Genomic DNA, 67432 nt, shown 5'->3' with positions numbered 1-67432 from the left:
GTAATGTGCGCATGCGCAAATGTGTGTTGCAAGCGGCCACCGCCAGGATCGCCAGCTACTGCCTCATTAGAAACGGTGAAGGAGGGAAAGGGTAGGGCAGGAGGTTTCGGCTCACGCGGCAGGCATCTTTCTAGAGGAGGCGTTGGTTTGACAGAGCGCAAGAAACGTGACGCACCAGAGCGGATCTCAAGCCGGCGGATCACCTAATCACGACCACCGTGATCTGGCCGTGATCATGACTCGAAGGCTGAATGCGACTTTGCGACGCTCGTTGCGTAGCATAGGGACGCTCTTGCTCTTCGGATTTATCGAAGATGACCAAGCAGAAAGGAAAAGTCGCCGCTGCAACGGTGGTTGCGTTGCAGCTTTCCTTAGTGGCGCGTCCATTCTAAGCGATGGCAACTGTTCAGCGTTGCTCAAGGCCTCTGGTGTAATAAATACACCGCGGATCTTTTCTCAAACGTTAAGATATAAAATAGCAGTTTAAATGCTCGCGACGCACGCTGGCCACATGCTTCCAAATGCGCCGGAGAGGAGATATCGGCTAGATGGATGGATGGATGGATGGATGGATGCTATGAGCGTCCCCTTTATAACGGGGCGGTGACATGTCTGCCACCAGGCTCGAAGAAAAAAAGAAAAAAAAAATTCCTTGTTTCAAGTGGCTTAATACCTTATCTACACTGATACTCTAACCGTCTCTTACTTATTTCTGGCTTGCGTGTTCTTGTGGAGCGCCGGAGCGGTTGTGCGGTTTCTTGCAGTGGCGAAGCCAGGAATTTTGTTCGGGGGGGGGGGGGGGGGGGGGGCTCACGTTGCAGCGCGACCTCCTCACATGAATTTTTAGAACGACCAAGTATATGAATAACATTTATTATTATTATTTATTTATTTATTTATTTTTATTTATTATTTATTTATTTATTTATTTATTTATTAATACTCAAAGGTCCCGTATCGGACTTTACATGAGGGGTGGGTGTCATAAAATGGCGGTATCGATGAAGGTGTATGTTAGGATGTGTTGAGTCTGCTTCCTGGATGGCATTTTTGAAGTGCGCAAAATCGCGGATGACTGCTGCTTCGTTCGGAAGGTCATCCCAGTCTCGGGCGGTGCGCAAAAAGAAGGGCTGCTGAAATGAGATGGGTGGGCACGTGGCGGAATCACAGCATTTGGATGACTTGTGCGATGACTTGATGGGCGGCTGGATGAGGTGGTTGTCACGTGGGGTTGAATAAAAGAATCTGTGAAAAAGGCAGAGACGTGCAATACGACGACGAAGAGCGAGGGTAGAAAGATTTAACTGGGATTTGAGGGCGGAGACGCTCGAGTAGCGGGAATAATCTGAAACAATGAATCTGGTTGCTCGGTTCTGTACTGACTCAAGTATTTCGATGTGATTAGTTTGGTGGGGGTCAAAAACAGCAGATGCATACTCAAGTTTTGGTCTGACAATGCTTTTATAAGCGAGTAGTTTAACGGAAGGTGGTGCCATGGAAATGTCACGGCGTATGTACCCGAGAGCGCGGTTAACGGAGTGAATTATGTGATTTATGGTCGCCCAAGATAGGTCACTCGAAAGATGGACACCAGTTATTTAATCTAGTCAGTAGCAGCTATATCACAGTTGTTGATTGTGTAAGTAGCCGGCGTGTGGTTTCGGCGACGATGGAAAGAAATTAGTAATGTTTTTTCGCATTAAGGGACATCAACCAGGTGGTACACCACTGCTGAATGCGTGAGAGGTAATGCTGTAGAGGGGAGACATCGGTGGGGTTATTTATAGGGCGGTAGAGGACACAATCATCAGCAAAAAGACGGATGCTAGATTCAACGGAAAGCGGAATATCGTTAATGTATATCAGGATATAAGAGACCCTAGGACGGTACCCTGGGGCACGCCGGACAAGACATGGGAGAGGTCGGAGGAGTGATCATTAACATGCACGAATTGTTTACGGTTTGTTAGGAATGCTTTAATCCAGTTAAAAACATGCCGATGAAGGTTTAGACGCAAGGTTTTTAGAAGGAGACGGGAGTGGGGTACCTTATCGAAGGCTTTTTCAAAATCTAAGAACAGTATGTCAATTGGGATGTTACGGTCCATATGAAGGTGAATGTCGTGCAGGAATAATGTTAGTTGGGTCTCGCATGAGTGAGCTTTACGAAAGCCATGTTGGTTGGGTGAAAGAAGTTTACGGATGATAAAAATGTAGCAACATGAGAAAAGATAACGTGTTCCATGATCTTTCAACAAACACTAGTGAGCGAGATTGGTCGGTAATTACCTGCAAATGAGCGGTCACCTTTCTTGAAGACCGGAATGACCTTCCCAACTCTCCAGTCTAATGGGACTTCACCTGTGTCGAGTGACTGCTGAAAAATGATTGGCAATATGTAACTGCATACATGTTTAGTATTTTTCAGAATTTTGGCGTTTATGCCATCTATACGGCATGACGAAGAGTTCTTTAATTAGTTAATAACTTTTACGATTCCCTCTGAATTGAATTCAATCTTTGGCATTGGCGGCGGAAAAGCAAAATGCGGAAAACCAGGAAGTTCGTTGTTAGGTTCGTTAGTAAAGACGGAACAAAATGCAGAGTTGACGGATGGAACGTCGCAATCGGCAACGGGGGATCCAGAAGTGTCACAAAGAGAGACTGTGGTTTTGTCGTCCGGTTTCATAATTTTCCAAAAAAGGCGTGGGTATGTACATGTATTACCATGTTACATACATTGTTACTGGTATTACCATTAACATATATTACCAGTGACAATTTGTATTATTTTTTTTGTGTGTGTGTAACAGGTAGGGCAAATATCACGTAAACTTCGGAACTGCATCAGTTTTGAACTGAAGAAGCGCCTGATAACAAAAAAAATGAAGTCCACAAAATAACCAGGACGAGATCAAATATTTTAATGTAGATTGTTTACGCAAAATGTTCATCTTTTTGCACAAATGTGCGGCTAGGGAAAAGCAAGAATGGGAAAGTACACCTCGAATACTGGCAAAACATGTCACCGGAAACAGTGCGCAGTATGCTTACGCAAAACTTCACAAATGTACATTTAAATATGCAATCAATAAACGGAACTAAGCAATGATCACTATACATAATGCCAACTGATATGTCCTTGGGCCAAGCTGCTGTCTCGGACGCACCATGTGGACAGAACTATAAAGGAAGAGCGCAGAAATAACGAAAAACTATTTCAAAACTGTTTTAAAAGTGCGAACCACTATTGTGCACTCAATATAAAGGAAGGTTGCCGCTTCTAGTTCAAAAAGCAATGAAGAACAAAAACGACAAATGAAAGTAACAAACAATGCTGCTAGTATGGTTTCCCAATAGTTGAATTTGTTTGGTAACGCCGCGTATGCGACCTCTCAGTGAACAAGGCGAAGCTGTCGATTGGCTGGTAATGTCCACCTGATGCCCGTATTCTTATGTTTATATTAGGTCACAGTGTTAACTGCTAAAAGGTACAAAATCCTCACGGCTTTAAAAGGTGATGAACAATAATATTGCGTCAGAATTACGGGCTCATTGACCTGAACTCTGGAACAGCAGTGTCTTTTCCTTTCGTTTGCGCTGATTTTTGTCCTGCTCGGTATCAAAGGACAACGTTGACCCGGCGAGGAAGCTTAGCGAAACGGTCATGACTTCCGACACGCTGATGTCGACATTTCTGTAGGCGTACAGAAGTGCCTGGCCAACCATGCGTTCCTCAGACATCGTGGAGCGTAAGTAGTTCTTAAGTAACCTCATGCTTGAAAACGTTCTCTGCGCTGGCAGTGGTGACTAGAATCAGGAGTAGCTTGTACACATTCGCATAGAACCTGCTGTCACAATGAGAGAGGGCATCGGTTCCAGTACCGGGGCGCTGGTTTGCTGCTTCGTTCGCCCACTTTGTCCACCATAGTCGCAGTTCTCCAAAACCAGCCCTCGTTCCGACGTCATGCGCAAAAACGGTCAGGAGTTTTGCTCCTTTCTCTCCCGATCATCTTGCATTGTGGTATTGCGGATGGTACAATTAATGAAAAGTCCTTTAGAAGTGCCCTGTGCTTTTAGAACCGTTGGTTTAACTGGTCCATGAACGGAATGAACAGGGTTCTGCGAAAATATTCTTCCGCACTTTCGAATGCATTGCTCCCAAGGTTTTGCTTCCGGACACCGGCTCGACGGCTGGTGATCTCCACATATTTCTGCCAATGCCTGCACTTGTGCAAATATTTTTGAGGAAGAAGCATTCGTGTTCTTGCGGTCACTTTCAATTGTCTGCTGTACCACTTCTATGTCTTAATGGCAGCGCTCATGTCGATACTCCTCGTCTGCAGCTTCTTTGACAGTGGCAAAGTCAGTGCTAACACGTGCTCCGTCACATGCAGGCTTACAAGGAACGCTGGTGAAAAGAGTGCCAACATTAGACTGTTTGCCTGCACTGGACTTTCGCCATTTCCGCTAAACTTAATCTCCTCTAGTGCTGCGATCAACGGCTCAAAGAGGCTCACAAATGAAAGCACTGCATCGTGCTTCTCGGTCCAGCGCGTTTCGCATAGTCCCAAAAGGCGCTGCCTTGTAGACTCAGGACAGCTCAAACGTATCATTTTTCGCAAAACGTGTGAGCGGCTAGAAGATTTACGGAAAAAGACTGACGTCGCCTTCAGAGTCACAGAACAGTTTCGAATGTCTGTGATGGAGCAAGCCGCACACACAACTAGATAAGGTAGTGACACGCGCAGTGAGTACATAGAGTGCGGCTGGATATTTCTCACGAACAGCAGCTTGAACACCATTCGTTTTGTCGGCCATCGAACTTGCACCATCGTAGCCTTGACCACGGAGATGCTGCATGTTAATTCCCATTTCTATAAGGCGCCTTATGATGGTGTCGGCAGGGCCCGGCCATTTGGTCGTGAATTGGCCAAAGCCTAAGAACACATCTTCGATTCCGTTCGCATCCTTATTAAGGTACCTTGCACAAACAGTAAGCTGCTCGATACCAGCAACATCCGTCGTTTCATTAGCAAGTACAGAGAAGCAGCCTGCAGCGTTTACTTCTGCGACTAGGCTTTCCTTGATGATTGCAGCAGACATTTCTATAATGTGGTTTTGTACATCTGGACTAAAATATGAGGCCTTACTTGGGCAACTTTCCAAATGCTTTTTTAATCTGTGTCGCCACAATCCGCGCGCATGCAAAGCAGCTCTCTGAAGTTGCCTGTATTTGTAGAGGAGGCTGTGCTTAATCCATGGGACCACTGTCTCTATGTCCACGGAGAGCCACCTTGCCGCCCGCAAAAGAGAACTGTCTCAACTAAGGCTGTAACTTCCTTCGGTCTCTCTTATTTAATTAGCCTGCCATGGTCCGGTGATCAACAACACTGGGCACACATCCTGAGAAGGTTTGAAGAAAACTATCGGCTACCAGATGAGCGTCAGTGTGATATTAGTGACTTCATGTGCACCGAAGACTTCGAGGGCTTGCTTCCACTTTTGAAATGGCTTGGATACGAGGGCCTTAGTGCGCGCATGTTGGCCCTTGCCAATCTCACTTCTGCTAAAAAGGACACACACTCGGCAAAACGCACCCTCTTGAAGCGCTGAGTAGCTAAGCCATCGGTACCTGTCCAGCCAAGCCACGTAAACTTCGTTTCTGCTTAAAATCGTTCATAGACTTAAACATATAGCATGGCGGAGGAATCCAAGGAGAAGCTAGCAGTTGATGTTTTGTGTCATCTACTTTTGAGCCATCTGTGTAGAGCCCGATATCAAACTTGCTTCTGCTAACATTTTGAGGGTCAGAAAAAGATAAATAATTAAATAAATGATAATCAGGCTGAAGCCCAATAAATCCCACCACCCGGGTGACGCCGCTGGTTGGTGGTGTATGAGAGCACGAAAAATTTCGGGGGGGGGGGGGGGCTGAAGCCCCATAAGCCTCCCCCCCCCCCCTGGCTACGCCCCTGGTTTCTTGATCCGTCGTAGTTGCCAGGGGTGTTGGGACTGCAGCAGGCTCAGGCTGGTCGGTGACTGGGAGAGTTTCTTGGGGTGACGCTTCCACAGCTTCATCGGGGTTCGCGGGTGGCGGTGGGTCGAGTGGCGTTGTGCTCTGTGTATGCCTTTGCTGATATCACCTGGATGGGTCCACAGTGGTTCGTCTTGAAAATCCCCTACGAGTACGCACTTGATCTATGTGACGCCGCACGATTGCTTGAGGTGTCTCCACTGTGACCATCCGTCTCCCGATGTAGCTGTTACACGTCCTGGCATCCATCTACCATTGGACCCGTAGTTGCGGACATGCACATCACAGTTCGTTGGTGGTAACAAATCGTCGCTTTCCTTTTTAGAATTGGGCGCAGTCGTCGCAGGAAGAGAGAGAACAAAACCTTTTAATGAAAACCAATGGTTTCCTCGATTGTGGGAGGCGACGACGGCTAGTCGGCCAGGAGCCCTGCTCCTTGGCGGCTGCCTCTGCCCGCCCCGTGATCCAGACCTGCACGGCAGGGTCGGAGCTGAGCAGTGTGGCCTCCCACTGCTGCGTAGTGGTAATTTGCAAGCCCTGTGGGCCACGATGCACAGGTTTACTGGGACAGCCCCAAAGCATGTGAAATAGGTCGGCCCGGGGGGCCCGGGCACAGCTTGCACTCAGGTGTAAATATAGTAGGAGAAATATATGAGTAGAGAATTGGCGTCGGAAACGAGCCCGTCTGGAGTTGCCTCCATAGAATCTCCTGTCGTTGGTTAGTGATTCGTTCCCTGGGGGATACTGAAGTCTGGCCAATCGATAATACTGTGTAATTTCGTGATACGTCACCATACGGTCGCGTGTCGACCACCCAATTTCCTCTATCTCATTCCCCGTTCCGACCTGGGTTGAGCCATGGGCTCGGGAGGCGAAAGCTCGAGCCTGTCGGTGGGCGGCCTCATTACCAGGGAGTGAGGAGTGGGCTGGGGCCCATATAATTTGGACAGTGCGATGTTTAGTGTTCTGGTTCAAAATTTTGTTAGCTATTGCGGAAATGCGCCCTTTGGTATAATTGCGAATAGCTGACGTCGCAGGGAAGCACGTGTCCAGGCGTGACCGTATCTGGTACCCCAGCAGCATTTCCGATGGCGATAGTCCGGCTTTCTGTGGGGTCCTTCTGTAATTGAGCAGCAAACGCATAAGGTTATGCTCGAGCTTCCCGCCTTTCATCTTCCGAAGACCGTCCTTGATTGTCCTGACTGCCCTCTCGGCCGCTCCATTTGAGTGCGGATGAAAAGGGGCGGTTCTTAGATGCGTAATGTTGTTTCTGTCAGCAAACATTGCAAACTCGTGACTGGTGAACTGCGTTCCATATTATCAGACACTAGTGTTCTTGGTACACCAAAACGGCTAAATATGTCACGCAGACAGTTAATCGTGGTTGCCGAAGTAGCCTGGTTCAATGGCACCGCTTCCACCCATTTCGTGTGAGAATCCACTACTACGAGGACCATTTTACCTTCTATCGGCCTGCAAAGTCGACGTGAACACGCGACCATCTCTCTTGTGTTTGTGGCCAGTTTAAAGGCGGGGCCGCTGGAGGCATAGGCAAATTGTCAATGAAATTAGTGCATTGCGCTGCTGTTAACTCTATGTCGCGGTCTATTCCTGGCCACCAAAACAACGATCGCGCCACTGTTTTCATTGCCGAGGAGCCTTGATGAGTCTCATGCAGTAGTTGTAACAACCGCTTCCGCGCTGCGGCAGGTATCACGACACGATGTCCCCAGTAGACAAGTTCGTGTGCCAGAGATAGCTCCAGCTGGCGATCCACAAAAGGCACTAAGGCAGGGTCAAGACGTACTGCACTTTCGGCCAACCGTTCAACACGTTTTGTTTTACACGGGATAAGATCGAGTCATTGGCTGTCAGCTCCTTCAGCTCGCGCGTTGCGTCTATCCCTTCATCCAGGCATTTCAAAGAAAATACATACTCTTCGGGTTCAGGTTCCGTGGCGGCATCTTGGCACCGCAGCAGCAGTTTGCTCAGAGCATCCGCATTCAGTAGCTGCCTTCCTGGGGCATATTCAAGCTTATAACGGTAACCTCCCAGGTAGAGGGCCCACCGTTGGATGCGAGCTGCGGCCATTGCAGGCGTCTGGCGGTCGGGTCTCAGCAGTCCCAGAAGTGGCTGGTGGTCGGTAACCAGGACGAACTCTCGACCTAGGAGATAATCCCGGAATTTAGTAACTCCAAAAACAAGTGCCAGTGCTTCTCGTTCTAATTGAGAATAATTTCTTTCGGCTTTTGTCAGGGTTCTTGACCGGAATCCGACTGGCCTGTTAGTGCCTCCAATTGTGTGAAAAAGAACGGCGCCTATCCCACGAGCGGATGCGTCGCATTCCAACTTCAGTTGTCTTGATGGCTCAAGATGCACCAGTACCTCGGCATCTTTAAGACACTGCTTTGCCTTGCGAAATGCAGATTCCTGGGATGACTTCCACTGCCACCGCGCGTTTTTTTCCAACAACTGGTACAATGGAAACAACGTATCTGACATGTTCGGCAAAAACTTTGAATAAAATGTTATCATCCCAAGAAACGAACGCAGCTCGTTTAGCTTTTCGGGACTAGGCGCACTTACGATAGCATCTACATTCTTCTCAGTTGGGTGAAGGCCGGCTTGATCAATGCGATGCCCAAGATAAGTGACCGATGGTTGGCTAAATTTGCACTTATCGTACCTGAGCTTCACGCCATGTTCTCTGAACCGTTCTAACACATTTTGCAATCGTGCTCCGCCATCGCCAACCGTTTCAGAGACCAGAACGTCATCCAAGTAAGCCTGAACGCCAGGTAGGCCAGCCAGTATTGTATCTATTTTTCTTTGAAATATTGCTGGCGCGGAAGAAATGCCGAAAGGAAGCCTATTGTAACAAAAAAGGCCTTTATGAGTATTTAACGCAGAGCTTCGGGAATCCTCGTCCAGAGCCACCTGGTTATATGCGTCCCGCAAGTCGAGCGTACTGAACAAGTGGCCACCTCCTAATGACGCAAAGATATCTTGAATTACAGGAAGCGGGTACTGTTCCGTGGTACAAGCGGGATTGAGAGTAGCTTTAAAGTCTCCGCATATTCTGACCGAACCGTCCTTCTTCAGAACGGGCACAATGGGCGTCGCCCAGTTAGAATGCTTGACTGGTCATATTATACCTAACGACACTAACCTGTCAAGTTCTTGCGATACCTTGTCACGTAAAGCATATGGAATAGGTCTCGCCTTACAGAATTTGGGGACCGCGTCGTCCTTCAGCAGGAGGCTGGCTGGTGGTCCTCTGATCAAGCCCAAGGTTTCCGAAAAAACATCCTCGTAGGTGTGGCGTAGGGCGTTGACGCTGTGGTGCTTCGCTCGAATAGCCGTCGCCTCGTCTTCGTGTGTGACTCTCACTACCAGAGCGCCAGCTTGTTCCAGGAGGATTAGTAGGTCTCGGCCGCACAAGCTTGGCCCGGGGCAGTCTAGAACCACAAGGGAACAGTCAACAGAAGTATCGCGGTATCTGACAGAAAGTTGCAGTTCACCATCACCGGCAACCTTCCACTGTAGCATGATAACTTTACGTGCGAAGGCTTCAACTTTGGCCAGCATTTGCGATGCTTTTCAAAAAGCTGCCGTGATATGACGCAAACCGGTGAAACTGTATCGACTTCCATGGACAAGTTCACGCCTCCCCAACTGAACGTTCGTCTTATTGGCGGCGCAAGAGAATTCTTTCGTGCTGACGCTAACGTCCAAATTTGAGCACTACCACTGCAGTGGTAGTGCTCAAATTTGGACGTTCAGAAGAGGACAGCATGCTGTCCTCTTCTGAAGAAGCCTCTTCTACCGCCAAAGCTTTCGCGTGAGGTAGTCGCCGAGGGGCGGCAACATCTTTGCCAATGCGGCTGCGACACATTTTAGCGAGGTGACCCTCAGGCCGCAAGCGTAACATCGCTCCAATCGCTCTGAGCACACTCCAATCGCTCTGAGCGCTCCATGCTTGATCGCGATGGCAGTTTGCGACGCGCTTCCACTTTAAGAACAGGCGGTACGTCTACAGACATTGTCCTGGCGTCTTTTCGGCAGTTTCCGCGGCTACTGCTATCGACTCGGCTTCCTCCAGAGTTAAATCTTCCTTTGCCAGAAGTTGCTTCTGCACAGCACCCGAACGCACACCACAGACAATTCGGTCTCTAAGTCTATAGCCTGTTCAGAGAATCTCCGAAATTGCAATTGTCTGCAATGCGTCGGATTGAGACGACGAAATCCTGAATGGTTTCTCCCTCCTGCTGACAGCGGTTGAAAAGCTGGAAGCTTTCAGCAATTTCGTTGCGCCTTGGGTCGTAGTGGTCATTTAACACCTTGACTACTTCATCATAACTTAAGGCATTGGGCTTTGCAAGTGCTATTTTCCCCATCAGGATTTGGATCGTCGAGGTGCTAAGTGCAGCTACTAGAAGTGCTCTCTCTTAGCGGAATCCGAAATAGCATTCGCTTCAAAATACGCCTCCACTTTGATGAGGTAAGGTTTCCACTTATCTGTGGCGTCGTCGAAGCTGGGAAGCATGTAGGAGGCCATCGTTGTCAGCAGTACGGTTGTCACTGCATGCTTAACTTCGGGTTACTGCTTGACCGCGTGGGTGTTTTCTGTGCTCGTCGCCACTGTAGCATAGCGGAGGCAGCCTAGCTGCCGTCATGAAAGGACGGAGACGTTGATGATTCCGTGTCAGCCGAGAACAACCAAAAGGCGTTTATTACACGCATAGATATAAGTAAAGTGGAAAGGGAAAGGATGCGACAGAAAACAAGGAACAGAAACTTGGCGCATGCACAATGACAGCGCGCACATCACGTGGTGGTTTGACACCGCATTTACAACACTTTTGGTAGAGAGCCGGCTTCTTTTCCATCGCTGCCATCCAATAAGTCCTCTCCGCCTCTCTGATGTTCCGCTTAGTCTACATGAAGCCCAAAGTACCCCTGCTGCCACCTTGCGGATAAGTGGGGGCAACTCGAGCCCCTCCGTAACACGTGCGGCGCACTGGCGAAGGGGCGCGTTGGGACACCTGTTATTCTACCACCGTGCCCAGGGGCGGCGCCGGTAGGGCACGAGGAGGGGGGGGGGTGTTGCAGCATCCCCCCCAAACTAATAACTCTCGCCTGCCCTTCTCCTCCCCCCCCCCGCCCCCAGGTGTAATACGCCGCGTGACGCCTCATATGAACGCAGAAAGCATGACCATAAGCAGACGACCGTTATCGAGACCAGAAATGCTGAGAGACTCTATAGGTGTTTCTGAATAAAGAAACATGTATTTTTTTTTTTCATTTGTTGAGCTCGAGACAAACAATATCAATATTACCCAGGATGTCTTCGCGATCATGAAATCAGTCAATGAACGTGCGCGTTCCTACGGCTACGTAGTTCGCCCGTCGTCTAAGTATATTGCAGTGTTGGCGGGTAACGCGTTACAAGTAACGGCGTTACCGGTAACGCGTTACTTTTTTCAGTAACTTAGTAACGTACTCGTTACTATTTCGGAACTGTAACGGGTAACGTACTTTCGTTACAATTTTTCGGTAACGTGAGGTGTCACGTTACTCGTTACTTTTTATTCCAATTATTCTCGCAGGCTTACACAAAATTCATTCGTCTTGTAGGAGCGCCTTTCTCGGAGCTCGCCCCGACGTTATTTTGTTGCTGCTGCGGACTGCTGTCGGCTCGCCAAAGCATTCACAAAGGACCCCGCACGGGGTCCTTTTTTGCGCAGAGGAAATTGTAATGGGGAGCAAATTCCCGAAATTTATTAATTAAATCTGCTATACTTTCGACTACTTGCTATCGAGGTTCAAGTTGTCGTTGAATGTCGATGAAGCGAAGCGTAATTCTGTCCTCATAACCGTCAAAAGCGAACTGTCGAGATCTGCTCGGCTTGCGGACATCACAACTCGGTTGTGGGCTCCAGCACACAGGAGGAGACTTGTACGGAAATGCCTTCTGAACGTAATCGCCAACTGAAGATGAGCGGCTGTCTCGGTTACCTTTGATGCCGCATTGCATCGTCAAGGAATACTTTCCGCGCGCTCACCAGCTCTTCCTTAAGTGAATACAGGAGTACCATATAGTGGGTCCGTCGAGCTCCTATTTAGCGGTAGGTGCGGACGTATTCGCAAATCAACGAGTCAAGCTGTCCGTATAAAGCTTTGAACGCAGCTGTTGCTTATATTCAGCGGGTTGTAGTTACATTAGGAAACTGTTCCTGCAATACTCTAGCACTGTTTATCAACTTCGTATTCAAACTAGTTTTGCTTCTTGTTATTTGCAACTGCGCCTATGTTTCTGGTGTTGAAATCCTGAGCAAGCGAGGCTGACCGTGAACACTTTCACATACGCAGTCGCAATATTTCAGGGCAATTATGCAGGTCATATTGGGAAAAAAGAAGTTGTTTATGTGCGCAAATACCTTTCCCCAGATTTATGCCATTTAAGCATTCCTTTATTGCTACAAAATCTGCGCACTTATTTAGCAGTAGAAGCACGCCGTCATAATTAGTTCAGGCTTGTTCAGTGGTGTTTTCATTGCGGAGAGCGGTTGATGATGAAATCGATCACTTTGTGCTTAATGACCCATTCCGAAAATAGCTTCCCCATATGCCACACAGTTAGAAGCCATCACATCTAATATACAGGTAACTTTAGGCCACTATAGTACTGCGAAGTTACGGCAGATTTGTGCAAACCGTTCTCGTTTAATCAGTATTTCGGGTAAAATTTTTGCTTGGGCGACAACTTTAATGTTACCGGTGAATAGGAGTTTTATAAAGTTGCTATTGTAGGTCGTTAAGATGAAGAAGCACTGATAATATTTCTGACTATGGTGTAACGGCACAAGTAACGTCCGTTACTTTTTTTCGGTAACGGTAACGGTAACGGTAACGCGTTAACTTTTTTTATGGGTAACGCAGGGTGATAACGCGTTCCTTTTTCTTTAGCGTAACGAGTAACGTATTTAGTTACTTTTTTTCGGTAACGCATACAACACTGGTATATTGTCGAAAGGGAAGCGAGCAATTGTCGGCCGTTTTTGAAGCAACATTGCGAATTCACTGCTGCGTGCAGTGCAATAATATTAGCCTCACATACTCGCAGGAGCCTTCACTACTGCTCGGAAGCGTTATCTAACTGAACTGAACTGATCTGAACTTATTTGGTCCTGAGAAGAGCAAGTCGTCCGCGAGCCGCATCCACGACGGGACGGGAGGTGAAACTCGACGGCCAGATCTATGTCATTAAGCATTGCAGGGCTCTTTTAATAAAGAAGAAGAATAATACAAGGTGCTGCCAATCTTCTTCGCTCAAAACATCGACTGACGCACGCACTGGAGCTAATACACGGTTTACGGAATGAACCAATTTATATGACGGCATCCTGATGCGAAAACCTCTTCACATTACGAGGGTTAAAAAGAATGTCCAATATTATGTAAAAGACCAGTGATGATGGATATGATTTGATGAGACAGCATATCTACAGGGCGACACGATGATTCGATGGAAAAGGACGACGCCACGTGCATAACGACAAAGGACGACGGGCAAACTGCTGCACGCTTGCTGCGCGTAGAAGTCGTTCGCAGACCTTGCGCCGTTTCTCCTGTGGACATCGCGGAGCGTGTCGCGATTTCTTCTACTGCCGCGCAAGCCCCCTCGTCGACCAAACTACTGCGGAAGGGACTAGTCTGCAGTTGAGCTGAACCATGGACATGGCTTCTGGAAACCTAAGCGTGCCGTGTACTGGGATCCTCGGGCCACCCGGACGAAATACCAGCCAAGAGGATGTGCCTGACAACGCCGCTTACTCCAACAGCTGCCCCCGAATGGACATTTCGGACGGGGATACCAATGAAACGACGACGTGTAGATTACATGGGGACTCATTAACTTCAACTAGGCTGATGAGATCTATCCTTCGCCGTGCGGTGACATGACAGCACCAATGACTTCAGGCGACGCATCAGGCAAGACACCTGAAGGATTGTGGCCGAAAAGCCACCCAGAAACGCAAGATGCCCACGGATGGTTGCCCACTTGCTGGCACGTCAACCGAGGGCGATGGCCGGCCTCAGGTGAATCCAGACGAGCCCATGTTCACCTACAGTCAAGTGGAGCAGATTTGCGAGAACATTGGAAGCGACGCGAAACCTGGATTCGTAGGAGTACGATCGGATACTTTCCCTAAGGCTGGCCGAGCAGCACGAGTCATTTGTTAAATTCACCTACGAGCAAATCCAGCAAAAACTTCAGGAGACCGCGCCACCTACATGTCGTAAGGAGGTCATGGGCGTCGTATTTGAGGACTCGGCTGGTATGACGCAAGAGTGGTTCACCAGATGTAAACACCCAAAAGAAGATGAGACAGCAGAGGTGCGTGTTTTTGATTGCGCGCAACAGTGACAGCGGTGACTGACATGACAGCCGAACGATTGCATGCCACAACGATGTGTCCCGTCTGCCGGATTCTCAGCCTCCCTCTTCAATTTTTTTTTTTTCTGGGCCGGAGTTCCTTTTCCTCCTCATTTCGCTTGCAAAGCACATGCTCGGCTCTTCGAGTTAAATGAAAAAAGGAAAAAAAAACGCGTTCCTCGGACAAAAAAAAAATCCTCGTCTGAATGGTCTTCCGCGCTGGATCTGCGAGTGTACTGGAACAGTTTTGTATTGATTTTTTTTCCATTGTATGAACTTGTACTAACGCAAAGCCTGAAAATGTACAACAACGTACATTGTGACTTTTTTTTTTACTCTGGTCGGCAGAAACAAATAAACATTCTTTTGTGCCAACGAAACCTGTCAATTTATTTTGTACGTATGTTTGGAAAATCGGGTAAAAGTCGGAGAGCGCAGCACCATACTGGTACAGGAGTTGTCGTTAAGAAACGGTATACAGTAATTATGAACGAGTTGCAAAAAAACGCCAGGTCTGCGCTAAAACCGCAGCACAGTCACAGCGAAAGCTGGAAGAGCGGCGTTTCTAGATCCCGTTAAGCTCTCTTGGGGCTACAATACAAGTACACTAGAAAGGTACCACTACGCCATAAATCACAATTTTGTGAAGTTTGGAAGCACCTACTAAGCCATTATTCGTCATTTGCGGAGAAGCGAGGCACCAGCTACACGTCTGTAAGGCATTATGTGCACTTTGTTCACGCGACGACTGATGACGATGAAGAATTATGGCTCAGCCCTTTGTAATGGGTTGGAATCTTTAAACGGCCCACCAGTTATGTAATTTGCATTGGGTGCCGCCCGCTCGCTATTTCTCTCTCCCGTCATGCTGTATAACATACGTCGACGTGGGAAAGAAACGGGGGGGGGGGGGGGGGGGGGGGAGGGGGAGCGAAGAACTTTACTAAGACCCGAGGAAATGGATCATACGCTTATGGGCTTCCTTGGCAACCAATACAAGTGCCCTTGCGAGGAACCCACTACGCTATAAATCATTGTAATTTTACTGAGACCCACAGGAAGTGTATCATGCGCTTATGGGCTTCCTTGGCAACCAATCCATGTGCACTTGCGAGGAACCCACTACGCTATAAATAATTGTAATTTTTGAGAAGTAGGCCAGCAGGCACTCTGCCATTTTTTGTCATTCTACGGAGAGCGTTGGTACCTGCTAAACCCATGTAAGGCATTATGCGCACTTGTTGATGCTGTTCCTGATGATGAAGAATTATGGCAGGGTCCTTTGTAATGGGTTGGAAGCATTCAACAACCTGCTCGTTGCGCAATTCGCATTGTGTGACGCCTTGTTACAGAATTCGCGTTGTGCTACGCTTGGTGCTTATTTTACTCATCTACCACGCTATATTGCATAAGCTAATGTGGTTCCTTCCCGACATGAAGCCTGTATAGGACCTTTTAGCAAAGCAGCTTAAAGCACCGGCGTGGCTTAAGGAGTCCTAAAAGGGTATTAAAGCTATTAGGACTCCTTAAAGCCACGTGCGCTGGTAGAAGCCGCCTTGAGTATTTGTTCGCTATGTATGCTAATTACACACATTTGTAATAAATACCATGAAAGAAAGAAAAAAAAAAAAAAAAAAGCACCGGCGTGGGCTCAGAGGTTGAATACTGGGATCCCACGCAGAGGACCCAGGTTCGAACCTCGTTCCACCCTGGAATTTTTTTCTGATTTAGTTTTTTTTTTCTTATTTCGAGCGATACTGGTTACGGACACCGGCGGCGGCGGCGGACAACTACGGCGCCAAAAACGGCCGGTGAAATGATCTCATAACAGCTTTCGCTGTAAAACAATGCAGCTTTGCCCCACAGCAAAAATTCATGGCGCGTTCCGTCCTTGCTACAATTGTTACGCGCAGTGTAGCGTTTCACGTGTTTGGATATATCCGGACTAAATGGCAGACTCATAGGCGTGCGCACAGGGGGGGCAGGGGGGGGCGGCCGCCCCCCCTAATCATCTAAGAGGGGGGCGCGTAATCTGCCCTGGACATTGACCCTTCTAGTCACCTAAGAGGGGGGGGGGGGGCGAAATCTGCCCCATAAATGGACTTAGTAGGGTGGGAGGGCGCTGCGATGAACCTTTGCCCCCCCCCCCCCCTAATGGGAACCCTGCGCACGCCTATGGGCAGACTCGAATGAGACGCGATGCAATGCGCGCCGCGTCTCCCTTCTAGCCCGGCCCGGTGGCCAAGTCAGCCCCTCCGCGTTAGCCAAACACGTGAAAGGCAATACTGCACGTAACATTTGTACCGCGGACGGAACGCGCCGCCGCTATTCATGAATTTTTGTAGTGCAGGACACCTACCTTGGAAGGTTTTGCAACTTGTTTATTGCTCACAGAAGTATCGTGGAAGAGCCTACCGGTGACGGCCGAATTCCGAACTCACTGACCGCTTGTTTATTCCAAATTTCCTGGAAATTTTTAGCCGATGACTGTGAGCGAGCTACAGGTTATAGCTGAGAAATAAAATATAGTTTTTTGATGCAGAAGTGACATTGTGCAAAGTCGGTTATCGGACACATTACGCGACCTTTCACGTCGTAATGGATATTCTATGAAACCGGAAATATGGTGTACCGGTTGTACCACTATAACCAGCGGAGCTTCGCTGGCACAGACGCACTGTCGGAAACCCTTGCAAGTGGTCATCGACCCCGATGTCGTGCGCTGACGTAACTTCTTTCCACCGTGTCATCCCACCCTATAGCCTCCAGTGCGACCGTTGGGACGAGGAAAGAAAGCGCTTAAAGCGTGCTACAAATGCCTGTCACTCCTCTCTTCCTTGACGGATTCGAGAAATTTTTGCTGCGATCGATTCGTCCATGCTGCAGTAGACCACTGCATGGATGAAGCTTCAAATCTTCAAGTGTGCAGTCGGAATCACACTTGTCTAGAGCGGTCGAGCGCGTGGCTGTTGACTCTGGTGTCTCCCGCAGATGCTACTTCAGGTTAACTACAATCTTCCGTTTAATGCTTGAGTTATAGCACACGGACCTAGCATGCGGTATACTATGTTTGGTATTATTACGGCGCCGGTCTTTGCATATTTCTGAAAAAAAAAAAAAAAACGACAGCTGAAGCGACCGACTGGGCGCTATAGACAAGTGTTTCCGACTGTCCGACCGTAAATTCTGATGCGGCTTAGTTACATGCCCGGGCCCAGTAGAAAGAGAAAAAAAAAAACCTTTTATAACACGAAGATGGAACTTGTCTTAATACTATAAGTAGAGGATGTCCAGATATACAACTTCTACAGTGTTATTTGACCGGCATGGCCGGCTTCGACGTGAACGCAACCATGTTGACCACGGGCGGATCAAGAGGGGGGATCTAGATGTCCTGACCCCCCCCCCCCTCTCCTCCCTTAATCCTTTAATGAATACACCCAAGAAGAGGACCTATCAGGCCTTTCCATAAGCTGCCCCCTTCCCCTCGAAATATTTTTTATCCGCCCCTCACGTTGACACCATATATCTGTCGCGTTTGGGTCCGGCTCTGTATGTGTATTTTTCGGCCCGGTATACTTCGACGCACTCAGTTTCACGAACACAAGAGGCAAAGTTCGCTGTGCGAGCCTTGAACACGCCACAGTAGTAGCGTAGCCAGAAAATTTTTTCACGGGGAGGGGGGGGGGGGGTTCAACCATACTTTATGTATGTTCGTTCGTGCGTTTGTGTGTATGCGTGTATACATACATATGCACAGTGTTAACCCCCCCCCCCTCCCCTGGTTACGCAACTGCGCCACAGCATCCTGTTACCCGCTGGCCCAACGCGGCCACTTTAACGTTATTCGCCGGTGAGGCTGCTGCCTTTCTGCGGTGCATTCATATTTGGTGCCATTGCATTTGAACAATAGACGACGTGTAAACAATGCTACTACGAGTTGAAACTGCGCTCCAAAGGCAACTAGACAAAATATAGGCTACACTTGTTGCACGGCACTTTTACGAGCTTTGGAAATAAGCCGCAAGCAGCCCATTAGCTTTCGACTTGTGCTGATTGCGCAAATAAAGAAAGATGGCTCCTTCAAAGAGAACTAAAAGCGCGCGGAAAACGTGGACGAAAAAAGGCACACGTATATGCACACACAGGCGCTTGTGTGTGTGTGTGTGTTGTGTGTGTGTGTGTGTGTGTGTGTGTGTGTGTGTGTGGTGTGTGTGTGTGTGTGTGTGTGTGTGTGTGTGTGTGTGTGTGTGTGTGTGTGTGTGTGTGTGTGTGGTGTGTGTGTGTGGTGTGTGTGTGGTGTGTGTGTGTGTGTGTGTGTGTGTGTGTGTGTGTGTGTGGTGTGTGTGTGTGTGTGTGTGTGTGTGTGTGTGGTGTGTGTGTGTGTGTGTGTGTGTGTGGTGTGTGTGTGTGTGTGTGTGTGTGTGTGTGTGTGTTGTGTGTGTGTGTGTGTGTGTGTGTGTGTGTGTGTGTGTGGTGTGTGTGTGGTGTGTGTGTGTTGTGTGTGTGTGCCTTTTTTTTTTTCGTCAAAGTTTTCCGTGCGCTTTTAGTTCTCTTCGAAATGGATTACCAACGTGCCCAAACTGCCGCATTGGAAAGATGGCTATCCAGGGTCACGTCGGCACTGTCGCTATACCGCATTTACTCGCACAGTGGGCGCACGCGCATAAGGAAATCGCGGACAACCTCACGGCGGCTTTGGCACAATTGTTGTACGTTCGGACGCTCCCGCGTGTTATTTTTTTGCATTAGCAATTACATGGACACACCAGGCGCAGTTTTGACGTCGGCGGCGCAGCCGCCGCCGTGGTGTCGATCGGCGGCGTGGTGTCGATCGCGGCTCAAGTCGAAAGGAAACATCCCGGCTGTCTTTCGTCGCGTGAAAGGCGCATAGGAGGCGTTGTCGCCCGCACTCGCGCGCGCTCTATCCCGTATCCTTAGAGGCGATCAGCAGATGGCCCACAACTTTCTACGTGTTGTGCCCTCATCGCAACGTTTACGTTGACGCCATAGACAGCACGAAGGTCACTTCGGTCCCCGCAGCAGCCATGTTACCTAGAGGAGTGAGCTGCTATAGCCGTAATTACTTCGTATAAGATTCCAATTGGTTGCTACCGCTTTCGTTTCTTCGCTCTCTGCAGAAACTGTTACTTTTTTTTTTTTGCATTGCCGCACTTTTTGCGCATCCCGAAAAAGTTTCGTCGGACGCCCCTACCTTTGCTTCGGTTTTATGGAAAAGAAGTGCGTCTGTTACGTGAATAGATAAGGCACTCTCGCTTAGCGCTGCGCTGAAAACAAACAAACCAGTACCCTCGATGTGTGCACAGAAAAAACAGCAACATGATACTTCAAACGAGTAAATTATGGAATTTTATGCGCCAAAACCATTATGTGATTATGATGCACGCGCTCGGCTGGTGATCCGAATTAAGCGGATTCGATTTCGGCAGCGGCTAGCATTTCGATGGCGGTGAAATGCTAGCGACCCATGTACTTCACGTGCGAGTTCAGTGCACGTTAAGGTATCCCGGTGGTCGAAATTTCCGGAGCCCCCGCACTACGCCCATAGCGTATCCCACCTGGGGTTTTCTCACCTCCATCGAAAATGAGACCACCGCGGCTGCAGTATCGAACCTGCGCCGTACAGGTCAGCATAGGCGTGCGCAGGGTTTCCTATCAGGGGGGGGGGGGGGCAAAGGTTCATCGCAGCGCCCCCCCCCCCACCCTACTAAGTCAATGTATGGGGCAGATATTGCGCCCCACCCCCCCTCTTATGAGACTAGAAGGGTCAATGTACGGGGCAGATTTCGCGCCCCCGCCCCTCTCAGGTGATTAGGGGGGGCGGCTGCCCCCCTGCCCCCCCCCCCCCCCCCCCCCCTGTGGCGCACGCCTATGCAGGTCAGCAGACAAGCAAAGTCACCAGCCACGAAGTGGCAAGCGAACAAAGCACCAAGAGGCGTGATCACAGCTACATGCCGATAACGGCGCAGAAATGCAGATCGAGAACTGCCGCAGGTTAACTTACCTGGCTTCCATGTTCCGCTTCGTTTACGACGATGGCCCCTACGTATCGCTGGACAGTTGTTCTTAAGGTTTTTTAAGACTGCTCTTCTGAACACTCACTCTCACTATACTCACGATACTACGCCACATAGCATAGTAATGCTATCACATGACCGCGGACAGACCACTGGACGGCCACCTCAACGCTGGTAACATCTTGCTACACAGTCAAACAAGCCGGTGTGTGCAACTTATGCATTGTACAAGGATTGTTCACGCCAAAGGAAAATTTAAACTGCGTGTTAATGTATATCCCAATGCGGCCGCTTTGCAGTGGTATAAAACTAAGGCGTAGTTACGGCATTAATATCGACCTTCTACGGTTATTTCTTGCGCCATTGTAGATGGCTCTACCAGTGTAGCTGCCGTAGTAACACGGCTACGGACAACAGAGGCGCTGCCAGACATTTTTGGGGAACTGGGAGGGGGGGGGGGGGGAGTATCATATGTTGTGAATGCATACACCGAACGGCCTAACGTCCGGCTTAAACAGCTTCGCTGTTAAAACACGTCGACAATGTCAGCACAAAGTGTTGAGCCCATCAGGATTGCGCGCTTTTATGCTACACGCCATTGAAGGGACACTAAAGGCAAATAACAATTTATGTCAGAGTGAAAGCTCAGTGTATGACAACTTCTAAAACGACAATATTATCAACAGAAGTGCCCTACTTACCGACAAATTAAGCTAAATGTATCACACGATGAGCGCCACGAGCGGGACATTTTGGAAATGATCCCTATGACGTGACCAACGTTTCTAGAACTACTTCAGTTTGAAAACTCGGCTCTGTTGCGCGGCTCCATCGCAAGCGGAGGCGGCGAGTGGCGCTGTAGTCGCGTCAGGCTTCATCGAGGTGCGCCGTATCGGCAGTATCGGTGCGCCAGATCAGATGGGTCACTGCGTTGTACTGACGAACAGATTTCGGATTTTGTAATACGCAGCAAAAGAGATTACACGTGTTAGGCGTCCGCACTGCCGACGTGTTTTATGTCGGGCTGCACATGACAAACTTGTAGATAAATGACTGCGGCACTTTTGGGCTGAGCATGATCAGGCGGTATAAATGGCTGTCAGACAAATCGCAAGTTAATGAACGAATGTGTTTGTAGAAGTGTTGCTTGCTGGGCCAGTTCTCCATACTAAACTTGAGAAACCCGCGAAAACAGACGCAAACATTAAGTTAGGGCAATTATGATGTTTTATCTATTTTTCTTTGCACTGTTACGAGGAAGAACTCCGCCCGTGACCTCTACTCCGCCCGTGACTGTACTTTGCTGAGAGCTTGGTGCATGTGTTGGCTGTTTTGGTTGTTTCAGGCCAGTGTGGTTTTCAAGTATACGTCAGTTGTAAGTTTAGCGTGGTGGTGTGATTCCTTCCTTCGTGTGTGCGTCTTTTTCGCTGGTTTTCCTCAACTATCATTAATGAGCGATTCACGAATACCAGGATCGAAATGCCTCGTTTTTCCTGAGAATCTTCAGAGGTTTATGTGTAATTATTGTAAATACTGAAGTAACCCACAAACATTTCAATTAAGACGTGATTTATGTGCATTTTTGACATGTACTATTGCACTCTGTAGATGTACATGTACCACTTATCACTTTCATTATTTGATTTTAATGATAGTTTTTCAGCTACTTTCGATGCACCGAGTTCGGGAAAGCTGATTTATTGACAGCAGGGGCTTGGCGAGAAGTTTAGTTCCCGGGGGGTACACACATACCGAACGCCCACATATGTCTGCGCGCCGCTGATTACAGTGAAGGTATATGCGCGTATTAATTGCAGGAAATGTTTATTGATTGGTTTATGGGATTTAACGCCCCGAAGCTACTCAGGCTGTATGAGAGACGCCGTAGTGGAGGGCTCCGGATAATTTAATTCAACAACCTGGGTGTTGCTTAGCGGGCACCGGAATAGCACAGTACACGGACACCTAGCATTTCGCCTCTGTCGAAATGCGAAGGCCACGACCAGGATCGAACCTGCGTCTTTCGGGTCAGCAGCCGAACAGCTTCAACCACCAGGAGCATAGCCAGAAATATTTTGGGGAGGAGGGAGGTGAGGGGGTGTTCAATCATACTTTATGTATTTAAAGATTCTTATGTAATAAATGCTGCTTGTTCGTTTCTGTTTGATTCATGGAAAAAAGAACCACTTTGGCGTTGCCATGAGGAACGGCGCGCGTGGTTCAAAGGTTCCGTTTTCGCCGAACTGCGCTTCGCCCGGCGCCCAGCTTCGCTCACGCGGTCGCGTCTCAGTGGTAGTTTCGGTATCGCGTACTGCCGCGTGTGTTTTGCGCGCTCGTAAAAGTCGCTCTGACAGAAAGTTCGACAAAATGCCGCGTGCATGTGATGTTGCCGGATGCCCGAATGGTTGCCGGATGCCCGAATGGTGCACGCCGCCAGTGCACGCCGCCACGCAGTATAGGCGGGCAGCGTTGGGCACGGCTAAAGTTCCAGTGACTTTAGGCACGGCAACAGTGACGTGAGAAAGACCGCTTTCAGGGCGGGTGACTTGAAGTGCGCTAACGCGATGCGAACCACTAAAACGTGATTTTACTTCAAAATAAGCACTTTCTTGGTACAAAAGAAACGAGGTTTCTGGACCGCTATTTCAACAATAAACATCGACCTAATATTTGCCTTTAGTGTCCCTTTAAACGAAACGAACACGTGAAAGAGAGGGAGAGAGAGAAATGAGGACAAAATGCTAGGAAAGGAAGGGAATAAGGACATAAAAAGATAGAAAGACAGAGAAAGACATAGACAGGGAGAGAAAAAAACAGACACAAAAATGAGCTAGAAAAAAAAAACAAGAGAGCTAGACAGAAGGAGAAAATAGAAAGAAAGATAGAAATGGCGAGAAAGAAATAGACAAATAAATAAATAAATAAATAGAAAAAACGGATACAAAAAAGAGATGCAAGAAGCAGAGAGAAATAAAGAGAAACAAGGAAGGCCGCCCAGCTCCGCTCTTCCTTCAGGCTTGGCACCATTGGTGCGAACCTACCATAATTTCTTCCTTGGCGACGACCGTATTGTCCGCGCCCAATGATATTATTATGTTTACGCACATACATGCTCGGCAATGGCGTTCATCGCGTGATTGTTATCAGTCACGTCACATTGGTGTTCCTTGGGGCGTCGGGAGAACTTTCCTGTTTCGCCAATGTACACTCGACGACAATCAGCGCATGGTATCTTGTGCACGACCCCTGGGAACGATTCACTTGGCAATCTGTCGTTTACATTCACGAGCTGGTTTCAGAGCTTTCTGGTCGCGATGTGAGCAATGCGCAAAGCGCATTTTGAAAATACGCGTGAAAGTGCTTCGCTGATTCCTTCGACATAAGGTATGGGTGCACGTGCACAGGTTTTCGTGTTGCTATGTGAGCTTAGCTGCAGTTGGTTGGTTGGTTGAAAAACTTTATTTGGGTCCTGCAAGGCGCGCGTCAGCGCGCAGCGGGCAAGTAGAGATAAAACGATCAGGATAGCTGTTGCGGCTTAGCTCCCGATGGTTCGACCATAGTTCTTTTTTCAATGCATCGCCATCTGAGTAGACCCGTACGGCACGTGCTATCAAGGATAAAACTGCGGACGTCTTGTGATCGATGGAATGGCGCGATTTAAAACTGAGATAACGACCTGTCTGCGTGGGCTTCCTGTATACTGAGAACGCGCGGACGCTCCCATCCCGGCGAACCAGAACATCAAAAAATTTAAAAAAAAAATGTCGGGCGTAGTTTGCACTAGTGGCGCAAGGCTAAAGTAGAGTGTACTAGAACAGGGGAGTGCTCGGAACAAGCTTCGAAAAATGAAGCCCACACAGGGTCAATCCGCTTGTGGCGCTGCGATCGGTCCTCAGCATCCATATCGGTAGGAGTGTAAGAGGATAGGCTGATGACGTCTTGTGCATCTTGTGACACTTCTGGTCAGAGTACTTGGAGTTGCCTGTCTTGTGAAGTTCTATGAAAATGTTCTCTCGTGATTGCGGTGAAGTTCGCTTGCAGCTGCACATTTGGAAAGTCATCTGGCATCAGACGCTCAAGCCGCCAGGGCGCAAAAAACGTTTACGTTTCCAGCTTCCACAGCTTTTCAAGGCGCTCAAGAAAACGTGCTTGCAACAACTTTGGCTCGGCCTGACAGATATCTGGTGGTCCCACAACGTAGCAACTGGTCTTCTCAATCGCAGGACTCCTTGGCGTGAAGCACTGGCGTAGCCAGGGATGGGTGGGGTGGGGGATTCAACCCCGAAATTGTTCAATTTTGCGCGCGTATATCTACACAAGCACACAGAAACGCGCGCACGAACATACATAAGTATGCTTGAAGCTACTTCCCTCCGACCCCCCCCCCCCCCCTCAAAAAAAATATTTTCTGGCTACGCTATACTGGCGTCAAGTCTTCCTGTTTACATGCGAGGTTAAAGTCCTTGTGCGTCTTGAACACAGTTATTTTTGAAGTGAGCGAAACAAATCGACGTATCTTCGAAACGACGTCCATCGTATCTCGGCAGGACGAGGACTGTATGACACGAATTCGTGACGATGATTGCGTTACGACGGCGCCGTGGTGATTCTGAAAGATGACCATGAGTGGTCTAATGACCACAGCGTGACGACGACGGTATGAGGACAATTGTGTGATCACAAGTGTATGATGACAACGGCGCGAGGACGACTGCATGGTGACGATAAAAAAAGAAAAAAAATTTCCGCTCAGCTTTTAAACTTCGACGACAGGCTCCAAACTTCTCATTTACTTTTGACAGATCAATAACTAAACGTCAACTAACATTACTTCGTTAATTACGCATAAAACTGGGCAAGCTACTTGTTACCTGGAGGCTACCAACCTGGACACTCCGATAGCAACCATACGTCACTATAACTTATAAAGGTATTTAAAATTTTGTCGCAGTTAAAGAAAATGTCGGTACATACGATTAAGATATGGACAGTGTGACAGGGAATACTTCTGCTGAAAAAGTAAAATAGAAGCCATGTCTATACTGAAATTCTGATATTCAAGGTGAGTGTTTCCTATTCAGACAGACTATCGACATCGAAATCAAGAGCGCGAGGCCTAACGCGACGCAGAAAGAAAGACGACGTGTCGTATTGGTGCGCAAGGATCGTGACGAGCGCAGTTTCCGTTGCAACGTGTCCGGTTGCCGTGTGTAGGAGTTCGACAGCGTTCCTTCAGTGGTCTCGTAATTAACTTTAGCAGACTGCAAGTGCAAAGGAGTCAAGTCAATCGCTTCAAGATGGATGCCGGAACACCAAAACGCGCCTACAGCATGGATCATCCGCAAGGACTGGACGAGGCAACAGTAAAGCGCAGGAAACTAACGCCTTCATCTAATATTCCACCAACTGCTCCAATAATGGCTCATCAGATCAATCCTTCACCATACGCCGGGGTCTCAGTGACCAGCATGTGTGAGGAGATGCAGTGGCTACAGCATCACCAGCAACATTGCCTCCAGTGGGCCGTGGCCACCTACAGGCTTCCAGAAGCTACCGTGGGTTCAGTGCCTCAGGATGCCTCCGTGGGAGGACACCGGCTGCCAGTTCATCTAGGTCATCCTCCGTTCATCAACCAACAAATGGGCCTCATTTGCGAGCGCTTGATGAATGAACGTCACCGCCGTGTGCGTGAGGACGTAGACGGCGCGTTCTCTGCCTAGCCCCACTGAGCAACTCTGCACATTTCTTCATGCACCACGAGGCAGAGAAGCTGTACGAGGCAACCACAGGCAACTACTCGCTGTAACGTGCTGGACGTCGCATCGCAAGAGGAAGTGGATACGCGCAAACTTTGTGTAGAGTCCCCAATAAAATACCTTCAGACAAAGCATCTCCTGTGTATTTACTGTGTAGGCACTAAAAATTTAGGAGCCCTTCCCCAATCGGGGAAATGGGGGCAAGCGAAGCTTGGTGAGGCGTGCCTGTCGAACTGCCTTTCTTTCTTTCTTTCTTTGTAGGTAACGGCCGTCCCCGGAACGCTGTTTTCGGACCGAATCGGCATGGCGTCTTTCATGTTCTTTCCAGCGTTCGCCAGCTTGTAGGACGCCCCTACGAGAGGGCCATCACGCGATCATGGAAACGCGCTTTAGGAATTCAATTTTCTCGAAGTCTTAATTTGCCTTAAATGTGCAATTCTGATATCGACCTTACGCGTTGTCCAGCAGATCACTTCTATTCCGCCACACGAAATATTTCAGTGAGCGCCCATACCAAGTGTAGTGCTTCCCAATGTTTTTTGCACGTCGGTAGAATGCATTAGTATGCTTCAGTTCACTTCGCATTGGTAACATTGGGCGTGTCCAAGGCACTCGGTTACTCGGTTTCGCACCGGTGGGATACGGTCCTGTGTAGCTCATTTTTTAAATAATTGAGGCAAATTATTCGAAACTGAATTAGCAACAGCATGTTTTTGTTAAAATATATCGATATAAAAATGTCAAAGATGTCTTTTTTTATTCCTAGAGAAACTTTCGGAGGGTATCAGAAACGTTTTGTGGCTATTGGCGGCGAGATTACCCTAGCGAGATCGAGCAGAGTCGGCACCTAGCGGCGAGCGGACGAAACCCGCGGTGTGGATGGCTCCTTACGTCGTCTGCATGCTATAGCCACACGGTGTCGCATGTGTCGTTTGTCATGCGCGTGCTCAGATTACAGCTTATTCCGCTGTTATAGCACAACATCAAATCCTTGTACGTATGCCTACACGATATAGATAAGCATTTCGCCTTACGAGACTTGTATGCACTCTAATTAAAGTGACTACATACCCGTGTCGGTATGCGCTACGTCTGACCATCGTACCGTTCATTCGCCAAAATCATTTCAATGTGGGTACCGCTTTCTCGTACAAGCGCGTCATATAATTCATTCGGCGTCGTCCTAAACGAAAAAAAAGTATAACTGTCGAGGTGTGAAGCAGAATTTAGCGATACCATCTCGTGATGTGTTGGCGATTTGGAAATCCTTGTGATACCGCAAAGCATGAACTAGTGTCTGCTGAGGAGTGGTTAGCGGTTAAAAAGACCTGAAGCCACGCATTTCTACAGCATAGCGTATTCATGCAAACAGAAAAGCAGAGTGCACAAAGTTCTACTTCATCTAATTACGCAGAAATACAGGCTCTCTTTCTTTGTAGCCGCTAGAGCAAGAAGTAAATATTCCTTGGCTCAGACGCGCAACACAGTTATATTGTGTATAGTCAAAACACAATTTAAACACGTGCAAATAAAGCAAGAAAAACATCGAGCACAGTGCAAAACACGAATGTGAGTGAAGGCCAGTACCCCATGATTGGCAAATTACAATTCTCTCACAATTAGGGTAAGGCGGGGCGAAATGACGGGGGGCAAAACGCGACATTTTGACTTTGCCGCCTTCTACAGCTAATACAAAAGTACCTTTTCTTTGTTTCTCTGTTCAGCGATGGTGCCGGTAGTTTCCACGTTTCTTGTTAAAAGTTGTTGATTGCTCACAGCGTTCGCGCAGGAAAAATGCGCGGCTGATGTCAGTGTGTTCGTGACCCGCCAAAAAGGGGCGAAATTCTGCTCGGCCAAATTTTCGGATCCGTGCATGAAGCTACTCCGGCGTCAGTACAACAACGCAAGTATTATATTGTTACTTTATACTACTATCTACATTCCACCAAAAGTTTAGTTCATTTGGTGTCGTGGGCCAAAGGGCAAATTTTTCTGAATTCGGGCATGTGGGAGGGTCAAAACGCGACAAAAAGGCATTGAATTGCCTTAGAGAGTGTCTTATTAAGTGAACACTTTATTTACGCTCATCATATAAAATATTTTTTTGTTTAGGATGTTACGGACGTACAAGAGAATATCATCTAGAGTTTCCTGGGAGGAAAACGACATGAAAAATGCACTGAATGCTTTTCAGGAGTTTCGGAGCAACACAACGTCGGGTTCTGTTTGGATTCAATTCGTGGAGTGCAAAGACAGGGCTCATGAAGATTGCGTGGGCGCCCACGGAGTGAACTTGAAGTGCTTCAACTGCAAGAACTCAAAGGATAAAATTTTTCACACTGTCTCGTTTTGCCTCACGCAGCGTCTCGTTTTGCCCCGCAGGTTGGGGCAAAATGAGACATCTGGTGCACTTTTTGTTTCTTTTAAAATCAACCTTTGAACAGTCGAAACATCGCCATATTTATGCAGCACATACCTTGTACCCAAAAGAAAGTTCCTGTATTGATGTTTTATGGTAACGAGTGAAAAAAAATAAATTATTCGCTATTTTCAAATTTTTGTCGCATTTTGCCCCGCCCTACCCTAATAGGTACGTTAGGATGGTTGCGAGCATTGATGTGGCAATGGAGGGCGCATACATCACCATTAGGCTGCAGTCAACGCGCTTACTCGCCAACAATCGACTAAAACCGCCTACGGCGAAGCGCCACTGCGTACACTTGTATACGCGCCGCCGACCGCCTATCCACATAAACACGGCGACGGTGCTGCCCCCAGGGGCGTAGCCAAGGGGGGGGGGGTTGGGCGGGTTAAAACTCTCCCCCCCCCCCCGAAATTTTTCAGTTTTGCTTGCGTATATATCACGCACACATACAAACGCATGCACGAACTTACATAAAGTATGGTTGAACCCCCCCCCCCCCGAAAAAAATTTCTGGCTACGCCCCTGCTGCCACCTATAGCCCGATCTCGCGGCGAATAACCCACTTCCGAAGCTACAAAAATATCTTTAGTGTTGCGCAACTGTTTAACTCATCGCTTCTTTACGAGCGACTCACAGTTGACCAAGAGCGGTGTATGGATCACTGCTTCTTGCCACGGGGTGCCGCCGCGCTTACTCAGTAGCAACACTAGTGCTCAACGGAATACACCGAGAGAGAACGATCGCGTTTCATGACGCGCGCGTGACGTAGCTTCTCTAAAAGGCTCAGCAGAGTGGATATATCTACCTGATGACCGAAGGCTATCCGTTTATATATGCATATCCATTTGTGATGAGATTGCGTTATCTGGCCAATACCCATCATACAATAGAACAAAAGTAATGGCGAAATGCTCAACTATTGGCTAGATTAAGAAAAAGCTGAGAGCAACAGGTATGCAGTGCTGAATCAAGGTTCTGGTGCGACGTCATCCTCACACGCGTGACGTTAGCGCGCGCATATGTACCCCGACAGACAGTGGCGAAGCCGGGGGGGGGGGGGGGGGCACCCCGGGACGGTGCCCCCCCCCCGAATTTTTTCTGCCAGAGCACAAATGACACTCGACCACACTTACCTGCCCGGACCCCACGTCTGGTCAAGGGCGTGCCCCCCCCCCCCCAAAAAAAAAAATCTGCCTGCGCCACTGCCGACAGACATACTACAGTGAACTAGAAGAGAGCGGGCTCACTGCGCGGTTCGGCAACGAGGGATGTGAAACTGCTGATCTGGCCGTGGTCACAGGCGCCTTCAGGTGCGCTCGACTGTCGCGACAGGTGGTGCGCAGCAGTGCTAGAGGGGAAACGCGAGGCGTAAGAACGAATGTTGCTTACACTGCTGCGCACCATAGGTCCATTCGATTCACCCTGCACTGCCTGAACTGGTTCATGGTGGGGACGTCTGAGCACGACCTCCTTATAGAGGAGGTCGTGCGTCTGAGTTCCGTCGTCGTGCAGGGAACGTTTCAGAAAGTGCAGCAGCAACGAGATGCCGAAACGAATACGAGGATGCAGATGTCGTGCAAACCTTCTCCTACGGTCGGTTGTCTCGCGAATTGTGGAGGTTGTGATTCGTAAAAGCCGCCGCCGCTTACGCTGCCTGGCATTTAAACTACCGGAAAACGTTCACTGACGTATTTGTTGGGCGCCGTTACAATAGCCACGAATGCAGTCGGCTGCGTCGTCTGCTGCGGTTCCTGCCATTTTGTGCTGCACGGACTCGGCACTACCTCATGAGTAAGTGCCATGTGTCACGGCAGTCGAGTGCAGCTGAAGCGTTGGTCGAAATCAATGTAGCGGCTGTGACCAACGCTTGCTCACGAGGAGACATCAGCGGCGTCACGCGTTGACGCCAGTGAGCCCACTACCTCACTTTTAGTTCACAGCTAGTGGACATACATAGAAAATATGTCAACAATGTTCGACGGCGAGATTCTAACTTTGGGCCACAGACGTGCGCAGGATGGCAACAGGGAGGGGCGGGGGTGCAACCAGACAATGCAACACCCCTCTAAAGCTGTGGCATCACACACAAAACGTTTCATTACACAAACTGCACAATTTTTTTCCAGTTTCAACTTGCAGTGTTACTGCAGTTGCAATGATACACACTAACTACAGCCAATCTCTTTATTAAGCGAGTATGCAACGCTGTTGGATTGTAACAGGGCCGTTCCATAACAGAGGTGAATTAGGTTTCCCATAGTGCCATACTGCGCCAATCGCACCAGTATTGACCACAGCTTTCCCAATACAGGGGCAGAATTTTTACAGTTCAAGCCCATTGCGTGCGCTCTTTGTATATCCATTTCGTCATTTTCAGCTGACCATTGGTTATCTGCCCTACCCCTTAGCAACCCACCCAGTCCACTTTTCCTATTAATGTCAGCAAGGATATCACCTACCCACGTTTTCTTATCCCCTCTGCTCTCTTCCTGTGTTCACCCATCATTTTTCATTCCATCGCACGCTGCATGTTCCTGATTTCTTCTCAAGTTTATTTGTTCTCCAAGTTTCTAGAAACTGCTTGTAAGAACTGGTGGAATGCAGTGGTTGCACACTTTTCGCTTTAGGAAGAGCTGCAAGCTGCCGGCAAGTTCTGGGAATGCTTGCCGTATGCACTTTAGCCCATTGTTATATTATATTCTTTGGTGAATTTCCTTTACATGGAGGCACCCTGTTAGTAATTGACCTAGCTAGATAGACTTGTACAGATTCTATGGTCTGGTTGCCAATCGCGAGTTCTCTCGCCAGGCTATTGAACATTATTTTTGTCTTTGACCATCATCTTCAATGTATACAGCTATGCGCCATATTTTAACACCCATAGGCCTGACTGGCTGCCCAGGCGGCGCTGCGAAAACGGTGCTAAAAAGCGCCCCCTACGATAAGTTCTTTGGTTTCGAGTAGTCAGACTGGCGGCCGCATGCAGCACTAAGCTCAGATGCGCAATGGAGCCGCCGCTGTCGGTTGTGCTGCGCTTTGGATCTCGGCCAATTTCTGGCGTGGCTGAGTTCTTCAGGCCAAGCAATCTGCATAAACGCAAGAAGCTTGTCAACGTAAAGTATGTTTACGAAGTTCAGGAGATTGAAAGAACCATTTCGGCGCGCTGCAACTCGCAAGTGCAGCGAATCTCATACGACGTTGAACTCGAGTTAAGTTTTACGAGGCATGCTCGCGCGATTAACGACAGTGCATAAACGAAAAGATTGCTGTTAAGAAAGCCGAAATGATTTGCATTACACGACGAACGGAATCAAGAAAGGTCCAGTGACGAAGGCTTGCCGTCGGCGGCCCGAATGAGCGCATTCGCGCCGTGTGCCGTTTTCTGCCGCATTCAGTCGCAAACACACTTTTTCCCCATGCACGGTCGTAATTTTCAACATTTGCTTCTAGGGAATTCGTCAAATTCTGTCAGCGTGCGGTGGCGGTCGAGAAGCGACGGCGCGCAATGTTTACAGCCGGCCGCTGGAAGCAGCCGGCTGTAAGCTGCCGGAAAAATCGTCGGCACATACACGGGGTGACTCATGGCATCGTTTTTCTCGTTTCTCACGAATGCCGGCTGCATATCCTCGTGATCGCCGTCGGCAGCCACGTACGGCGTGCCGTCTGGACTGCACACAGGGAATATATACATATATAAACGCGTGCACGCGCGTACGAAAGTAATCAGCACGTTGCGTTGCAAACCACGTTTTGCTCGCGTACTCACTTCACGCGTCGGACGGCACGTATCCAGCGGTTGCGTCGCTCCACTTCGTACGGCTTTCAGGGGAACCAGTAAAACCGCACATTAGGATCCTTACCACCACTTTCGAGGCAATTAACCACGCAACAATAACGGCGGCGACAGCGCTTCGGGACCGCGCACTGCTCAGAGCCGTCGCCCGGACCACCTACTTTCGGCACGGTTTGTTGAAGCAGGGATCGCTCGTCAAACATGTCAGACTCTGCAGGCATAGCGGACAAGTTCCTGCGTACGTTTCACGCACAAGCACTTTTTGAGCCTGAAAACTAGGCGCAAAGTTAAGTAAAACGCTCAAAGCAACTGAGAACTGCGTAACTTGCCGGTCGGCGTCCATTTTTGACTACCCAAGCAACTTCGGCGCACGCCACCAGGCTCCGCCACAGTACTCAAAACTCCAGCGCGTCAGCCCTATAGGCACACAGTATTTGGGACTGTACTTATTATATTGGAACATGTGCAGGTAGCCGCAACAGAATTAAGCAAACTGAACAAACATAATGCTACACATATCTTAGCTAATTCCAATTCAGGGAGGTTCCATTAACTTTTTTTAATTACAACTCCAAGGCCTAGGCTGGTGATGTACAGCACTATATATTGGGGAAATATTTCTAGTCTTTCTTGCAATAAGTTGGTAAATGTGGCGCAGTCTCTTAACAATGAAAAACAGTCAGGTCACTGTTCAGATTCCCCAACCGTGAAGGCTGAAATCGAACACATGGCGAGAGCATGCTCAAGCTGCATCAATATTTCCAGTAGATACACTGGTGATACAAAGAATCTACAAGCGTCACTGTTAAGTGTAACATATTACCAGAAATTGCTACTGCCTGTTTGTGCCGCAAAGCGCATAAATTGGTTTCATGGTTGAAAGGCTATCAACATTTTTTTGAAAAACTGACTTGTGAAATGTAATAGGCAGAAAGCACAGCCAAAAACCAAACCAGACACCAGGTATTACAACTTCTAGTAGTTGTGGCCCTTTGCCAAGAAGGCATCCCTTATAAATGTCTTCATAATTATTTTGATGTTTTTTGTCGACTTTGTTTTCAAGAGACTTTTTGTTGACATGCAACTGTATAGCATGCGCAATTTTTCTAAGAGATGAAAGATAATGGACAGGGCACAAGGTACTGCACTTCACAACTACTATGTAGTTGTCTGCAAGTGCAGAATGAACTATAATTGAAAAAGGAACTTACAACTGCCACACTGTTTCACTCCACAAGCACAGATTAACTTTATTCAATTACAGTGAACAACATGCATTTGTAAATACTGTAGCCACTCACTCTAAACAAGATAACTTGTGTAAATTACAAGCTACAGAAGTGATAAATCTTGCTGCCAAAATACAAGCCTATCAAGGCTCTTATTTGATTTTTAAAAAAATAGCCCTTTGGAGAATGCACTTATTGCTGCCAGAAAATTGTCACAGCAGCTAGCATTGAATATATAATGTATACTCCCGCCATAATAATCAGACACACAACAGCTATTTACAGACAATACAACTCTTGAGGTACACTGCAACACGAGACATGGCCGCTTGTCCCAACTTGTGCAAATGTAATGAAAACTGGGTTGATCTTATTGTGCGCACCTGTCCCTTCCCAAGATGAGAAGTGGCGCAACTGTGAGGGTCAAAGCTCAGCAACTTTAAAAACATTTCTTGTTCAACAATATTAAGGCACAACGATATGGTATACAAGGTAGGGATGAGCTTTGGTTGACAAGGGACAGAAGGATTCCTGCCAAAAACAGCGCATGAACTTGTCTGGTATGGGATCGAAACCACAACACACAGGGTGTGACTTATAGCAGCTGCCATGAATTGAATGAGCAGACCAATAGCCATTATATACTTTGCACGATGTTCATCATTACTTCACTTGGTTAGCAAGGCAGCAGGCACCAAATAATTCCGATAATCTGAAAAAGAAAGAAGGTAATTATAGGTACTAAATTTGAATTGTGTATCACACTGGCAAGGCTACATCTAGCACTAGTTGTATGCTTGACTACAGATATATTCTGAACTCTTGCATTTAGATGTTGCACTGAAGTGATGATCTACATACAAACCAAACCAAACACGCATTAAACATTGCAATGTCCAACAACGTGGAAATGCGCATAAATTGCAAAAACAAAGAAAGAGGCCCAAACTAGCAGCACAAGTAGCAGCGGGATTACAAAAGAAAAGAAAGCTAAGGCTGTAATCACACTAGAGCTTGAAGCAGCCGCCTAAGGGGCGGAAATGCAGGGTGGTGAGCCTAACTGATCTCAGAGAGATTCTTTGCCAGGGCGAAAGTGAGATTATTTCCACTTTACTGGAAGCTGTGCTTTGGTAGCACTAGCATGTAAACATCCGGTTGCAAATTCAAAAAGTGGCCAAGTGTCAATGGGTTTCCCACTGATGCAATCACAAATTACTCTGTGCTGCATGACAAAACTCGTTCCCTCTAAAAGGATGCATTCCTCAAGAGCCTGATTGGATGAGAATTGCAGAGGAGACTGGAAGTAGCAGAATGTGCAGCAGTGGTGCGTTGGTGTGCCTCAACCTATCTCGCTTTTGAGCGCCCGGCGAATCTGCTGCAAAGCTACGGGTGTCCGCTTATTAGCTTCTGCAGTGCATCTCCAGAAAACAACAGGTTGAAAAGGCCTAAATATTCTTCTCCGTTCTGCAACGTATAGCTAAAATTCAGTACAAAATAAGCAACCAGAAAAAGAGGAACAAAAGTGGCATGCATTCAATTCCTTTGTTAAAGGAACTGGGTGCAAGTTTTGGTTTTCCATTTGTAGTGCCACATCGTTCGTTTCAAGTACAAACATCTTAAATGTATTTGCACTTGGTGGTGTGATTTGGAGAGAAACTCACTAACGCAACAGCACGTTGTTTGCTGTTTGCGTGCCAACTGTGGTTTTGCTCGTGGTTGGCAAGATTTTCTGCTTGACAGAGAGGATGACGTGCACGCCCCATTTTGCCACCAGTTTCAGCACCACTGATCACTGGGTGTCGGGTATCATCCTAGGCATTTTTTCAATCCACTTCAAAGCTGTATCTGACGGCACTTGGGAATGAGTCATCGACAGTTCCTCCCTAAGTGTTTGTTGGCAAAAATGTTAAGACAGTGTTCCTTCTTTTCCTTCTTATAACTTTTCCTTTTCATAAAAATAATTTAACATGCAGGAATTATGCTGATGTACACAGCAACATCAGCTAGGATGAAAGCCTGGCCAAGCCGCTTCGCTGTGCCCGGCCGATAGCCGTCCACTACTACATCGCATTTGGGCTAGACATCTATGCATCACTTTAATCTAGCATACATTATATTGCCTGAATTAACGAAAGAAGGAATTTAAATGGCTCGTTTTTCTTTGCTAGACACAACATTACTTAGAACTAACTTAGAACTAACTTAGAACTAACAGACCAGAAAGCCAAGGGAAGTATAGGGGGATGTTACTTGCATAGGCGTGCGCAGGGTTCCCCATCAGGGGGGCGAAGGTTCATTGCAGCGCCCCCCCCCCCCACCCTACTAAGTCAATGTATAAGGCAGATTTTGTACCCCCCCCCCCTCTTAGGTAACTAGAAGGGTCATGTATGGGGCAGATCTCGCCCCCCCCCCTAGGTAATTAGGGGGGGCGGCCGCGCCCCCTGCCCCCCTGTGCGCACGCCTATGGTTATTTGTAGTAATTATGATGGAAATGTGAAGAAAGTAAAGTGGACGAAAAGATAACTATCTCTCCTCTGACAACAACATCTGACAACACATTTGGCAGTACTACAAATGAGGCATAATGCTGCTTCTACATATAACATTATTCACAGTTTAACGTTAAGCTAACAAACTACTGAAAATTAGTAAACAAAACTAACTATTGCAGCTAAGTGACTGGATTGAATGTTTGAACACTTTCTACTTGCATATTCATACAAATATCTTACCCAAATGGAAAAATCTTACAAAATGAGCACCGAACACATAAAACGTGACAAAGGATTCTCTGTATATTATTTAACAAAGTTACCGTAAGCTAGCAGAGTACCTACATCCTGGTGGCAAGTGCCTCTCATGGCTACCCATTGAAAACACACTGCCAGCGCCCTAACACACTTCGAGACAGCTCCAAACGCCAGGTGTCAGCGTGTTAACAAACAAGAGAGGAGTGCAAGATAATTTATGGTTGTGCCAGAGCTGGACTGAGCTATGAGACACTAAGGGATGGCTGGAACCATGTCGGTTTTCAATACAACAAGCACATGTAGCCCATTACAGCTCACCTCAATCAAACCGATGCCAATTCCTGCAACTCCAACATAGACTGCATATTGCGAGAGGTCCTCTTTCACTTTGTCATAGCAGCCCTGAAAAAAGAATGCATTATGATGCGTTTAATTTACTATGCATACATAATCTGATAATTGTTGGGGTTTTATGTCCCAAAACCATGATATGATTATGAGGGACGCTGTAGTGGAGAGCTCCGGAAATTTTGACCATCTGGTATGCTTTAACGTGCACCTAAATCTAAGTACACGAGCCTTGAGCATTTCGCCTCCATTGAAATGTGGCCGCCGCAGCCGAGATTCGATCCCGCGACCTTCGGGTCAACAGTAGAGTACCACGACCACAACCACCATGGTGGGTTCAAAATGTAACCAGACTTTTTACACAAATGCACAGTATTACTGTTCACCACTGGATCACAATAATGTAAGTGTATTCAGATGTGCACATGCACAAACAATACACACACACAAAAAAAAGCCTGTCACGAAAATTCAATACAATCCTAGCACAAATTGGCAATGTGCTATATAAGCATTAAATGTTAAGACAATCACAACAGCACATGTGGACCGAATGCAGACCTCTGTGCCAAAGAACAACTAAAAGTGCTTACGTACATATGACTACCTAATATGTTCATCAGCGTATGCTGTATTAGCATTAACTGAGGGTAATTAGCGTTTGTAATTATGCAGCTAACATGTAGCTACCATTTTTTGTAGACTTCTATTGCCAAAGCCACAATCTGGTACGAAGCATGCTGCAGTGAGAGAATGAATTAATATTTGCTGCCTGGGGAGCTAATGTAAACCTAAAGCACCTCAGACGAGCGTTTTTGCATTCCACACTATCAGCACATGGCCATCATGGCCAGGATCAAGCCTACAGCCTTCTGCTCAGCAGGCAATGCCACAGCCACTGAGACACTGCAGAACAGTGAGGGACCACGACAAATGAGAACAGGAATACAGTAAAAGCTCGTTAATTCGACTCTCGTTAATTCGGAAAATCGGTTAATTGACACGTCATCTGGTCCCTGTAAATATACGCATCACTCTATGAGACTGGGCGCTCGTTATTTCGGACAGATTTGACCGCAAATCGGATAATTCGGCGACTTTCGGGCCGCTGGCGAGGCTCGAAAACGAAACAAAAAAAAGAACAATTCGGAACAGAAGGAAGCTCAAACGCAGCATCGCCATGGACATCAATTGTCGACTTGGCTTGACTTGAGAGTGCCAGACTGGTTGAACGCCTTTTCTTCGCGTGTGCTTTGTTCCCGTTCGTGTGCTGCATCGTTGAACGTCGTTTTATCGAGGAACGATTCAGTACGGCTCCTTTAGCTTGATTGTTGCTGGTGCTTTTGTGCTGACTTTACGTGTGAACGCAGTCTCGCCGATGGCAATGCCTAAGTACAAGGCGAACGATTCACCACCAAAGTAGAAATTTGCGTGCCCTGAAAAATGGGCTCTGCCGACAAGAAGTTGCTCCTGTGCAATGACGTCGGCGAACAAACGACGCGAGTCTCCTGAGCGCAGTTAGCATTCTTGCGTATGTGTGGCAGAACACGCCTGCGCACGCCATTGCCAAACTGTTTCAGGCACAGTGGCTTTGTTGTACCCGACTCCAGCGATGCCGAAGTGTCGCCGGACTACGGTGCCGACGTTGGGCAGGATTTCGGAAGTGTTATGCCTGATGCAGTGACACTAGAGGATTATATCAGCATTGATGATGGCGTTGCCACTGCCGGCTGTTGACTGATGAGCAAATCGTCAAGGAAGTGATGCATGGCAACGAATCCGAGAATGAAGAGCCTGAAGAGGAGCAGCCACACGGGCCCCTCGCACTGTGAAGGAAGTCGCGGGCCCGCCTCGCCTTGAAGAATTTTTTGGCACTGCAGACAGCATGCGAGCTGCTGAGCACCTTAAAGGGCTCAGAAAAATTGTTTCCGCGCGAATTTCTGCTCGAAAACAGACACGCATCCGCGATTACTTTGTAAAGTAAAGGTATGTTGAAAAAACTCTTGCATTTATTGTGTTTATTTCGACCATTCGATAATTCGGACATTCGGTTAATTCGGACATTTTTTCCGGTCCCTAGAAATCCGAATTAACGAGCTTTTACTGTATATACTAAGTTGCCACAAGTTTAAAAATGCAGCATCCAGTGGCCCACAAACACTTGATGTAATTACCAAGAGATATGAAGTGGACAAAAAAAAAATTATGGCAGCTTCACACTAGTGTTGCCCAGCCTGAAGGAAGAGCAGCGCTGGGTGGCCTTCCTTGTTTCGCTTATTTTCCTTTCTCTTCTTCTCTTGTATCTTTTCATTTTACCTGTGCTTTCTATTTCTTTCTTCTCTTTCTCACTCTTTCTATCTTTATTTCTCTCTCTGCTTCTTTCCCTCTTGTTTTCATTACTTCTCTCTTCTGTGTTGCTCTTTTGTTTTTTGTATCTTATTTTTGTGTGTTTCTTGATATCTTTCTTTCACTCTGTCTTTTTCAGTTTTTCCATACTTTTTGTGTCTTTATTCCCTTATTTCTCCCTAATTTTCTCTTTCTTTCCATCGCGTTCTTTCTCTCTCCTTTTACAGCGAAAGCTGTCATGAGATCACAACAACGGCCGATTTTGGCGCCGTAGTTTTCCGTCGCCGGTATCCGTAACCGCTATCGCACGAAATAAGAAAAAAAACGAAATAAGAAAAAAAAATCCGGGATGGAAGAGGGTTCGAACCTGGGCCATCTGCATGGGAGCCCATTGTTCTACCACAGAGCCATGCCGGTGCTTGACACTCCTTTGCAAAAAGGCCCTATACAGGTTTCATGTCGGCAAGGACCACATTAACATATGTAATATAGCATCGTAGAAGAGTCACACAATGCGAATTGCGCAACAAGAGAGTTGTTGAATGCTTCTAACCCATTACAAAGGGCTCTGCTGTAATTCTTCGTCATCAGGCACAGCATCAACAAAGTGCACATAATGCCTTACAAGTGTTTGAGGTTACCGCAATTCTTCGTGGAATGATGAAAAATGGCATAGTGGCCGATTCACTATTCACAAAAATTAGTTATTCATAGCGTAGTGGTTACCTTGCAAGTGCACTTTTTTTTGCCAAGAAAGCCCATAAGGGGCCCCATAATCCATTCCTCAGAGCTCAATAAAGTTCTTTCCCTCTCCCTCTCTTTTTCTCACATTACATATTTATCTCTATGGTGGGAGAATGAAATAACGACCGGCATCCCACAAGTGCATTACTTACTATGGGTCATTTAAAGCTACCAACCCATTACAAAGGACTCAGCCATAATTTTTCATCATAGTCAGCCGCCGCATCAACAGGGTGCACATAATTCCTTACAGATGTGTAGCATACAGATGTGGCTTCTCCCAGAATGACGAATAAGGCTCAGTGGGTGCTTCCCAACTTCACAAAGATTATGATTATGGCGTAGTGAGTACCTTGCAAGTGTACTTGTATTAGTAACCCCCAAGAGATTTTACAATGGATTCTAGAAATGCCGCTCTTCCCAGCTTTCGCTGTGACTGTGCTGCACTTTCCGCAAGGTCCTGGAGGCTTTTTTTCCCCTTTCTCTCTATCTCTATTTCACGTGCTCCATTCACCAAGCAGAGTTTAACGCTCGCACCCGCTGTACTCGTAGTGGGGCTTGCCAATTTCTGTGCGCATACCTACCTGTGGTTTTCTGAAGACACAAAGTTTTTACGGCCGGCTTAAACAGCACTGTTACTCATTTGTATCCCGCATCAACAAATTTGCATACGCAAATGGTGCTGCCAGTCTCGTGCATGTCACTGAGCCTCGAAATATGAATTTCATATTGCGCGCCACATCGAGGCTTTAATATATAGCCTAGTAGATGCACTGCCTACACTGGGGACAGTGCAGCAAAAGAAAGAAAAATGGCTTCCCCCAATGAGCTCGAGATGATATGTTACCTCAAGTTTTTCCCATTTTATCGCAATATATTTGTTAATTATTTCATTTTGATACTTCCAACCTGATAGGAATGCACAGGCGTATTGATATGTAAATTTTTTGAAAAAAAAAAAAGTGAGCAAGTGCATTCTTTTTCTTTTTACTTCGTTGCACCACATATGTTACCGTCAGGAATGTGGGGTTCCCAATGTTTCCATGGTTGTTCTAGCACGCAGTAAAGGGTTCTAAAGTGAAGCTCGCAGAATTCATGTTACAGGTCGCCTTTGGGCTAATGAATTGCAAGAAGTCAAGTGAAGCACCGCTCCATGATCGTTCATAACACCCAAAATGCCCTCTCGACAGCGCTTCATATGTGCCCACTTTTGTCAGGTATGATGGCGTAAACCATGTGCCGATCAAAGTGCCGCACAGCAGCACTCGGAGGTGCAAGCTACCGCAATTCACACAAAGAACAAGACTTCAATGCAAAAAGTGCAAGGCATACTATGCATCAGAAGACAGACCAGTGAACTGCTTCGGCATGTTCCACACAAATGTAACCCGTTTTCGTAGCGTACACATATGTGTACATTCATTGCTCAATAAATAAGGTTCACTAAGGGATAGTTATTTTTTCTGTATCATTTGGCACTTTCTAATAGAAAGTCAGCCATTAAATTCTGCTTCTTTGCCTATGAGCATCATGGGACACAAAGGGTGAATAACCTAGTTGGTAAATGGAAAAAATCTGTAAACAGGAGTGGGTGCTCGAGCCGACATTTCAACAAGTGGACTTGTCTTCTTCAAGGCTGGAACTGATTTCCTTAGAGCTCGTGTGTATATGCTTCGTGTCCTCTCCTCCACAAGGGAGATGGGCAACTGCGAGGTGGGGTGGGGGGGAAAAGGCCGCCATGACGAAATGGGTGAATCAGAAGGAAATGGAAAAAAAAACAAGGAAAACGGGGGGGGGGGTATACGTTTCGCTGAATGATGATATAGTCAGAGGAAGCACTGCCACTTGACAATAGTAGCTTAGAAATTTCTAAAAGAAGGGCTTCATTCTCATTGGTTTTCGTTGTGTATGTACCATATCGAATGGATTCAAGAGCCCCCTCACAAACCTTAATAGTACCTGCTGGCTGAAGTGTGTTGAACTTGTGAATAAGGCATGACTGTATTTTTCTGTCTCTTGGGGACCGAAGTTTGACTGAAGTATGTAAACTTTGAGATCATTGAAGTTGTGACCTGCTACATTAAGATGCTGTGCCACTGCTTTGGGCAATTTCTTTGCTGTGTCCGCGCGATGGCCATTAATTGCACTCTCTCGTTTATTGCTCCCCGGAGCGCGATTACATCTGTTTCCGTTCGGCGCTAAATTACACAAACGACGCCGCCGCGGTTGCATTTCCTGTTTTGGGAACTCGGAAAAACTATCGGAAAAACTAACTCAGTCTCGTTGGCGATAAGCGAAGGATTATTACAGCTTCTTCACTCGTTTTGCTTTCCGGACGGGCGTACAACCATACAGTTTGCTTCCGTGCGCTCACTCGCACAGTTCGCTGACACTATGGAAGTGCGCACCGGTTGCTTTGCTGCTAGTGAGTTGAGCGGCGATTCTTCCGATGTGGACTATTTCCCGAAGTGTATTTTTGTATGTTTGTGAGCTATGTTTAATACAGCGCGTAATTCTTATTTATAAAAAATTCGTATAAATGTTTTTTTTAGGATTTAGCTTGATGTTACTTACAAATAAACCATGTGTATGTAACAACAAAAATTATTTTTTTTGTCACTTTACCGTCTAACAGAATTGCCTGAAGAATTTGTGTCAGGAATAAAAAAAATTACACATTTTTGGACTGCAGTTCACGAAAAAATTCGACCCTCAAAGGGTTAATACCTTGGCACAGCTAGTGGAGTATATATGTGAAAGACCAGTACACTGAGGCAGGGAGCTAGCAGGGTTAAAAAGAAAAATTAGGTTGGCGCCAGAACGCTGACAGCAAGCATAAATTCATTGTTGAAAAAGTTTATAAAGAGACAATTTAACAGAATCCGAAGTTTAAGAGCTAAGAAAAAAGCTTTTCAATTCAATGCAATAAGAACCAATGTTTGCCTGCTTTGAAAACTTGGAACTAGATTACAAGTAAAGCAATCAATTGTATGGGCCTAAAGGGGGTATATCATGCAATGTTATATCCATCGAATTTAAAGGAAAAGCTTCACAACATAGAGGCGAGATCACATTACCAGCACACTCAAAACATTCCAATAAGCAAACAATATACAATGAACATGTTACGTGACGTACCTTTGTATAGTAGACGCCTTTTGTTTATCGCAGTTTTCACCATCGGTACAACAGCTGCCTGGTGGATGACGCATTTTAGAATTGTTCCAGTCCGAAGGTCCACTAACACCACAGCACTTCAGCTACAGAGAGTAAAAAAAATTCCTTTTCAGTTCAAGCTTATGAATAGAGAGATGGCAGAGAAAACATCAGGCTAAAACAGTGACTAATCAAAATTCCTTCCTGGTTGTCAGATGAACAGGTACCAAATACTCTTCATAAGCGTAAAAGTGGCGTTTATGACAGCAGCCTAGCAGAAATGATAAAAATAACTCTCTCCTACGCCCAACAACATGGGATCACAATCACTGCATGTTTTTTTTTGCTCAATTGATCACTTTTTTTTTTTTCCACTATGTCAACAATTCTACTGCTCCATCTTAATGGTCGTCAAGTGAAATGTCAAACTTAAAAAGGCAGCCATGAGTGCTAGCACTTGCATATATACATCCACTGAACACGTATGCATTCACAACAAGCACTTCAGCTCCAACACATAGCCAAACTGGATATCTTTGCAGCTTAAAGAAGCATGGCCATCTCCTTTAAATGCAAATATGAAAATCAACATAGGCGACCTACATGTGCATGCTTGCTGGGTTAAATTAAGGAAGTGACACCCTAGTGATACTGAATTGTATCCAGATACAAAATCCTATTATGAACAGACACTCAGGTAGCATTACTAATTAGCACTTCTTACTATTAATAAGAAGTGCCATTCACTTGGTGCACAACTGGCTAATATGAGACAAGATTTATGTTGAAATGTACTAAACATATTACACAAATGCAGGTATAACACATCAAGACACAACTAACAAAAAGCATGCCAAAAAAGGGCATAGCAATACGTGTAGAGAAAATTTGGGCAGTTCCTCCAAGAACCTTTTGTGAAGTTCTGAACATGTGCCCAAAACAAGAATATTTCCTACTGTCAATCAAAAGTGCAATAATGATAAAACCTAAAAACAATTTTTGTGCCACTATATAGGTTTTTAATGCCTGACCTCCCTCTGCTGGTAACATTTGTAACTAGCATCCAGGTTTAAAGATTTTTTTGATGTTTCAGATATACCTTGCACAATTTTTCAATTCGGCCAAAGAGAATGAGCTGCAGTGTTCGAGGGGCACAGCATAGCACACATATTCTGCCAGTTTTTCGTAACTGTAATGCATAATCTAATTTACATATCTGCTTAGAGTTCAGTGTTTTTCAAAACCCCGCAGTACATGCGTAAGTACTAACAGATTTGGACCACCAGATTTAGTAACAGTTTCTAGCACCTGGAGCTCTCATGAGGACCTAAATCTAGGTACACAATTGTTTTTGCATCTAACCCCAACTGTAGTGCAACTGCCATGGCCGGGATTGAAACCAAAAGCCGCACGCTCAGTAGTACAATGCCATAGAGCCCCAATCGGGAGAATTACCTAGTCATTAAGAGTCAGACAGCAAAAAAAAATTCTGGGTTTTTTGGACACACTTGAAGACAAGGACACAGTGAGGGACACAGAAAATCACAAATGGAAGCACTCCAGCAACTGGAGTTTATTGAAAAATCCTGCCTACATTCATACACACCATCTTCACACCACTGAGTTTAAGAACATTTATTTTTGTGACAAGGTAACAGAAGGTGTGCCAACACCATTCGTTGATTATAGCTTAGGACTCTATAATCTCTTGGGTGCTTCTATCTTTATGGTGGCTGATTATGGGAAATTTGAAAACCTGGGTGAGCAACCACAGTCGTTTCAACGAATCGATAGATGCACGTCCCTGTACCGTGCAGCGTTCTATGTTCTCTAAGGCAGTCATTTATACAGCTGCCTGTTTGGCCAATGTACAGGGTGTTTTTTTTTAGACAATACAGATTTTTTATAAAATTCTATGACAGTAAGGCTCCTGCCGTTTTTGCACATGAACTCCACGTCGAGGCGGAAATACTTTGCCCTTAATTAAAAGACAGTGTTCGACTAATTAACAAGAACTCATGAATAACTTTTAATTATTGACTTGAGGACAGGTGTTTATATTAAAAAGTTGTAGTGCGTGCCAATTTTTTAGAAATCACAAAAGTTGCAAGTAGTTCGAGATATTCATCATCGAATTTCAAGGGCGAAATCGAAACTGATCGTGCCCTGCCCGCACAAAGCGCGGCGGAACACTGGAATGACACGTGACAGAGAAGTGATGAAATTTGAATGAAGGCGCGCCAAAGCAGAACCTGGTCAGAAAAATCAGCAAGCATTCTGAAATGTACTAGTAGACAGCTTAATGTCTGTGTGCGATGGTCGTGCCTACCTGTTTCTTAACCCTTTGCGGTCCAAACCTTTACCCACTTTCCGGCTCTAGCGGTCCGAAACTATTTCGCCAGTTTCTGGCGCCGCGAATAAAAACACAAGCTGTGGAAGAGAAACGCACAGGATATTTATTTTTGCTCCTGCATTCTGCAGGCAACTCTTTTAGTGATATTTGGGCAACGTATGATACCGCTCAAATCATTCCCCTGTGTGCAGGCCAGGGTTATTACTGCAGGTTTCCACCGCCGCCGTCGTCGTCTTCGTCACTCACTTCTGTCGAATCACTGTCATCACTGTCTGGTGGAGGCACGTAATTCTCTTCCTCACTAAAGTCATCCTCGCTTTCGCTAAAAGCACCGCCGTAAAACGCACGCGGTGAAAACGTGGCCATGCTTCTCAGCGAACCGCGCGCGCGAGTGGGTACGCTCTAGGCCCCGTGCTGATCATAGTGCTGCACCCTAGTGTCAAAAAGTAAAACCTCAACAAACAAAGCTCACTTATTCCTCAAGAGATGGCCTTCATGTATACAAAAAATGCGCGCGACTCGCGGTGAGAAAACAGCAAAATTTAAACCACGAACACCCTTGTCGGGCGGGGCCCGACAGCGGACCGCTACGGCCGTGTTGCGTTGTCGGGCGCTGCCCGACAACGGACCGCAAAGGGTTAAACTATAAAGAGGCACGAAAAGCTATTTTGCCTGTCTACAAGAAGTGCCACCGTGGCCGCCCCCGAGTTTTATGCTTCCCAGACAAAGAAAAGGTATATTGCGGTTTTCTTGTGCACAGTTTGAAAGAAACAGATAAGCACCAAACGCTACGTGCAAAGTAAAGCGATGCGCGGGCACAAGCAAGATGACTTGCAGCTTTTCACTGAAACATACAGCTGAGGCGCGCCGTCATTCAAATTTCATCACTCCCTGTGACGGGTAGTTCCGGTCTGACATAGCAGAGCAGTCACGCTTCATACGCACTGGTTGCGATCAGTTTCGATTTCGACTTTGAAATTCGATGATAAATATCTCGAACTACGTGCAACTTTTGCGATTTCTAAAAAATAGGTATGCCATAAATTGGCACGCACTACAACTTTGTAATATAAACACCTGCTCTCAAGTCAATAACTAAAAGTTAATTCAAGAGTTTTTGTTAATTAGTTGCAACACTCATTTTAACTGTGGGCAAAGTATTTCCACCTCGACGTGGAGTTCGTGTGCAAAAACGGTAGGAGCCGTACTGTCAGAATTTTTATAAAAAATCTGTATTGAAAAAAAAAAAACCCTTGTATATTGCACCACATGTCAGTGGTAAGATGTACATTGCTCGAAATGTAGGCAGAATTTTTCAATAAACTTCAGTTGCTAGAGTGCTTGCGTTTGTGATTTTCTGTTTGCCTCACCGTGTCCTTGTGTTCTTCAAGTGTGTCCAAAAACCATAAGGCTTTTCCGACTAGCCCAAAAAACAACACTCTGGAAGAAAAAAATTTCCTCTGCAAAACTATATACATTGCACAGTTTTTTTTTTTTTTAGTGTTTGCAAGTTTTGGGAACAGGTGTGGGCTCAATGTAACAAAATGAAGTGCAGCAGTGCACAGCCCAGAAAGAACAGACTTTTGCAAACACGCACTGCAACAGGTATTAACCCTTTCAGACACGACCTATGAGAAGAGCCGTCTGTGACCGAGTCAATTTACACAACATTATTTCAAGGCACTTGGTACTCTATTGGAAAAAAGAAAGTCATAATGCACTGCTTTAAGTGTTACAGTAGAAGTTATTCAGGTTCTGTTTTTGCATTAGTAGAATCAAATGTTATGGTTGAAAATATAGTGCAATTTCATCTCCCATCATGTCCATTTCGAGCAAAGAAACATACTTTTGACGTGGCTCATGGAAAGTGGCACACTGAACGACTCAAACATAGTACTAGTGCCTTCAGCAAAGTTATCACATGCAACAGTACAATGCAAAACGAAGACATTATCAACAGGAGGTTCAAGTCATCCAAACCTCAATGTATATCTGGCTCTTTCTCCAGCCACTATTTCACACAACTACCAAAGATAAGTTGTGTACACATATGTGTTAAAGCACCTTGAAGGGTTAGCAAGCCCATAACACAGGCACCAAAACAGGGGCCCTGCAGGATGCCGAAAGCAGGGGCTCTGTTACACTTAGGCTCCTGTGTACTGACCTCGTTGGATGAAATCCCAGGCTTCCCGAACTGGCGTCACCTTGCCTTCACCTTCTCTGTCATAGTCTTGCAAGGTTTGCATGAACCTGTCTTGGGCAATGTGTTCAACCTGCATTGAAATAGTTTTCACTCACAACAACAGTCAGAATGTAGCACAAAACTAGAGATTCAAGAACAACAACAATTTGAGATTTAAAACTATAAATTCTAAGGCTGATAATAAGCCCATTTTGACTACCATTTACCTTTTCTTTCGCTAGCTAGTTTCCTGGCACATGTTGCTTCAGGTGGTCTATGAAGGACACAAAGTCCTACACCTAAAGGTGTGTGGAGTTATAAGGGATCACACAGAAGGGGGCTTTATACTGATTCAAGCCATATGGAGTCTGATAAGCATTAAATCTCGGTAAATAAGTATTCTACATTCTGTCGCAAAAATTAGACCCAAACACTTAAAGTTCCTTAGGCACCATGGCAGACTGTCACCTGCTCTTGCCAGACAGCTAAATTTCAGTGGTTTCTTTATGAAGCAAACCTGCTGGCTTTACATAGCTTCACAAAGAAAGTACTTCAGAAACAAGGCAATATTTACGAACTATAAATGCGTGCACTATCACAGAGCAAGCCAACCAGTTTTGGCAGCAGCACATATATCACAGCTTTATACACAATGAGTGGATCACAAATCATAATATGCTAAATTAAGATTAAATTCTGGGACTTTGTGCCAAAACAACTGATCCATTTATGAGACACGTCACAGTGAAAAGACAAAGCTTGACCACCTAGGTTTCGTTAACATGCACCTGAATTAAGGTAAACAAGCATGAATCATAATTGTGAATACAGCAGCTGCATATTATACAGTAGGCTTAGAGTAGGCTGGACACAGTTCATATTTCATTATTCTCATCCTGGATGCCACAGACAACCACACAACGAGGGGATGCTCTCGTGCTAGCCACGAATGCTACCTACAGTGAAAATTTTAAGACTGTGGGCTTGTGGTGAAGTATTTGTCGCAGTGTGCTGCATAACACCATTTTATAAGAGAGCTCGACTCTCCACATAGACTTTCGGACGACTGTTTGTCGTACCCATTTCAATCTGAAGAACATGCACACTCTGATCAGATCGGAGTTGTAAAATTATTTTCATGGTTCGTAAGCTGTCAAAGCACAGTTCTTGGTTTATCATGATGACCATGCAGAGAAAGCCACAGAAAACAGAGGCAAGCTGATGCATCGGAAGTGCTGTCAGTGTGTTTTTTCTGGGTCCCATTATCTCAGCGAATATTGTTTATGAAAGCAGCATCCTGATACAGTAATTTTCCACCTAAACATGTAGAAGAATAATAAGTGTGGTTTAGATTACGACAAGAATGAAGAATCTATTGCATCAACTGAAGTTGCACAACCTTAGAGAAACTCCACTCAGCTCCAACTTGTCAACAGCCATTTATTTTGAACAACTGCTTGAAAGAACAATGCAAGTTAGCATGAACAATAACACATTGCGCTGCACCCTCACCCACCACCTCCTACTGCCCTGTGCTGAAGCCAATAAGAATTATTTGGCACATCTTAATGCTAAATAAACGAAGTTATTGGTACAAAGCACATGGAAGCTGCTTATGTATGTGTTTGACACAGAACTGACAGGAGATGCCAGTTTTGTGCGAATACTGGAATGCAAATGATAGAAAAGTTTTTCTTTATCACACTGTAACTGGTATTTATCAGATCCAGGTTTAATTCAGCAAGTCAAACTTTAACAGGAAGTTTGCAACAGCATCTTTCTTATTTCAAGATGACAGTTTTATTTCTTACCTTGTCCTTGTAGACAAAGCCCAGCACCAGCTGCTATTTCAGCAACCAAGATCAGGAACAAAATACTGAAACTGGAGCAAAATCAAGCCATTAGACATTCACACGAGTATTTCCTGAATAATTTGTCAAAGGTTAAGTGCACTCTGGAAACGACCACTAGTAAATCAGCTAAATTGATTTCGATATCATAAAGCTTAAAACTAATCTACCCATTTCAAAACAATGCAAGGACATGAACGAATAGTCTTGCTCCTCATACCATAAAAGCAGCCCTTTCTTTAAAAGAGACTAAAAAAAATCTAGTCAAGATTTTGTACTAGATATCCGCTCACGCAAAGTCAATTTCTTGAACAAATAACATAGTGCAATTGACTCGCCATATTTGCATTCCGCCTTCAATGCCACTACAAATTAGCTATCACAGCAAGTAATTGGATGTTTCAACAGCAATAATAATGAAATTTCTTAGTTTAATTTTCATGATTAAATTTCCGGAGCATAGAATAAGGTCGAATGCAGATAGTTGTAGAAGTTTTAAAAGATGGGCTAATTCACATCCCAATTTTTAATACTTACAATAACACCTCACAAGACTGCCACTTAAATAAAAAATATATACTAAGCAGACAAGAGAAGTGCACGATACCCCAAATTTATATCAACTCCAGGGTAAGAAACTTTTACCTTTGTGATCAAGCTTGTTTTGTTTTTTTTTGCAACTAAAACACTATAAGACAAATATCTTTCACTCTTCAATAAACAAAAATATTGTTACATGCCATCAGGAACAAGAACGCTTCAACAAGACGATGAAGACGAAGAATGAAATAGCGCTCGTGTTGTTGAAGCGTTCTTGTTCCTGATGGCATGTAACAATATTTTGAAATTTCTGAGGTTATGGATACTAAGCAAGTAGTAATCGGTGCCCACAATATATTCAGCATAAGAGATTAATTCTCTACAGTGCATTGGTAGGGTTTTCAGGCCACGTTTGAACATGTTTTGTGTTGTCTATATAATATCATTTATATTGACAGCAGTAATTAAAAACCCTTGCAATGTAAGTGTTACTTGGACAGGTTGCCGTATATATATCAGTTTCATAATAAATGCATATCATAAGCAATTTCAAGTAGCTTGAGCAAAGCATTTCTTTCTCAACTGTGCAGTCATGCACACAAGCCATACAGGCTCATGAAGACTTGACTTGTGAACTGTACAAGTTTTGTTTCCTGAAAATAAAGCTATTCTTATCTCTATGCTGCACTCTGTTGAAACATGCAAGTGTGTGCCCTCATACGAGTGAATATTCCAGGGACATCTGCAAGGTCAGCCCAAATAGATCCATTGCATTGATGGCATATCGATGGCATTTTCCATTTCCAATTATACTGTCATGAATGTAATGAAGTCATGACAGTTTAATTAGGCACAATGAAACTTATGTAAATGAAAACCCTACACAAATATTTCTTAAAAATGCACTGCCACTAATGTGATCCTTTGCAGTTTACAAACAGAAATCAAGACACACACACGCAATTTTTCAGGAGTGCCATGATTGCTTTTAGAGTAATAACAGAAATGCATTTTACACATCTAGTGAGCATTTAAGACACACAGGAGAATCCTTCTTAAAAGTCCCAGCAACAAGTCATTCAGCTGTGGACGTTCAACAGCTATGGCAAGTATTTCACATGAATGGCCCGCACTTGGCTTAGATTTCTTGTAGTTCAGAATTTTCTGAAGGTGTTCGTTTTCTTGACCATACTGCTTGTTGTTGACATTAAGCTTAGGGCAAAAAGTGAAAACTGCTCCAGATCTCTTCAAAGTGTCAGCAATGCTGCACCCAACTAAAATCTGCTGTGTGAAAAAGCGTACGGTTTGTCAAGTCAGGAATGTGAATGTGACGCATGGTTCAGAGAAAGGAGCAGCGGTTGCCTATTGTGTGCCAATAATTTCTTAATTGCACATGAGGATTAGAAGGAGAAAAATGAAAGAGCACATCTAGTTTTGTCACTCATAGCTGTGGTATTGTTATTGTTACTGTGGTATTGTTATTGTTACTGTGTGATGTATAGATTTTTTAATGAACACAGCCTCAACCATTGGACACATTTCAGGAGATAGAAGATTAATGATCACAAGAATTGCATACATACCAGCATGAGCATGCAGTAGCTCTCCTGCATGGCACCGCAGCATCCCAAGAACGCAACGAGGAATACAATGGAGCCCAACAATGAGGATGACAGGCGCAGAGACATAGTCATCACCAATGACTGGTCCTGTTTTCTTGAAAAGGTGCAGGCTGTAGCCACCACAGACTATAATTACGATACCCGATATCTGTAAAAAAAAAAAAAGCTTCATGAAAACAGTTACCACTCGTGAAGGCAGTGCGAAGAAAGCATGCAGATATTTTGCACAGCCTGACAATTCCAGTGAATAATAAACATTATATGGAGCACATAAATAATTCAGACACAAATTTCAACTACAGTACGACAAATGACAGCTATCACAGAAAACACAGAAACTAATGAAGAAAAGCTATAGGCTGTTTAAAGGCGACATGTACAATATTTCAGTGGTTACAAAGTGTTATGGCATTTACTATTTGTGCAGTTTTCTGACACCAAGAAAAACAATTTCTGCAACTGCAGTAATCAATCACAAGTGTTGCATGTTACCATGTTTCCTCAGAAAATAAGCATGAATCGCATAACAGTGAATCTATGTGAAATTGTGGTGAGAAGTGACACTTTAGTGGTTCTACAGAGCAATACAATGACCAACTGCCATGCACAATGTATGAAGACTGCAAGATAGGCTCCATTTGCCTTGACTGCAGAAGCGTTTAGTTTTGCTTCATTTGTACGAGAACAGCCGCCTATATGATCACATCTTAATAGTTTTGCACAAGATTCTACAATTCATGAATACTGTAATTATCAAACTGTCCGCACAGATTTTACACAGTGGCACAGCTGCTTTGCAAGTGATCAGTTTCCCATCAAATGAGCTAAGTTCCCAAGCTTTCCAGTTTCAGCTCTCAATACTGAACCCTGTTCATAAAGCATGCACAGAAAATGAGGCGTTGATCACACAGCAAAGGCTTTTATGCCCTTTTATATAAGGTTCAATACCCTGCATCTGCTTACATCCTGTAAACAGGTTCTCATTTTCATCAGGTAACTCAACAAAAGATTCGGTAATTGAAAAAATTTTATTCACATGCACTAAACAACGGTATTGCAAAACTTTCAGATTATACAAATATGCAAATTTATGTGTGGCAATTTAAACACATGGCTTTAAAGAAGAAAAAGCAAGGCAGAAAAGTGACATAGTATTAAACATTCCTTCATCAGAGAAACCACACCTTACACTGTGCTGCAGGGCGGTATAGACATCCATGTAGCATAGTTTATTCTGAAGGGGAATTTTCAAAAGCATACACCAAAGTTCCTTGACAACAAGTAAGAGTGAAAATAACAGACCCTCTGGAATTAAATCATGCATGTGACACCACTTGAAAATGTTACCCGACCCTCTTTACAGGAAATGCCCACCCAAGCAAACAACGATTAACTTCTTGCTACCTTATTACTTGCGATGAATTGAAGCCATCTAAACCAAATACAGTCAAAGAACTACTGTTAGAAGCAGGTTAAAATGGTGGTGGGGACACCAGTGCTTTGGCAGAATTTCTTCAGGTGAAAAAAAAAGTACAATACGTACGTATATATAACTCCTTAGACCCAAAGATAGCAAACGACCTTTATGAACAAAAAAACTTACTTTATGCTTTAAAACCATAGCGAAATGCCAGAGGGAGCACCCGATGTGTGTGGACAAAGTAACCATTTCATTAGTGATATGATAAAGGTTGCTTTTCTTTTGTGAATACAGAGATGAAGATGCAGTATCGCAAGTTGTCATGATGATAATGCATCATGAATTTGGGTGTCAACACATTTCATGGATGCATTCCATCGTCTATGATGGCAATGATTTAGATCAAATTGACTATTTGCAAAAATCTGTCTGCTCTCCTGCAAGCTTTTTCTCTAACCAGAAACTCTTGTTTTCAGACCACTTTTCTCGCAATTTGTGCTTCCCCAACTCCAGTCCAGTGATGGTACGTGAACCCCAGAAATGTTTGTCAAAAATTCTGATGTGATTGTCTCGCCTCATAGTTGCCTCTCAGCCCACAGATGGTGACCGAGAAACATGTCATTGAGGCGCACTTTCAGTGTAATGGAGAGAGAAAAAACACATAGCACGAGAAAGGCGATCCGTGAACGAGAGTTTTTAGAAATGTTGCATGAAAGCTGACAAGCAGATTTTTTTCAAATCCTCAATTAGTGTGTTTTCTCAAAAGCTGACAGCAAGAATACCAGTAGACTGCTTATATAGTTACTGAAAAACCAAAAAGACGCGTACCATCAAGGAAAACAAGTAAGGACAGGACAGAAAGGGCGTCACTCGCAACTAACTTTTATTCCCAGAACATCAGCGTCATATAAACCACAGCGACCCTGCGCGCACACATCGCCTCACAAGCTCGTCCGAAAACACGCGATAACATGATCAACTAGTCGAAAAATGAATCGATGAAACTAAATTCACCCCCACGCAGAGCAACGGATGTGTCACTAACACAGCATTCTTTCTTCTTTCTAATATAGTATGCTTCCATAATTTCACGCGCTAAGACATCGTTACTCTTTCCAAGAACGGAAACACTGGCAAACCTAGGCTCACACTTGCAGGAACCACAATGCACAGGCAAATGTGCTGAAAGTTTATTTTTCACCGAAAGTTCCTGCTCCCTCATTCTGTCGCTTATGCACCGGCCTGTTTGGCCGATATATACCCTACCGCAACTAAGCGGGATCTCGTACACCACGCCAACCGAGCAGGCAACAAAGGGCCTTGCGTGCCTCTTCCCACACGGGGAGGGCCTCGGTGCAGAAGAAATTCGTGGGCACAGGCTAGCCAACTTGCGGGGCGCCGAGAACACCAAGGGTACCTTGTACCTATTAGCCACATTCTTAAGGTTGTGAGCAACCTTGTGCACATATGGCATAACCATGGGCCTTTCTTCCATCGGCTGCCCATTTCTTCTCGATCCCTTCAGTTTCTGAAGGAGGGTTTCCGAGACTGCAACAACAACAGAACCAGGGTAGCCGGCTGAACACAGCCTCGTGACCTGATTATTGAAACTTTCCTGCATTCGATGAGGACAAGATTTCACCAGCGCTCCTTCCAGGCACATGGAAGCAACAGCCCTCTTGACAAGTTTCGAATGCGAGGCATCATAAGGAAGAAGTGCCTTGCGTGAACGTGGGCATATGCCCAACATATGTGCGTCTCCGAGAAAGTGAGACTCAGGTCTAAAAATTGCAGCACACCACCAACAGGAAGCTCATGCGTGAATAAAACCCTTGGCGTGTTGTCTAAAAACAGCTAAAACCTCATCCACTGAGTTAGTGGTTGTCAAAGAAGGGTTAGCTTTAAAAATGATTAAAAAGTCGTCAACATACCTAAAAATCTTCACTTCAGCATCGTCAATAACCTGAGCCACTTCTCTGTCAAAATCCGCTAAAAATATGTTACATAAAACAGGTGCCACGCATGAACCTATGCAGATTCCTTTTCTTTGAATATAAGACTGATTATCGTGACACACAAACGTGGAACATAGATAGAATTCGAGCAACGTCATAAAGTTGTCAAGGGAAATGCCAGTGGCGCGCTCAAAGGCAAGAACACCATTCTGCTCAATACAGCTTCTAACAACTAAAACAACTCTGCGTGGGGAACCGAATAAAACAAATCAACATCAATAGAAAAAGCATTGCCACCTTCGTTTAGGCCTATCAAAAACTGTGTAACATCATTTGACTTCTTAACAAGAAAGGGTCATCCACAATAAGCGCATTAAGATGCTTCAGTAAATATTTGCTCACATTTTGTTGCCTAAATTCCCGTTCGCTGACAATACACCTGAATGGCATGTCGACCTTATGAGTTTTTACACTAGTTTCATCGATTCATTTTTCGACTAGTTGATCATGTTATCGCGTCTTTTCGGACGAGCTTGTGAGGCGATGTGCGCGCGCAGGGTCGCTGTGGTTATATATGACGCTGATGTTCTGGGAATAAAAGTCAGTTGCGAGTGACGCCCTTTCTGTCCTGTCCTTACTTTTTTTCCTTGATGGTACGCGTCTTTTTGGTTTTTCAGTAAGCATGTACCAACTAGCCCAACAAAAAGTTCTATTATGCTTATACAGATATGACATCACATCTGGGTAATATATGTGCTACATAATTGCTTCAGAGCTAATCTTGAGAATGGGTAAAAGGCAATATGCAATAAAGGTGTCTCTGGAAAACACTATGCTTTACGCCACTCCATAATAAATAGACAAGTGCTAGCCTTTACACAAGGTAATATGTACAACATCCAGAATGAGAAGGGAGCGTCAGAAGGGAGATTTGGTAGCCAAAAATGAGCATTTATAAACTAACCACTGTGGCTGCAAGCTAAAGAAAGCTGAGCTAGTTGATGCATTTTTCAAGACTGAAGCAAGATTAAGCAAGGAAAACAGTAGTGCTCTGCCTGTTTCTTCTTCATTTTCTTTGCGTGTGCTAAATTTCGTTCCAACTTTGACATTTTTCTGCATTATTTTTTATTAAAAATAGGAAGCCCGAAGCCCTATCACAAAACACGTGCACATAGCATATATTATATGAAGGTGCAGATGAAAGGATCAGAGCAAAGTTCATGCATTTGCAAATTCAGAGAATGGAAAGCTCTGCAGGTGTCTCAAGCAGCAAAAGAGCGACATCATCAAATTTCCTCACAGATGGGCACAATATAGGAGCCACAAGATATACATGAGACAATGTGCATATTGTGGCCTTATAGCAGAGCGTTTAATCATTTCAGCCACAAATAACGCAGAAATCACCTAGCATGAAGTTTCAAAAGTTTGCATCAGGTCATGTGCAAAGATATTTAAGAGCCTCCTGCTTATCTGGCTTCCTGTTGTAAGCGAGTGATCCATGAAGATCACAAAACATGTTGCTTTGATTGCCACTAAACTTCTGCTTTGCTATTGAAGCACACATTTTTAACCAACGTTAAAGGTACACGAATGAGAAATGCATTTGTACATTATGTCTCTACAATAGCAAGCGACAGCTATTACCCTGGCAGGAGGATTGGCAAGGCTGACACAAAGCTAAGAACAGAAGGATGGCAGTGCCCCCAGAAGTTCCCACATCGCCGCTTGCCACGACACGAATTTTGATGTAAATACAGATCAACTCATATGTTCATTGGTAAATATGGAAAACTGCCTCTTTTAGGGAGCTTTCTTTCGCCACAAAAAGCTCAAATAAAAATGTTTTGTACGAATAAACAGCTCAGTCAATTTTGCGGAATTTTGAAATGCTTGTGCCTCATTTTCTCTGTTAACACCCTTTTTCCCACAAGCTGATGAAAATAGAGCACTGAAAGAATATTCCACCAATCAAGACATGTTTAGCAAGACACTAAGAGTCTGCATGTGTTTACTGGGAAAATAACAGCACTATTAAAGATTGCTGGGTTTTCCAGCGAGTTTTCCTTGCATTTCAGTAACCGGACAATTACATGAAAATGTGAGAAGGTGCTAACTGCAAGATAGAAAGTTGGCGAGTTTATATGCACACTTTATAAACAGAGTTTGCGACAACAGATGAGAAGTAAAGACAAGTGAAATATTTGACTGAATATTGAATTTTTCAACACTTATGGTTTTACCTTCATCTAAATGAACATCAACTCAGACCACCAAACAAATTACGTGCTGCTGCGAGTTCCCTGCAATTACACAATTTTAAGCAACATTTTGCAACTTCAGCTGATACTCCACAGTTCAAAGTGATTTTTTTTCTTTTTGCCTTGAAAGAAAAATTGTTCATCAAATAAAAGAATCCCTGGCAGTGGGTTGACCTACCAACATTAATTACGTCCAGTTATGAGCCCCTATATATAATAATAATTATTTAAAGATTCCAGTAGAACACTTCTAGAGGCGAGTGGACCAAAAAATACCTTTCGCTACGCAAAAATTTCACCAGCAACAGCACATAAAAGCAAGCTGTCCGAGTAGATGTACCATGGCAAGCAAATGTCTGCCAGTGATCCCAATTCCTACTGTAGCCTGTTACTGATGCCAAAAATAGCAACTGAGATGTCACTGTGATGTGTCCTATTGCCAAAGGTACAGAAACTGCATAAAGAAAGGTGTGACGATTGCCAACAAAGCTGTTATTCTTGGGAAGCTCCAAGCATTCATTTTTTTTCGTGCAATAGTTTTTTTTTTTTCGTGAAGAATTAAAATGCCCACACGTAACCCGATCGCCCAATTTATACTTGCTACATCGCGCGTTCATTGACCCATTTTTCACTTTAAAAACACTGACCTCGCGCAGCATTATTTGGCAGACTAACACTTGATGACACCTGCTCATAGTTGTATGCGAACGAACCGTTTCTGTTCCCACTGTAAATAGTTCCCTGTCAGGCCCGTAACGTGCGGCTACACGTTATAAAGCAGAACCTACGACATTTCATTCAGTAAGGAAACAGCTCACGAGGATCAAGGAAAGCAAAGCTAATGTTTTTAACACTATTCTGCACACGTTAAAGCCAAACAAGCTCAGTGCAAGCTACAACACAAGTGCCAAATGAATTAACTGTATCTCATGAACTTTGCTTTCATTCAACCATACACGCCGCAGAAAACATTACAGGCCTACTTATTCCACGGACTCCACTTGCGCGAAGTGTTTCACATAGTTTCTGCAATGGTGGTTTCGGTTTTTGAGCAAGCACGTGCAAGATGTCCATATCGCTGGCATTTGAGTAGAACAATGCGAGTCATTGTGTTTACGCATAGTGTGACTTTAAAATCATATTCACAACACCTTGATTTTTGTTAAAACAAAGAATCGGATGACTATTACAACGACAGACGCCGCCTTAAGCGAAAGCTCAAATCCTCGCGGTCTACCATGAAAAGTAAGAAGCAGTAGGTTATGCCGTGAACAGGGAGACATCGCAACACGATATTGACCACGTACAATACATGCCTAATTAGCACAGAAAACCCAATACTTGAACTCTATTGTAACTATTGCGAAAGCGTTAACCTTCGTTTGAACTACGGAACTACGCAACATCTTGTGACAACGGAAGGCAGACAATTTTGAACGATGCTTCACGCGCGTCAAATAACAGGCACCTAATGCGCGGTCACATAAAAACCTAATTGAAAGCATATAATTCTGCGTTTTACACCAACATAACGCAACATGCGGTGTATTCAAAACAACGTTGTATCAACAGGTTCATATTGAAGCAACAACGAAAAAAAAAAAGTCCGCTGCAGCGCCTTTCTAAAACACTCCTAGTAAACGAAATAGCGCCTTTGGCGTGACCTGTGTGACGTTGGCGCGAACTTTACACGACCAGATAACCCTCACTATTTGACCAACATCCACAATACAGAATCGCAACGCTGTCTCGGGCCCCACAATGACGGAAAACGCTCAAGGAACGAGCCCGCATACGAAAGAGACACTCCCCGCAAGCTGGTCCAGAAAAAGAGCGGCTCGCTCACCCCCGCTAAACTAGCGACACGTATTAGGAAATGACAACAGATGGAAACAACGCTGGCGCGTGGTTCACAACTGCTGTCATCAACATTTAGCACGACACACACTCATCACAACACACACAAAATGTCGTCTGCTACGAACAAAGCGCAACGGGAAAAAACGCGGAGAGAGCAGCGCGCGCGTACAAAAAATCACACTTACCGCAAAAAAGAAGTTAATATGAATAGTAGGTTTTTGATACACGACATCCCACATCCTTGCACCATGTTTGCGCACTACCGGGGACGGCTACGAACTTCAGCACAGCAGGGAACGCACAACAACGCAAATGCACAACCTCCCGTTCCGCCGCCCGAGCTAAAATGGCAAAACGCGTCCTCCTCCGCCGCGCCTGCTTGCCTGCGTGACGCGCGCGTCACGAAAGGGCGCGCTGCTGCAAGTAGTGACATTTTGCATCAACTTTAAAAGTTATCTTCACTACAAGTTTATAACTATATAGTCTTAATTATATTATGACTTAAAACCAAAGTGTCTTTTATGCCTCTTATTAACAAAATTTCTAATCACGAGGGGATTATTTTTTTCGCGCACTGATCGCGCGCGTCTTGTGGCAAATAGTCCGTCGCGGCGGTTGTTGCGCGGCGCTGGTATGCGCGCAGAGCGTGGACGCTGGAGCACGCCCCTTTCTGGCCATTCCGCGCGCATCGCGCCCTCATTTTCATTTCCTATCTGAATGACGCGCTTTTCGGAAACAGCGAGAGATGAAGTTAGTATTTACTGATTGTTCGTGCTCGTTTACCGAGTAGCCTCAACTTAATTAAGTTACTTAACCAGCATGGTAACCCAAATGGTCGAGCCACGAGATTTTTTTTATGGTGGACATGGTGAATGTAGTACATAACACCATCCCCTCTCCCCCCATTTTTGTTTTTTATTATTGTATGCCATAGATACCTCCGCAATATCTGCTGAAGCAGTAACTTTGGGGCGTTTCTTCAGTATCCTCTCGAGTTGGGTAATTGTGTTGTTAAACTTTGGGGCATAATTATATAATATTTAGTCGATTACCACAGTATTACGAAAGTAATCAAATATAAGGAGAGGAATCATCGATTTTTATCTCGACCTTATTTTGGGACCAGCAGTTACTTGGCCAACATCTCGTGTACCACCACGAGGGTGTATTTACGACAACATTTTGCGCACGCTTTTATTTTTTATATTTTCTTAATATTCAGTGATCTGGGAAAAGTTTACGGCTAGTAGATAATAGCCCCCACAGAGATGCAACGTAGGCTTTAACCTAAATTGATTTTTTCTTCTTTCTTCCTTCCGTGTTTTACGAGTGATGGAACAGATTTGCATTCACAAGCACGAAGTCGTTCATTCAATAAATAATAATAATATCTGGGGTTTAACGTCCCAAAACCCCGATATGATTATGAGAGACGCCGTAGTGGAGGGCTCCGAAATTTCGACCACCTGGGGTTCCTTAACGTGCACCTAAATCTAAGTACACGGGCGTCAAACATTTTCGCCTCCATCGAAAATGCAGCCGCCGCGGCCGGGATTCGATCCCGCGACCTTCGGGTCAGCAGTCGAGCGCCATAACCACTAGACCACCGTGGCGGGGCTCGTTCATTCAAACTCCAGTGGTTGCTGCACGACGCCCTCATTAAACATCGTTCAGTTTTGTTATACTGAATTACGTGCAAATTGCGAATGGACACAATGAAGAACGACATGTAATTTGTGTGCAAGTTGTTGGTGCTGTTCACGAACCACTTTGCTTTTACTTTCCTATTTACCCGTATACTCTTGAAGCGGCCATCCTGCAGCAACGAATACATGCAGTATATTTTAAAAATTAAATTCTGAGGTTTAAAGTGCAGAAACCACGATGTAATTACGAGGTACACGGTTGTGGGAGGCTCCAGATTAATTCTGACCACCTGAGTATTTTTAGCGCGCATCTGAATCTAGGCATTAAAGTTATTTCACTCAATCTGAATCTAGTTTCACGAGTGTTCTTGCACTCCAACCACTTCGAAATGCGGCCACCGTGGCCGGGAGTCGAACCCGTGTGCTTGAACTTAGCAATGCAACAGCTAAGCGGCGGGTCGTGCAGGAAAATCGTGGTTGGCTACGCAAAGGCTTTATCTTCCGCAACCGAAACACAAACAGACGGTCACTCATGCATAATAGTTACCAACCGTTGAGTTGGTAACTATAGGGCATTTCCCCTTAGACAACTTAAGAAATGACCTGTCCCTAGAAAAAACAATTTATTATTTGGCTGATATCACCGTGTTTTGTGATCCCTTAAAAAACGTCGAGCTTCCTCAGCGAGCACTTAACACTCGATCATATGCATCTGCAATGTGCCGCTTTTTTTTCTGCCATTGCCATTGTGCGCCAGATATAGGTATTTCATTCGTTAGTCGCTTACAAGCTTCTCAGTTGACCTGACGTCCAGCTGTTAATTAATGCCATCACGCACATCAAATAACGTTAACAAGTACTTTGTTGCCGAACATACTCCGCGAACGTAAAACCATGCACTGTGTGCGATTTTTTCCCTTCGTTTAATCGAGTGGAACAAACGAAACGTAACTTCCTTAACAAAGCAATCTTCGGAAATTGCATTACGAGCATATGCACAGCGGCAATTTTTCACTGCTTCTTTGGACTTCTCTGTCGCTGCTAAATGCCGATGACGAAGCCGGAGTGTGTCAAATGCATACTATTCATTTTTTTTCTTGCGCTCGCAATTTCCCGAGCTCTGGTTCCCCGGAGTATTTGAATAAAGTGCACACGTCCATGTTAATCCAAGATCGCCCAGGAAGCAAGTGCGACGGTTTATGACTTATCTCTCAAAGCATGTCGCAGACGGGGATTCCGTGACGTAGGACGCTGACTCAGAGCCGCTATTGTCGCTCGAACGTCAGAGGGCCGTTAAAGGACATCGTAGATTACTCCCGAGTGCGGTGGCGTCCGGAGAGGAGTGAATGCGAAAGCAGAATGCGTCGGCCAAAGGCGCCGGTCACAACATCGACACCAAAGTATGCCTGCGGTTGTCACTCGGCGGCAATAATTGCACCGGCACGTGGGCCCGTGGTTGACTTGCCTTGTCGCAGTACGGAAGTGGCGCATTTCCGTTACCTTATTGACAGCCACGCCTAGCGCGGTGCGCATACTTCTGCGTGCGTCGAAATACCTGCGGAAAATGTCGGAAGACAAGCCACAAGGGGCGAAAGCGGGGGGTACTCTCCTGGCTAAGTCAATGTAAGTCTGTCGTCGCTGAGTATAGTCTTCGAGCCGGCACGTGGTGCGCTTTACTTTCCAGTTGGCACGTTATGGCGTTTTGTCAAGCTGTAACATGCATGCATACCGTGCGCACGGGGTGGGGGGGGGGGGTGCGCATGGGGGCGGCCGCCCCCCCTAGTCACCTAAGAAGAGGGTACGCAAAGTCTTCCCCATACAGAGGGGGGGGGCGGGGCGCCGCGATGAACCTTCACCCTCCCCTGAAGGGGAACCCTGCGCACGCCTATGCATACATGCATATTTATAAAAAATCGACGACGCCGTTTGCGTCGCGCAATGGTGCAGCTCGAGTGATAGCGGAGACCTTTGATGTGATAGGCGAAGGTACTGACCCAGATGTACGTATGTCATCATTGTGATTTGTGCGTTTCTGAGCTAGGCAATGAAGTACCTGCAGCTGAATCCGCGCGTGATAACTTACGTACACCTATAGCATAAATATAAGGATTGATTGATTGATGATTGATTGATTGATTGATTGATTGATTGATTGATTGATTGATTGATTGATTGATTGATTGATGATTGATTGATTGATGATTGATTGATTGATTGATTGATTGACACAAGGATGTGGTTGAGGGTTCCAACGGCGGTAGTGATAACACTCTTTGGGAAGGCACTTCTCTCGAAAGCGAAGTATAGTGCTCGATTGAGATAAAATTGTACCTTAATCTACATCATAACTTAATATGCACTTATCGCATGTTATACGCCTCGTTTCGCAGAACCGTGGTTTCAATGAACGCAAGCACAATACAATTCAATATCTTAGAAACACGTGCGTAATAGTATTTGTAAACAGCGACTATGCTGTCCCTACAAATATTCAGGAAATAACAAAAGCGGCAGAGAGAAAGAAAAAAAAGGCACAAAAAGCTCTCTGGTGTGTTTGCTCGTAAGCTATTCGCAGCCATAATATTTGCTTCATTCTGGCCTTTCGTGCAGATCAAACCAATTAAGTATGACGTAAATGCTATTTCGAAGAAATTAGTGAACACTTATTTTCATCAGAAACAGCACGTTCAGCGCACTCTTGAGACATCGGCGCAATGAATGCATACATGAACTTTCGCAATGAGCAAATGATCATTGTTGAGCAGCGTTTTTCGCCAACAGAACAACACCTCAATGGGAGGACAAGGGCTGATAGAGCGACGAGCGAACGTAGTCCCTGTTCACGAAGCGGCAACTGACTCACGATTTTCACGGATGCACCGTCGAGTCATGCAATTACAAAGACCCCCTCGACGTCTTTCCGTTCACTGTTATTTTTATTTTGCACGGTACGGAGTGAGCCTGCGAAACGGTTGTGCCGCCAACTGCCCTCCTGTTTTCACCGTAATACGCCCGCAGCATCGCCTTCCCCCTCGCCCTCTTATTTCGGGAAAGAGTCCGCATTCAAATGACGACAGCCGCCCACGACTTTCGCCCTGCGACGAGTGAAGTGGGCGTCCGCGAGGCTGTCGGGGTAAATAGACCGATCGTGTTCGCTCCAGCGGACAAGTTTCGTTCTCGGCACGTGACGTCGAGTTGACCGCGGCTAAGACCCTTCGCAAGCAACGCCGCGTGCGCTTTGACGGCTCATTGGTTGAGGATGAGCTGCTGTTATGCGCATCCTGCTAGCAATGGTTGCAGGTTGCATTCCCCCGTCGCCGCACTGAGTCCTATCTCACTACGTTGACGTTTCGGTACTGTATACAAACTTGGATTCTGTTTGTTTGGGTCCGTCCGGGAGGCCGTAATGAAAGTCTCTTGGAAAATTTGGTCAGCCCACGGCGCCCTTAACAACAACGTAACGCAAATATACTCTGTATCGAAAACGCTCGACTCTCAACACGAACTTTCGTTGATGCATATATGGTATCACCAAGTAAACGCACTTGTAGCTTCAAGCACGTTAGTGGAAATGTTTTGCCGTTCAAGGGATGGCCGCATACACTATAGTTGATTCACGACTGCGGCACTGTAGGGTAGCCATTACCTCCCTTAAAGAAAAAGAGAGAGAAAGCAAACAAGTAAAATGTTGTACATTGGTTCGTTTGCGTGAACCATCTGAAATCTGATCGCACTTTCATATCGAAAGGAGCGCTGAAGCAGCCTGTTCACCTGCCTAGTCTCTGTCTACCTTTCACAGGTGGGAGCTGAACTCGCGCCCTCACTGATATCAAGCCATTTTTTCGCCAACTTACTTCATTTACTTTTACTTTATCGATTCTACTCATTATTTCAAAAGCAAGAGAGAGATAGGGAAAAAACTTTATTAGAAAATCAGTCAATGCACGTCAGGAGAAAGTCTACTTTCCCCGTCGCCCCTATCCGTCGGCCGGAATCCCTTGAGGCATGGCAGCAGCAAGGGGTTGATTGAAGATGTCCTGCTGGACGTTGGGGTCTCGGCTGCCGAGAAGGGCCTCCCAGGATTCCAGAGTGTGCGAGCCTTCATACCGAGCCGGGCATGCCCACACCATGCAAACAAACTATTTCCCTATACTTCATTTCCTCGGCCTCATTATATGTTGGTGTAACAAAGTATCGTTATACATATTTGCGACTTGCTTTTTTGTGTAGAATTCATGCGAATAACACCTATACGCAGCATGCTGCGCTGCAGTGGCTTCACTCGCTGTTTGTCGCACATGTTCCACGCGCACCGTGCTTCTCCGCACGTGTACCCCGCGTTGGCCGACCGTCAACCCCGATTGGCGATCCAAATGCGCGGTCCGCGCTCGCGCCCTTGGCTAGGCCAGCTCCACGGGCTCTGGGCGCGGCTTCTGTGACGTCACTGCGAGGTGAGGGCCCGCCGTGCGGCTCACGCGGTTCCTTGGCCCACTTGTCAGCTGCGCGGCAACGCGTATTTATGGCGCCCGCAATGCAGGGCCGCGCCTCGCTCATGCTTGCGGCACCGCATGCGCGCTGAGGCTCCACGGTCTGCTTGCTTCCTTTCCTTCTTTTCGAGACTCGCTGCCCCTTCAGACATTCCACGCGAATAGCGCTGTAACTTCACAACACTCGGTGACGGAAGACCCGCAGGTGCACCCGTCCGCGACGTCACCGTTTTGAGGGCAGCTTTGACAGGTCGGCATGGCACGAATTGCCGCTGATGACTATCAAAATTGATTGTACCGCCACATTTCTGTTGCGAAACGATTAGTGAACTTTCTTTCTCTTAACGTTTCAGGCCGATATAACCTCGGAGGGAGTGTACTCCTTCTGCAAGCTTATCTGGTTACGCAACAGACAAAAAGTCACCGCAGAGATTGGAATTCACATGAAGCGACCACGCGAGAAAACGACCAGATGTGATAAAAATGTTAGCTCCTGTACAATAGACTATTATAGGTGTTAACGCCTATTTAGTAGACTATTAGAGGAATGTAACTGAGGTAAGGAACTAAACGATTAGTGAGAGTGACGGAACTAGAGATAAACAGAAAATATCATTAAGGGTTATAAGCCCCCCCCCCCTTCGTTCGCACTTCTCGTAACTCACTCAGACAGTTTCATTCATGTACTTGGTTTTTATTGCGTCGTTCTGTGCAGTCATTTTGTAATTTTCTATCCTATAGCGTTCACTTGATTTTCCTGTACCTCCTATTCAGTACTCATTCCTTTGCAGGCAGGGTATTATGAAATAAATAAAACAGAAAAGAAAGCATAATAAAAGGTCCACATCCCACCAAAACATAAGTTCGAAAGGCACTCCAACACAGAAACCTCGGGCACTTAAAATACCGAAGAAAACGGAATCAGTGGCATTTAAACGATAGTTTATTCAGCCAACACATGCAAGCTCTACAGGTGTTTATGCACTAAACGGTTTAGTTAAGCTTAAGGGAATTACTTTTTCATAAACGATTACAGACCTTATACGTCAATGGCAAACGACAAAGCTGAAAACTAGGGGTGTGCGAATAGTGAAATTTCATCTCGAATCAAATTCGAATCGAATAGTGGCCAAAAATATCGAATATTGAATCGAGTATCGAATAGTATATTTACACGAAATGTGTACCGCCAGTTACGGCAAGACAAAGCAAAAATCAGGGACTCTACGGCGTGCTGACAGCTTCATTACGCACTTGTTCGGGAGTGGCTTTTGTTTCAGCTTTTATGGGCGCGCAACCATGTTGATAGAAGAGCCGCCATTCCAGTGAGCAGCGCCACTCCTAACCTCCTAACAGAGAAGGGTACGGTAGCTAGTTTTCTTTCGCTATGGTCGCGCAATACGGCTCACCTGACAACGGTATAATGTCCTTCATCGTCATGTGTGTTCCGGGCCCAAAAGTCTTTGGGCGCCCGTTCGCAGCAGCGTTTTAACTGCGCGCCGGAACGATGGGAGTTTCTGAACTAGTGGTGCGGCGCGGCAGTGGCGACTGCCCAGCGTGAACAAATTTTTAGATGCAAAGCCAATGACCGAGTGTTTCGCAGGCCAAGTCAGGTCATTTTACGGCGCTTGCGGGCATATGCAACTGAACTACGCAAGAAGTCCGTGTCTTCGTTTCGGGAGCGATGTTGTGAAGGACTTGACAGTTTTCTCATGTGTTTTTCTACGTGCGGAAATAACATAATCTCCTTTAAGATCAACATGCACCCGCTTTCGAACCATGATGTCGGTGAAAGTTCAACGAACGGCAACGTTAACGTTAGTTTTAGCCACCTCACCCTGACCAAGTTGCACCATTGGCCTTTGTCGCATTTAGATATTCGTCCTGTCGAATTATTCGAAACTTCGAATACTACCTATTCGAAGGTCGAATCGAATTATTCGATGAGGAACTATTCGATTCGAATTCGAAACTCGAATTTTCGCACACCCTTACTGAAAACAACACGCACACCATCGGAGCTCTTGCCTGAAAAAAGTATAACTCCCAAGCTCGCTTCCCATTTAAATGCTAGCCCAACAGATAATAAACAACTGAAATAAAACGCACGATGTCTTCTTTTTAATATCATTTGTCGTCTTAAACTTCTTTTTAAGTGCAGCTTGCTGTGTTGCGGCGGCTGAGCGGCAGTGTT

General features: G+C 45.7%; 1 protein-coding gene and 1 pseudogene across 1 annotated transcript; one reads left to right on the top strand and one right to left on the bottom strand.

Moving 5' to 3' along the window:
- The first annotated feature begins 25812 nt into the window (after positions 1–25812).
- LOC119377207 (uncharacterized) lies at positions 25813–26235 on the top strand. Its single transcript, XM_037646782.1, has one exon. The coding sequence runs from the start codon at positions 25813–25815 to the stop codon at positions 26233–26235; it is 423 nt and encodes a 140-aa protein (XP_037502710.1).
- A 7478-nt stretch (positions 26236–33713) lies between these two features.
- Positions 33714–59475, bottom strand: LOC119377208 (CD63 antigen-like; annotated as a pseudogene).
- Between the last annotated feature and the right edge of the window lie 7957 nt (positions 59476–67432).

This window comes from Rhipicephalus sanguineus, unplaced genomic scaffold, assembly GCF_013339695.2.
Source record: "Rhipicephalus sanguineus isolate Rsan-2018 unplaced genomic scaffold, BIME_Rsan_1.4 Seq404, whole genome shotgun sequence".
Classification (NCBI taxonomy): Eukaryota; Metazoa; Arthropoda; class Arachnida; order Ixodida; family Ixodidae; genus Rhipicephalus; species Rhipicephalus sanguineus.
Note: the sequence above shows the minus strand (reverse complement) of the source record. Positions and strands in the feature narration are given on the sequence as shown.

Bases quoted from the DNA above. Each gene is read 5' to 3' on its own strand.
- LOC119377207 (XM_037646782.1), top strand. From the start codon at position 25,813: ATGGATGCCGGAACACCAAAACGCGCCTACAGCATGGATCATCCGCAA.